This window comes from Thermobia domestica, chromosome 7, assembly GCF_964235325.1.
Source record: "Thermobia domestica chromosome 7, izTheDome1.hap1.1, whole genome shotgun sequence".
NCBI classification, from domain to species: Eukaryota; Metazoa; Arthropoda; class Insecta; order Zygentoma; family Lepismatidae; genus Thermobia; species Thermobia domestica.
Genome location: NC_137460.1, coordinates 283,171,601 through 283,243,689, shown reverse-complemented (window position 1 = coordinate 283,243,689; position 72,089 = coordinate 283,171,601). Strand labels below are relative to the sequence as shown.

Sequence of the window (72,089 nt, the reverse complement as noted above, 5' to 3'; positions counted from 1 at the left end):
TGACAAATTATTGTTGTGTTTGATCTAGTTACGCATCGTGGTTTTAGTTGTTAATTATAGAAAAGCGTAGCGAATCTTCTACAATTCGACTCGATCGGCATTTGTTTATTTGTTTTTCGTTTGTTCTATGTTAATTATCGTAAAAGTTAAAATGAAAACGCGGCGTGTGTCTTTCTTCAACTGGCGGAAATAATTTTATTGCTTGGGGTTGTAAAACTTCAAATGAAACGTTTGTTTTATATCTTAACGCTTATGCCATGTAGTCTAAAGAAGACGTGGGGATCACGGTGGTTCATTTTTAGAATGCTTACTTCTGGTGCGTTGGGTAAGCAGGTCACAATACTTCCTTGAAAATTCTTACATATTTATACAGAAAGCAAATTTAGGAAAATTATAATATTTATTTTTATTATTATATTTTCAGTTTTAGCTGAAAGGTTAGAAACAGCGGAAATGGAACTAGGTAGTTGTCATGCGAGGAACAAAGTGCTGGAATGCAACATTAGGGATCTTAAGACGTCGAAAGAAGAAATGGAATGTAAGCTGAAGCAAGAAAGACAAGCTCTAAAAATAGAAAGGGATCATGATAAAGAAAAGCTGAGTGAACTATGTATGTTCAGATAACGTTCCATAGTTATACTCTTTATGCTAAACGAGATGGATGAAGAATGAACGTAAATAAATAAGAAATTACATTTTTGTACTCTTCCGCAGGGAATCGAACGTGAGACTACGTGCCCGAAATGCACACACACTAGTAACTAGATCAGCGGGCAGTACTATGTATTTTCAGATTACGATATTCATTTCTTCTTTTTGTATTAGAACAAGTGTAATTTGTCAGTTAATTACGTTACACAGATACAGTTTATTCAACTGAGTGTGAAATTGGGGGGTGGAGGGACTGTAGGCACGGTATTAAATAGTAGATCTCTCAATGCACCTAGTTCGATCCTAGAGTATGTTAGTTTATGATGGACAACGTGATAAGCGTGAATTTTCTTTTTTCCTTCACAGTTTCTTTTCACCAATTCTTTCATCAGTATCCCTAGTTCGATCCTAGGCTGTGCGAGTTTATGATGAACAACGTGATGAGCGTGAGCCGCAGCTTGAGGCGTGAGCGTGAGCTTTGGCTAAAAGTGTAATAATTGGTTTCTTTCTTTACCAAAGTTTTACATTTAATTCACATAATAATGCCGAGTGAGCGTTAGCGAGTGGAGACGGGTTAGTGCCCCGCAGGGCACGTTGTTTTCTGTTTTTATTACAGCTAAATGGGAAGACGTTCCTGTGTTCTAGAAGATTGCAGCCTTCTTGGTTATGTCACTAACCGTTACAGTAAACAATATAACTTTCTCCACGTTTCTTTATATTAGTATATATCAGGGTTGGCAAAAACCATGGTTTTTATTGAAAAAAAAACGGTTTTTTGGTTTAAACCAGGTTTGTTTGGTTTAAATTGCTCTATATATTCATATCATATATGGACAGAAATAAGTTTTTTTTTTTTTTTCATCCTGATGTTATTATGCAACAACCGGGTTATGCTGGAAGGGGTCACATAAGCTTAAAGCGGAATAAAAACCGCTTCTCGAGTTACATCCGAGATAAATTGTCCTCCATTTGAACTCGGAACCAGGACTAATTGGCCACAAATGCGATACGTCTGCCGACTCACTCACGAAGGAATCCTGATAAAAATACGTTGAACTGATCTTTACATGCTTCTTGATATAATTGTCAAGAGTAACTTCGGAAGAGCAAAAAGATAAACAGTTGCACAAGTAAAACTATTATAGAGAATTACATATGGACAATTTCTAAGTACTACGGAGTACAGAACTAACTTAGTTCAAGTTAGTTAACAATGACTTTTATTGGTCCAAATTAAAGAAATACAACGACCTAATTTGCATATCAGTAAGAAAAGTGAATAAAGATACGAATTATTTGAGTCCACTTTGGCTCAGACTCATTTATACATAAATAGATATCAAAAATAGTTCTCATTTCACTAAATGCCTCTCGTGGGATCTGTATGACCCCCCCACACACACACACAAAGTACGGCATTTCAAAGTATTTTATCAATAGTAAACGTTGAAACGAAACAATATTTAGAATTTTTCTTTGATTGCAATTACATAACAATAATAACAACTACAAAAAAAAAAAAAAAAAACCTTTATAAACTAAAAAAAAAAAATGCTTTTGTAGTATAATCTTTTTGAGTAATGAATGGGGAATTCAGGTCTGAATATAACACGAATAATATATGGGAGTGAAACGTTTAAACCAGCCAACCTTGGTTTAAACCAGCCAACCCTGGTATATATATATAGGGTGTAAAAAAATTTAAAGCATCAAACCTACAGAGGTGATTTGTCACATCAGAGCAAAGGAATAGTTCATATGGACCTGTGGTAAAAAGTCCATACTTTCGAAGCTATAGACTGTCGAAGACATAAAAAAATAAACTTTAAAAATCTATAGCTTCAGTGTGGGACCGAACGCAGTCAAGGAAGACATCACTTAAGAACTAGTATGTGCCCTGTTCAGTACCATGTTTCAGAATTCTGTGGTGCTTGCGTATCAATGGACAGTTTATGAGCACTTCAACTTTTCTGAGTATTCCTCAACTGGCTCTATAAAAATTAATGTGTAAGTGCCGCAAGATTCTGAAATATGGATATTTGGATAGGGCACGTACTAGCTCTTAAGTAATGTGTTGACTCGACTGGGATCGGTCTCACAGTAGTGGAACTCTGGACCTCTAAATTTCCTTTTCGCACGTTTTCGGCAGCCTGTAACTTAGACGTTTGACCACGGGTCCATATGAACTTTGTTTTTCTTTTCGTGTGCAGAGTAAGAATTAAATGATAACTTAGCTGCTGATAGTCGAATTTCGGTTAAAACTACGCTAGAAGTCGTGTAGCCGAATAGTAACCGAGTAGTACTCAGTGATACTACACTTTGCCTTTTCCTGGATTACTATAGTACGGAAGGTATAACGTCGTTGCTTTCCCGTGAAAACTTGTAGTGACGTTTATGGGGAGTTGCCAGCTTGGTTACACGTGGCTCGCTGAGCGCAGTGAATGGTGGCTGGTGATTTGCGATCCTCTTACCACACCCCCAGTGACGAGCAGGTCCAAGTGCGGGAAGCCAATGACGCTATACCTTCTGACCTTTAGTTACCAAGAAAATTGTCAAAAGGTGTTAACCAACTTACTTGGTTACATTAAGCAAAAGGAATAACAGCTGTACAGTTTTGCGGTAAAATCGTCTTTGTAATTGCTCATTGCACTTAATTATTGCCGGTACTTGGGCTGTTATAGACAATTAGTTATTTTAACCCCTCTTCCTTGGTTGCAGGACTCAGTTATTCAGGATAAATTAACACGTCTCAATTGATCTTTCTTTTCGAGTATCGAAATTCTTATATAATATTAAATTAGCTGCAGTATGGGATATTTCAAAGTAATTTTTTCTGGTCACAGTATGAAACATCCTCAGATATGCTAGTTGTCATTGTCGTGTATGCGATGCACTAACCAATTAAAGTAGTGTATACTAATTACGGCTCTCGATTAATTTAATCGTGTGGTTGGCGTAATCATAAATATATTCATCTTTATTAAAAATTAGTTGCTATATAGATGTATATGTAGTATATAAGCGAATTTTAAAGGGAAATGTAGACATAGTAACTCCCACAGGATTTTTTTACAGGGGGAAGTGGGCAAAATGACCGACATACAAGCAAAGACGCGGATACAAATACCTAGAACCACATAATATTTAATGTAAAAAAACAATTATTACAACTCACTGCTAACTTCACTAACTGTTGTGTGTGAATAAAATAATTTAGCATATTTTAATACTAATTAGGAAAATCCATTGCTAAAGCAAGTGCTCCCTGCAGCGGGCGGCTATGGTTACAGAATACAGTTTTAGTGTTATTGATACTTCGTAAGTGAAATCCTCATTTAGTTGGCTCGAGGAATCTAGAATACAATAGTGCTATGATAAAGAAAAGAGTAAGTTTTTATATTTTAGGTATGTTTTGTATTTGTAACCTGTTCTTCTTTCCGAAAGTATTTTCTCCTTTAGAACAACTTAACTCTGTGCTTCAGAAGTGCAGAAGTACATCTCTTATGTAAATCAGGCGCAAATATAGGTATTGAAAATTGAAAGTAAAGATTACCATGAAAAAAAGCAATGATAGAACGACAGTGCGAAAAATATGAACCAACCAGTGCTAGATAGCCACTGAAAAGCACGAATATTATTAACAGAGTGAGCACAAGGGCGTAGCAGGATGAGCTTGGTGTGCTTCCGTATGGAGCGGGCATGTCAGCGACGGTGGATATGCACGTAACCGAGGGTAGTGTAAAAATTTTATATCCCATACAACTATGCCTTACATCTAATAGAGCTTTACTTTACTACTGTGGTTCTGCATCATCACTTTACATAATGCCTTGAGTTCATAATAGCTTCCTTACGGAGTACTATGCATTACGTTATACGTATTTCTACCTATGATAAATATTATAATAGATATAAGGTTCCGATATATAGTTAAATGTATATTGCTATTGCAAAATGAATCAACATATAAATAACATAAATAATGGTTTGCGGCTTCCATTTCAACTCAGCCAAAAAAAAGTACCATCACCATCTCAGATATTGTTGAAACTTTTTTTTTATAGCAACTAGACATGTTTTTTAAATGACCCGTATTTTTTGTTGTCGGAAAAGATTTTCCCTCCAAGTAATGGGCCATCAAAACGGGAAGTACAATTTACGAATTTTAGAGGACGTGGAAAATGGTAAACTTCGTAGCCTCATCATTCAGCTATGGAGACAGATAGTTATAATTCTTGTTGTGGTATGTACACTCATGACAAAAATTATTGTCGCATGTCTATAAATATGTTGTTGTAGGAATATAATTTGATAACGAATTCGTCCGGTATTTCTTATAATGTTAGTATGTGTATAATCGGGAAAGACGATGTATGTGGCAAATTTCATGTCAAAAGAGCAGTAAATAAGAACAATAAAACGAAAATAAAACTTTCTTGTTCATTTAGCAAGATTTTGTTTTACTCATTCTAATTTTCGTGTTTGTAATTCTTTTCTTCTGAAATTTACTACGAATATTCATTTCCCGATTATACATGTAGTGTCAGTATTAATAGTACCCTGCAAAATCATTATCAAATTATATTCTTACAAGAAGACAGTTACAAATATGCGACAATCATTTTGGACATGAGTGTACATAGGGATATAAATAAAATATATTTTATTATATGGTTTGCGCATGCGTATCTTTTGGTACATAAATTAACAAATGAACATAAGTTTATCTCTAAAGTCGAAGTTTGCGTCGAGCACTTCTGGTTCGAATTTTAAAATTCTATTTTACGGTTGGTAAGACCTAGTTACGCGCTTCTCGAAAAAAAAAAAACTTGTATTGCTTGTGTATGCAACCGTCTTGTCGCAAAAAAATTCGAGAAACCGTCAAATTTTCAAAAATCACCTTTCTCGAAATCACCATAATTTAAAATCCTGAAATGTCAAATTGTTCAACTTTACATGAATAATAAACACCCCAAATAGCATTGTCGACCAATGCTTCATGAATGGACTACAGCCTCTTGAAGTTAGCGAAGTTTCATTAACTTCAATATCACCGTTGGCAACACTGAAAACAATGAAAGTGCAACAATTTTATGATGTTTGTGGTTCACATTCATTAAATAAAGAATAAAAATTTCTCCTGGCTCCTTTTTATTATTTTGATCAAAAAGGCTCTCTCAAATTATAAGATGAGCGTCCCCTTCTCCGTTTTCTTAAACCGATGTAACCTGAGGTGTAAATTACGATTACGAAACAAAGTTTCACTGATTTTTTCCACTCTGAAGTAATTATTTGCTTACTTAGTGTCTTCTTCGCTAATAGCATGTAACCATGGCAGATGCTCCAATAGGTGTAGGTGCACTCACAACTCGTAGCACGTTGTCGATAGTCACAAAACACTTATATTCTCTTCTCTTATTCTCTTCTGGAAACCTGTACCCTGTTGAAGGTGCATGTGGAAACAAAGAAAACATAATGAAATGAAATCTTGGGAGTTTTACGTCCCACGTTTATGCCGGTTAGGCTAAAGGAGACAGTGATTATGAGAAATGAGTGAAATGGCGGAATGAAGAAAGTGGGAGGAAACGAGAGAACCCCGAAAAACCCACCAGCACGGTGTTTGTCCACCACAAAGTCCACACGGCGCGAGCTGGGATCGAACCAAGGACCCCAAGCACCGGAGGTGAACGCTCTACCACTGAGCCACCGCGCCTCCTGGAAACACAAAGAACACTGCAATTTCATGTAATATTTGATTTATTGATAATATTTCTGCTATCCATCAGTGGTTATTATATATGTATGTAACAAAAGTTAATTTTTGCAAATTTCTTAAATCTACACTTTGAATTGGAGAAGCTCGATTTTGGGGAAAGCATGAAGTTAGTCCATAGTGACCCGTTACTGCCATAAAAGCCAAAGATGACTTCGGTAAATACCAGCTACCGGTCGCACACTTTCCCACTTTTTTTTTATTATTATTATTATTATTGTCGAATTCGGTTTTTGGCAACAAGACGAGAGTAATACCCGGAGTTGGTACTTGCACTATACTCACGAATTTTTTTGCTGGTTTAATACTGTGAATCTGTTTTTCGTTTTCCTGTGTTTCCACATTCTTATCTCCCCTCTCCGCAATACGTCGCAGAGACCCTTACCACGGCCGGTTTCACTGAAAAGCCACTGCTTTATCGGACCTGTCTGCATCTTGGACATCTGAAAGCAATTTTTAAAGTGGAATGCAGCACCATCAGAAATCACTGAAACGGTTTATTAAATTGTAGACACTTATTTTCACATACTCGAACCTTTTTCTATAACGCGTATTTTCGCTTTTCTTCGAGTATTTTTAGAATCTTATTCATGGCTATGAGTACGAGCCGAATTGTGTGTTTTGTCATCGCTTATTACGGCAAAACTGTCAGTTGTTTCATAATAATATATCACTCCCGTAAAGGAGATTTGCTCGTTTCTCCAGTGATCATTCTGAACTTCCCTTTGCAGAATAACAGTCCAATTTAAGCGAAGTCCACATGCAGTAAAATAGAATTTTTATCTTGAAATTTTACACGGTGCTTTTCGGTAGCATTTTTTTCCACTTTCATTGTTGCAAACTGTGACTTCAAAGTTAACGAAAGTTCGCTAACTTAAAAAGGCTGTAGTTCATTCATGAAGCATTGGTCGAGAATGCTATTTGGTGTGTTTATTATTCATGTACAGTTGAACCATCTGACAAAATTTAAGAATTTGAAATTATGATGTTTTCGAGAAATTGACGATTTTTGAAAATTTGACGATTTCTCGAATTTTTTGCGATGAAACGGTTGCACACAGAAGCGATACTTTTTTTGGGGGGGAGCGGGTAACTAGGTCTTACCAACCGTGAAAACATAATTTAAAATTCGAACCGGAAGTGCTCGAAAAAAAGCATGAACTTCGACTTTTCACATAAACTTACGTTCATTTGTTAATTTATGTACTTAAAGATACGCATGCGCAAACCAAACTATAATAAAATATAGTTTATTCATATCCCTATGTGCATACCACAACAAGAATTATAACTCTACATGTCTCCATTGCTGAATTGTGAGGCTCCGAATTTGACCATTTTCCACGTTTTCTACAATTCATGAATTGTACTCCCCGTCCTTGATGGCCCATTACTTGGTGGGAATTTTTTTTCAACAACAATAAAAAAAAGCCCCTTAAAAACATGTCTAGTTCCTATTAAAAAAAAGTTCGAACAATATCTGAGATGGCGATGGTACAATTTTATTATTTATTTATTTATTTATTTATTTTTGCCTCAATTGGAACTCAGATATCTAATTTAAGTTAAAAACAATGTACATTTCTCATTAATTTTTAGTTACTATAAAGATGTGACAAAATTTGTAAAATACTGTACATATTTTAATTTTTTGCATTTTCCTTTTCTATAATAGATTATTAAAACACATGGTACAAAACGTAAGAAATGTTTATTAAGCACTGACCTGTTCCGAGAGAGAAAAAATGATTACGAGCTGGTTTTGGAATGAACATAGCTGTTCTGTATGTTATGTATTGGGTAGTTCAGGAAGTGAGTATTTATTGAATGTTTTATTATTATTATTCGATATGCCCATTAAACCATATAGTTGAGACTATTGTATTGATAGAAAGTTGAGACACTATAATATTGATAAATTTTCATAGAAATAGGCACTAACTATACATTTAAATAGGAAGAATGGGTCAAATAGAATTTACTGTAGGCAGCCAATGACACCCCAAAATAAACAAACTTCTGTTCTTTATAATATATCGAACGTAAAGGAACGACATTGGTTGATTTGGCGCTTTATTGATGCATTTCGAAGGAAAAAAGAGAAGCAGGACACGAGACAATGCTTCAAGAAGACGATCCGCCCAAGAAAAGAAGAAAATTCCCGACGAGAGCTCACGTCGTGGTTCGGATTCCACGTTAATCAGTAGGTTCACGTTTTGTATAGCCTCGCTGTTCACGGGACGTTAAACTCAAAATCAACTGAACTGAAAGAAGAAAATATATTCAAGCTGATAAAAGAATTCGCCGTACAGAATTTTGAAACTGTTGACATTGCAGAATAATGCTGGATTTGGCCCATAATTCCGTCATGGAATGTTAATGTCATGGTAATTGTAACATAAGACAAAGTAAATTATTCAATAGGTATATTAGATTTCACTGTTGTTTCCTTTCCAATTATCTGTGTTGCAAATACGTAGTAATAAGCAGTAATGCAGTGTAATGAATTGCTATGAAGTTATGAATATCCTTTACGTTAGAGATATTGTAAAGATAACTTCACAGAAGTTTACTTTGGGTAGTTGTAGGATGCCTACAGCAAATTTTATTTTAGCCCAATATAGATTCATGCTGAAAAAAATTTCTGCAGGTCATTGTCTCCAATTTTCCTGAAATTAGGATATATCATTCTAAAAACAAAATAATTATACCCATTTTTTTCTGCACTATACAAAAAAAAAAAAAAATAGAACTAAATTAAGCATTTGTTGCAACTGAGACTTTCAGTGACTGTTTGCCATGGCATTTTAAAGAAAATGTGGATCAAATTTAACCTTTCCGAACTTCTTAATTTTAGGTTGTGCAGTTATTTTTTAAGTGATATTAATGCCTATTTTTAAGGCTTTTAGTACGTAATCATCCGGTTTCTATTTTTGAAGTACATTATAACCCATTTAAGTAGATTAACCTATTTAGATATACGGCTTTGCGTCCAAACATCTCGCGCCCAAACGTCCTGCTCCGGTATCACAGGGGGGTATAGGAGCAGAGGGCTGGTGTTATTTATCACTAGCCTTTAAGATATATCTATAAGTGAGCATAGTGAGAAGGACCACATATACTTCTACCTTATTAATTTATACAGTATGGCTCTAAATTCGGTGTACAAAAGCAGAGGGGTGACTCCTGAGAGTTTAAAAAAAAAAAAAAAAAAATTCCAATAAACATAGGGCGGAAACTCCATCGTTTATGTGTTATAGGCTGCTGAAATCATGAAAAAATGAACTTTAAAGGTTCATAGCTCCAAAACTATGGGACCTACCTTGGTCCGGTCAAGACTTCCCTATCCAAAAATGCGTGTTTCAGAATCCTAAAGTGCTTCCACAACAATGTTTATAGAGGGAGTTTGACTACGGGCCTATGATATAAAGTACTCTCCAACTACCTCCATAAAAATTGTTGCGTGAGTACCTTAGGATTCTAAAACATGTATTTTTGGATAGAGCACATATTAGTTCCTAAGTAAAGTCTTGACCCGACTTTGGTAGGTCCCATAGTTTTGGAGCTATGGACCTTTAGAATTGATTTTTTCATGTTTTCGGCAGCCTATAACACGTGAACGATGGGCTTCTCGCCCTAAGTTTATTGGAACTTTTTTGTTTGTTTTACTCTCAGGAAACACTCCTCTGCTTTTGTACGACGAATTTAGCGCCATACTGTAGGTATCGTTAAAAAAAATGTAAATATTAAGCTAGGCTTAATCTGCACTTTTTAAAAAAAGTTTATATCTCTATTACTTTATGGCAGGCATGCATATAGCGGAGTTGGGATTTGGGCACCAGAGTCCAGCGGGCAAGCTCTGTGTCGGTTTTCTACATTATTTATTTACAAATACTGAACAAAAATTCAGAATAAATTAAATCTTTTAAAAGTTTTTTTCTTTTTAACTCTTTTTAAAGCGAGCTTATCTTCTTTATCTTTTAAGTCGAAGCAGGAAATATAAACCACCGAACGATTTCTGTATATGAACTCTGTCAAACTCGTAACCCAGCTGAGTTACTTTCCTTCCTTCGCTCAGTAATACTCATGCATCTACAGTTTCCATTTTCATCCTAAGTTAAGTTTATTGTGTTCTGTAATATCATTATTTTAAGTTTGGATCATAGTTTCAATTCTATATCTACACTATAACTTTATTCAGCGTACCAAATTTGAGTGATAGTTATTAAGATATTTAGTATATAACTTCCAAAAGTATAGGAAACAATGTTTTAGTATTTTGGATAGCCTGAAGTAAGATAAAAAAACCCGCATAAAACGCTTCGTTTGACTTAACCTTGATTCTGAGATATCTTTCGTTTTTAAATTTTGTCACACATGCTACAAATAGTAATTTTACAATTGGTTTATTTTAGGAGTCCACTGTGTTTGGAGGCTATCAACCGAGATGATTTCAAGGTACGCCGCACACAGGTACTACATAGACGGTACCAAATTTGACCGTAAGTAAGGATGAATCCCAGAAAAAGGAAGAAAGTGTTGTGACTCACCTAGCATTTCAGTGTCTTTCTATGTGATAAACTATCATCAGCCTCCCATCATTAGCGCGCGGCTTGCTTAATTTGCAGATTCGACGAAAAACGTTTTATATATAGAGTGTTTGGAATAGAGACATTTAGTATAGGAAGCCCAAAGTTCGTAGCGTCAACATAACACCAATTTAAAAATATAGACTGAAGATCTAATTAATTCTTATTGACTGTGATTTTTTTATTGGCGTAGCTCGCTTCGTGTGATGTGTATGGTACTCATTTAAGCTAATTTGCGGGTATATTATGCTTAGTTTTAATTTATGGCAGTTAAATCACACTTCAGATTCTAAAGTAATGTATAATATACCTATTTCGTATCGCTAAATGTATTCTTAGATGAAGGTGACAGAGAACTTTTCAAGAAATAGTTTAACTTATTTTGTGTGTGTTGAGGGGAGGGGGGACGTAAGTAACCGCATGATTCTGCTGCTTGGTTTTCGGTGATTGGTACAGTCATCTTCTGAACTACAATACTAGGGTGTGGGGAAGAGTTTGTAAGGTGCAACTCTGTTCGAACTTTTCTTACAAAGTAAGTGTGTTTTTTTTTATGTTAAATAAAACTTGTTAAAATTGATACACTGATGAGGTGTATATACATTTCAAACTATTATAATGTATGGTATGCAATTAGTAGACTTAAATTAATATAGACTTTTTGTTTATGTATTCACATTAAATATATTGTGTACTACAAATGTATACTTAATGTAAAATTTAATACATTATTACTGTAATTATTCTCAATAAATCTACAGGATTTTATTTTATGTATTGTTTTTTAAAGGTTCATTCCTTTATTTGGCTTTCGGTTTATGTAATTATAAGTAATGTAGGATGGTGGAATTTTGATCATTTTAAGGATAATTTCTTTATTATATACGATAACTCAAAGAAATAATCGATTGTATATCGCATTAAATATTTACATGATATAAAATAAGTTATTTTCCCCATTTATCATGTATAAATCTTATCACCAGTGGGGTTTTGTAGTATAGACACTGGTTGTCCAAGTACTTCACAAGTTGCGGTATAGTCAATGCGGTCTGGTTGCTTGAGCACTGACTTCAGGAGTGGTAGAATGAATGACTATTCGGAAACAGTGGGTAGCCTAGTGGTTAATGCATCGACACGGTAAGTTGAAGTTACAGGTTCAAATCTTAGTCAAGTCTTGCATTTTCTTTCCTTTTGTAATTATGTACTTAGCTTAGTAGACCTGATTTCTTTATACTCGAGTTATTTCATCATGACTTTCAACACAAGGACGACATGAACCACTCACATGTTGATAACTGGGATGTCTTCCTTGTGCTCTGTCATTTATTCTACGCACTACAATAGCTGTTTTAGTGTTGTGTAAAACATACAACGAAGAGCACAATTAAGACACCTCGACTGTGGACATCTGAGTGGTCCACGTCGTCCTTGTGTTAAGAGTCATGGTGCAATAAAATGGTTTCATGGTGATATGATCACGTTTTATAGTGATTCTTTATAAGAAAAACTCATTATATACACGTGTTTGTAAGTTTCGTATATTTTTAATACTTCTGTAAGAAACTGTACTATAGCATTTTTTTTAGTTCCATTAAGAATACTTTTCACAAAATGCATGTGATTTGTTCCGATTGTTATTGTTCCTCTATATCATTTTTCAATGAATATTGGCATAGATATAGAATGTGTCCGAGATAATTTAGTTTTCTTCACTTGTATTGCACAGTGCCCCCTGTGGTGTCGCCTTGTAATATTAAGGGATCCCGGGTACATGACAAAATATTTAGAAAATATTTTCTGTACATGATAGAAAATATTCAGAGAATATAAGGTAGACAAATCAAAAACATTTTCAAATTACTTTTCTTGGTGTTTTGTAGCAGTAGCAAATGATAAGAAAATATTAAACTAGTTTCAGACGAATTTGTGCTAACAAAGAAAATATTTACGATTTATTTTTCAAATAGCAATTGATATGTTTTTGATTTGTTATTGTATGTAGTTTCAGAACGTACTTAAAGTATTTTCTAACATTTTCTGGTTTTCGCAGAGAAATATTTTAAATTCTTTCTGAATATTTTTTCGTCATTATTACCATAACACCGACAGTTCGAAATATATTTCTTTCTTCAACCTATAAGTTAGAATACTAGAATTTATTTCAACAAATTTATGTGATGATAGAAGTTTCCGTGTGTTCTAAACCGGTTCCAACATACACAGACTTCTACCACTCCATCAATTTGTACAAATGAAATCCAGATATTTTAACTTACAAGAGTTGGAAAACTGTTCAGTATTGAAGAAAGAAATGTATTGCAAACTGTAGGTGTTATCGTGGTAATGACGAAAAAATATTCAGAAAGAATTTAAAATATTCTATGTGAAAACCAGAATTCGTTAGAAAGTATTTTAAGTACGTTCTGAAACTAAATACAATAACAAATCCAGTGGTGCCCACCCACCCTAATGTCCATGACGCACCCCCCCCTCAATTGCCTATCCATAGGTGTTCTTCCATGAAAAAAAAATATTTTCGATTAATTTTTACACCCTCTCAAACATATTTATATAGATTTTAACCCCCCCCCAAATATTTCAATGACGCAGTTTGCGTCATAGCCCCCCCTTGTGGGCACCTCTGACAAATCAAAAACATATCAATTGCTATTTGAAAAATGAATCGTAAATATTTTCTTTCTTAGCACAAATTCATATCTGAAACTAGTTTAATATTTTCTAAACATTTTCTACTGTTACAAAACACCAAGGAAAATAATTTGAAAATGTTTTTGATATGTCTACCTTATATTCTCTGAATATTTTCTGTCTTGTACAGAAAATATTCTCTAAATATTTTGTCATGTACAGAAAATGTTCTCTAAATATTTTGTCATGTACAGAAAATATTCTCTAAATATTTTGTCATGCACAGAAAATGTTCCGTAAATATTTTCTGTGATGTACGGAAAATATTCACTAAATATTTTTTGTCATGTATAGAAAATATTTTTTGGTATGAGTGGAAAATATTTTAAAATTGGATTAGAAATCTTCAGAAAACATTTCAACTAAGTACCCAATACATTGTAAAAATATTTAGAAAAAATTTCTTTATTTTAGACAAATGATTTTCAGTGTTATTGGCAAATGATTTTAAAATATTCCATGCGAAACATTTTAAAAACCATTCCGTTAACATTGTATAAAACGTTTCAAATACATTTTCAGTAATGTGTGGAAATGGTACAGAAAACATTTTTTGGAAAACTTTTCTAACGGCGTATAAAATATTTCTACAACGTTTTTGAGTATATTGCGAAAATATTTTCAGTATTATTTGGAAAATGTTTTCAACAATATATTGAATATATTTCCTTAAGGGAAGTAGGATACATTTTCTGAAGGAAAATGATGGTACGTTTTAGAAACGTTTTGAAAATATTTCATTGCTGTGTGGGGAGGTGCGTTTGGACGAGACAAACTATAATATATTGTAAAATGACGGATATAGGATATTCTTCTTTCTCGGGGACTTCTTCAAGCATTATTCAAAGGGATGGGTAGCTCTGTTAGTGACAAAGGAATTATTGTGTAGAATATGATTGTATGACATTGTGCGGAGGGTGATACAGAAGAAACTTTCTGATGAGGGGAAGATCTTAATGATTCGGTGGTAAGGAATAATGATACATTGTAAACAGGAGGAAGAGGTAGAATGACTGATGCTGTGAACGATATAAAAATAAATATGAGCGTTGATGAAATCAGAGAGGAGTGGACGATGAGGATGGAGCGTTCCGGAAGTATTTGAGGCAAAGCTTTTCTACATGGAGAAGTAGAAAAGTCACGCGAGCATAGAGCTCAGGAGATTGATGTGGTATAGAATTCTGAGTGTGCGATGTTCGAGAACCTTAAGTTTTTGATAAAAAAGGGGGGTAGCTGCCGAGACCTAACGGTATGGCCGTAACTAATCACAGGTCGAAGGAAGACTAAATAAGTGTTTAAGAGTAGGTTTTTAGAACTACTCCAGATTGTGCCAGTAAGTCGTTTTAATAGATTGAGTCAAATGTATTCCTTTCTATTGATGTCCTGGACATAAGTCTTCCATCTGAGATGTCTATCTATGGTGAGTCTTAAGTATTAAATGTGTTGGAGATTCTAAGACAGTTGTCGTTAACAGTGATGGAAGCGAATTACTGTGAAATCTGGAGCGTTTCTTAGGGGCCAGAAATGCTGTAGTTTGGGTTTTAGCAACATTGGATTTCAGTAGCCATTTATTGCACCACAGACCAAACGTCTGTATTATTGGTTGTAAGGAGTTGTTTACTTAGTGTATAATACTGCAAATTGCAAAAAAAAAAAAAAAAAAAAGCTGTATCATCAGCGTATGGAAATAACTGAATATTTTGTGGGGAAAGAGGCATGTCAACAACATAAAACAGATATAATAAGGGTGATAGTAAAGAGCCTTAAATACGGCTGAGTGCATAAATATCATTTGATATGATTGTTGATTAAGGTATTCGTAAGTACGGTGGCCAGACAAGAAATTGTAAATAAAACGGATGTATGCAATAAGGCGAAAGTGTAGGAGGTTTGAAGGCAAACCCTAACGCTACACGTCATTAAATGCCTTTTCTAAATTAAATAGTACCAGGCAGGATGGCTTGGTGGTATTATACTGCTTATGGATGCAGCTGAGGAGACGCAGAAGCTGATCGTTGATGGTAATTTGTGGGCGGGAGCGTGCTTGATGGTGTGGTAAAGATAGTAATGAGAAACATGAGCATGAAGTCATTTGACGATATTTTTTCCTAGAATTTGGTAGAAGTTTCTGTTGAGCTATATCGGACGGTATTGTTGATTTTAAAAAACAAGAGAAATTTGGATGATTTGTAAGATTTAGCAGTATTCGTGGACTTTGTCTTACATGTCGATAGATGTTATTGATTTTCGGGTCATTATAACATTTATGATAGATGAAATTAGTGATTTCAGTGGTAGAAATGAAGGTAGTGAGTGCTTTGTAAGTATATATGTTGGGTAGAAGATGGATATGTGGTGAATTGAAGTTGAAATGCCTACAGGATAATAATTAGGCCTAAAATGCTAAGTGAATGATAGAGGTGTAAAAATCTCCTATAATTAGGAAGCAAAGGTTTTAGCTTTTCCTTGGTCTCTGTACAATTCCTGATCGTGATGTAAGAGAGGATAAATGGTTTGGATAAATTTACCAGCTAATGCGTTGAAACGCATCTAATATTGCGAAGGGTGTGATAAGGCAGAAATTGTGTTTCAGGTTTTAATCCACTGTCGTAATTTATACACTGTTCGGTAGAGGGTTCTATGTTGCTGAAGAGCTTCGTGGTTGCCAGTGCAAACATATTCTGTATAGATTTGACGTGAGTGTTTAACTAGACGACAGTAGCGCGGAGGAATTTTAGGATTATTAGGTGATATATATGCGGTTTGAGGGATGAAAAGCTCAATTGCGAGTTGAATGATTGGTGGTAGAGACTAGAGTGGATTAACCCTTAGAGAACCAAACCTGAAATGTTAGGTAAAGTACTAAGCGTGGTTTATTTTGACCCATTCGTGCTTCTTGCAGTAAATTTCATACGCTGTATACACTGTCAGTGGCGGCTTTAGATTCTTTCAAACAATACCTGAATTATAGTACTGTAACATTAGAAATTTATACATAGAAATACGCTTTGTTAGGAATAAATTCTTTCACACATTGTATTTTGATTACACCTGACAGTCCTTGCAGAGCGGTTTGCTGGTGCAATGCGCTTTGCAAACAAGCTTGTGACAGATTACATACAAGGGATGGATAAAAAGCAATGGCACAATTGTTATAATTTACAAATAACGGTATTAGAAGGGAAAATACGTTCTACATTCCTTCAATGTAATCACTCCCATGTCCACAACCTTCTGTCACACGTATGGAAGGCGCCGTACTCCGTCAGCACGTTGTTCTCTGGCTATGTTTCGCAGCGACCGCCCTACGGCATTGAGGATGGCCTGTCTGGTGTTGTATCGTTGTCCGCGAAGTGGTTGCTTCATCTTGGAAAACAGGTCATAATCGCATGGACTCATATCCGGCGAATATGGTGGAAGTTCCAGTATCTCCCAGTTCCAGGCACGTAAAAGGTCCGTCACGGCGGTAGCTGTGTGACAGCATGCATTGTCGTGCAAAATGATTGGGGTCCGTGCCAAAAGATCAGGTTTCTTTCTCCGAAGTGTGGGACGCAGATGGTGTTGCAAGAACGTAAGTTAATATGGCGCATTCACAGTCTGCCCTGCTGGTACAGCATGGTGCAGAATAACCCCTTGGACATCATACGCCACTATCAACATCACCTTCACTACTCCCTGACTAGAGCGCACAGTCTTTGGCCGAGGGGAACCGGGATGCTTCCAGTCGTTGGATTGGCGCTTCAAACATGGTTCGTAGGATCGAACCCAGGTTTCATCAATGGTAACGATCCTGTCCAAGCAATTGTCACCCTCCCTCTGGTGGCTGTGGAGCAATTCTTGTGCCAGATCATATCGGTGCCATTTCTGCACCTCGGTAATGACAGGTGGAACCCAACGTGCTGCAAATTTGCGAAAACCCAAGATGTCGTTCAAAATGTGAAGCACAGTTTTATGGCACACCCCAACTCTGCCGATAACTCACGCGCAGTCCACCGTCTATCTACCTCCAGCAAGGATGCAAGGAGCTGAATTGTCATGTTGTCCACTGGAGGTCGTCCAGAACATTGGCGGTCTTCCACGTTCGTCTGCCTTCACGAAACGCTTTAACCCATCGAGCTACGGTGCGGTATGGCAACGATGAATACCCACAGGCTTCCCGCAGTCCCTGAAAACATTCTCGTGCACTACGACCACATGCCACTTCAATTTTGATCCACGAACGCTGTTCATGTTTAGTGAACATTGTGTTTAGAGCGCTTCCACTCGCGATACCAATTTGACGCCACTGCTCTCGTTGACTGACTGACTCAACAGCGTTCCCACTCACCTAAGTTCCTCAACTCAGATTGTCTTCGCCAGTGCTGCCACCTCGCGGTTCTCCGTCACTAGACTGGCGCGTGCTGCCAGGGTTGCCAGTACTTTCTATCCAACCTATGTACTTTTAAGGGGTGAAGAATCACGTGTCTTGCTAAAAATAAAACCAGATATTTTAGGGAACTGAACCAAAATATAACAATTGCTGAGAAGGAAATATGTAGTGATGTGTGGACGTGGGAAAGAGTGGGGAAAAAAGGAGTTTCATAAAACAATATTTACTATTACTTTTACCCGAATCAAAGCTCGGTAGAACGGAGAAGTGATTATTTCAGGTTTCATTTCAGTCGGCAAAATAATAATAATAATAATAAAATGATATTCTTGTGGGCCGTGCCGCGAGGTATCCAAAACTGGATGAAAATGACCTAGCTACACTTTCTGCTATTTTGGGAGGTATTTTGTTTTTTTTAATATGAATTCTACTCAAATGATTTCCAAAAGCAAAAATGGTTGCTAATGGAAGAATACCAAAAATATTAGCCCACTACCTCTTTTTGATATTGTGGCATTTCTTTATAAAAAGATCATCTGAGCCAAATTGATCCAGTTTTGGTATTCAAAGGTGTAATTCATTTTTAGTAAAAGGAGGATAGGCCGCTGACAGTGTATGAGTTTAGTAAGTTTAGTAGCGAAGTATTAGCCGAGGAGGTGCTCAGACGGTGGAAACTTTTTGAGTGAGTTAATGGGCACATGTTCACTACCCAGAGGATCTAGAATGTACATGAAAATACTGTGGGCGAGAGACCATGTGATCACTATGTCAGGAGTAGTGTTAGATCAGGAACGGATTGGTTTTGGTAATGGGTGAATGAAGCATGTAGTGGAGGCAGGGATAAAATTGTTAAAAGCTGTTTCTCTCGGTCTGAGCGGCTGTGGATGTTAATATTGGAAGAGATCAGGTAATGTCGGAAAGTATTAGAAATATATTGGAATGGGAGGGGAATAGGACGACCTGGTCGAACATAGATGACTGTCATTCTGACACATAAAGATCTGTAATAAATAGTTATGATTAGATGTTCTGGAATATTAGATGGAGAGTCAATACTATACCATGTGTAAGGATAAAATACTATTGTCACGGCGCTGGTGGCGCGTCGAGCCGGAACCTTCTTATCGTGTCGAATGAGTTGATAGCCGGTAAATTTGCAATTAAATTTGGAAGTGAGATGCGTTTTACTGATAAGCAATGTGTGAAATTGTTCCTTGTATAATAATTGTTCAAATATGAGTTTATGAAATAAGTAGAAGAGAATGTTGAGAAATAGAAATAAAAGTCATAGTCAAATACCTAGGTATATATGATCACTATGAAGTTAAATATTTGTTTTGAGTGAAGATACATGAAATTGCACGTACGAACCATTGTAAGTGGCATGAAAATCGAAGTGAAGAATGTTGCGAGCTGCGTGCTGAACGTGTAATATTCATGATTGTGCAAAAGATGAACGTTTTGAAGAGTGTGGTTGCCAAATGCTAATAGTTTATGAATATAAAGAAATTGATTAGTTTCTCGTGAAGTCTCGTCTTTTCGATATGGAATATAATGAGTCAACAGTGAACATAATGAATTTCCTTATGTGTAATACACCCCTATTAGGAGAAATCCTTGTTTACTTCTTTCTAGTTAATAAATATTTTATTTTGAGTGCTGGTATTTAAGCAATAAAATAGTCACATAGTTATCGAACTTAATTATAACAAGAAAGATATTGTTTCAATAAAGTGAATGTACAGTTTCGCTTAAAGCGTATCCACTATCTGGTGTTTGTATTTAATATTGTAAATATAATATAAATTTAAATCCTAGTTCACATCCTATATGGTATAAATGGTCCTGGGTCCAGGAAGCAAAGTGTTACCATTCATGAAATTGTCTTTCACGTTACCACTGTAGGGTTAAGAACAATGAATGTTACGAGGGTAAAGTGTACTAACAGGGCGTAAACATTAGGGACAAGGGGTATGCTGATAGCGATTTCGTGTAGGATCTAAAGTGAGGTAATAGATATTGTATGAATAAAGGGTGCTGAGTTTACGAGCGTTTGCTGATATAGGTGAGATTTTGTTTTTCGATATAGTACTGTAATATGAGGAAAGTTATGCGTTGGTATAGCTCCAGAGTAGGACTAGGTAATCGAACAAGGAAAGATCTTTGGAAAACTTTTGGTTAGAGGATCAAAAGATTTTGATAAATTATGGATGATGCGGCTATCCGCACCGTAAATCTGTGTGTTAAATTTTGAAATACGAAATCTTTGTATGTACTTAGGATAGTCTATGCATAAAGTTAAAAAAAATGTCATCAAACCGTAGAAAAGTTAAAGTTCGTGCTCCTGCTTCGGGAAAAATATTTGTGCTATTTCTGTGCTCTTTCATTTCCATTTTGAACCCAGTAGTAAGGTTACGGCTAGAGTCTGCGTTTGACAGTATCTCCAGCTGGAAATGCAGTGATATACCGTTTTCACTTATTGCTACAGAACACTCAATTGATATAATTTACAATGTTCAACCCAGATGGCAAGAAAAGAGTGAGAGTGACTAGAACAACGTGATCCCACGCTAGAGAAGTGTGCCGTCAGGTGCTCCATATTCTGCGTTTAATGTGGTGATGTACAGAAGAATGCTGATCAAAAGTGCAGTGAACAAAACCACGTTTAAACTATACTATCTAAATGTACAATGCATTATAATCAATTTTACGGACTGCGGTATGAATATTAGTTAGTTGCTGGAATATGGATGTCTGGTGGTAATTGAAACGTGTCTGAAAGTATTGGTAAGGAACAGTGGAATGCCTTTTTTCAACCAATTCTCTACATAGATAAACGTCCGCAAGACCACAGGGGCGGATTGTTTGTAGTATTAAAATAAATAGGGCAACAGAGCACAGAATGGTCTTGTGCGTGAATGTGAAATTATCTGAGCCCAAGTAAATATATACAAAACTATCTTCGTCCGGTGTTTCTGCAGACTATGTAAGAACAATCCTCAAGTTTAATTGAAACATGCCACGAATCATTTCCAAATGTTGTCACAAGGTGACAAAATTCTTCATTTTGGTGAATATATCTTGGGCTTACATATGGAACTACAGTAAACATGGGATAACATCACACAAATGACATTCCTTTGTCGAACATTCTACTCAAGCACTCGACTTGGGATTGTACGATTTTCATAACGCGCGTGAAAATAGCAGCTTAAATTATGTCATGTCTATTTTTCTGATATAATCCGTCATATCATATAAAGAGTTCCTTCTCCCAGACCGCGAGTTGCCCGTTCCCTATCTTACTCCCAACCCCAGAAGCCAGCAATCCAACTCAAAAAGAAAGTTTGTACCTGACTGAAGGAAGGCCCCTTTGGCTGAAATTTGCAAAGTGCAACAGGTGATACAGTGGACACTTTTACTAAATTGAACTATAGACGAGGCACTGGATTTTTTCCCTTATGTTTTTAATGCAACAATAAATACTTTGTACTGTTCAAAAAAGTAAAAAGAATCAAATTTCCAATGAGGCACGGCGAACAGAGTCGCTACACTTTACCAAATAAAAAAAAAACCTTTGGGAATTGTGGTGTGCATTTCCAAATGAATACATATCTTAAAATAATTTCTGATATACGACTTAATATAAAAAAGCTATTGAGATGCAGCAAACACCTAGATTATATCTAAAAAAAAAACAGACACCAGCATCAACAACAAAAAAACAATTTTGGTATCTTATCAGATCTAGATCTTAAACTTCTAGCATAAGTCTTTTAAAGTACAATGTTATATCAGGTGCGTAAATTTTAATGAATTCTTTTGTAATAAATTCTCAACTGCATAATCGACGTACCTCCCTGTTCAATCCGTTTACTCGTCCACCTTATCTCATTTATCTATCACTTCCCCAGAGGATGAGTTACTCTTATTTTCACTCCGCCCTGAGAGCCTCTAGCCAGGACAATATAAGCTGGACCTTTCTGTGTTCGAAATCATGTATTATTTCTTTTCCACTTTCGCTCATTTTTAATAGACGTTTCAGAGAAACCTGTTTTCCCTGTTCTTGGAAAACAGCCTGATTCTCTTTCGTTTGTAAATGTGGATTAGAAAGTAATGTGTAATGCAAAAGCAATATCTCGCTACTCTAAACATATCAATCCTCTGCGAGAAAATTATCAAATGCATTACTTCCCGTTCAGTACAATCCCAAAGTTGGTAGTGGAGGGTGGACGGCCAATCCACCCTTAGAGGGAGCCAATACGTGATTTTTTGTTTCGCATTTACATAAAAGTGTAAATAAAAGTTTCATTATTTTTCATCCGCTGTTTCATTTTTAACTGCCTTAACATAAAAAATATTACAAACCCATATCTATACGTGCTACCATTAGAATTAATAAACGAAAACTTGAAAGCTCATAATAAAATATCAACTTTGCAAAAAAAATGCTGGTGTGCTTGGCACAATACAGAAAACTAACTACCGATGATGAAGCAGTGTAACCAATCCGAAGAGATATTTGCTACATCTGCGGGTCAAGGGAAAGCAACAGAACTCGCCTTGAATATAATGATTGTGGAAAATACATGCTCAGATTGCAGTCAACAATTATCACTACTTGCAATACATGCAAGCAATCTCAGAAAGAGAGCAGTGAAGTGGATGTTGATTAACTTTGAACCCGCCTTGAGTCTACATGTTTTGGAAAAACATATGCAAAAAGCATTCAATCATTACTGCTCTCTGCAATAAATATCAGCATTATAACAACAAGCTCAGTGACATGGATATTAGTTAGGTTCGAATCTGTTATTTTGTGTTTTGTACAGTGTTTTCACTCATATTTAGCAGTATTGTAGTTTAATTAAACTTATAAGTTTGGTCAACAATGATTTGTCTTGATTTACTAAACCTAAATGCACAAAAACACACTTTTTGCATCATGCACAATGCTGAAAAATGTGAATAATCAATCACGGCCGAATTACCGTCGTCGCGAGCGGAAACGTGAATTGGCAGTACGTGAGATTGATACGTAATATTGAATGAATTTTATCGCACTTTTGAGAAATAAGATGTTTCGGTTTTGTATATTTTATCACGTGTGTAAATTGAATATACTTTTTATGTACAAACATGATTTTTTAGTAATTAGTTTCACATATCTTACAATGTCTTTCCACTAACAAAATATGGACTTCATGTAAACGCTTTTCACAATTATGCACAGCCATCTTTTACCTGTATGAGACAGCATGTTTCCTCAAAATTGAACTTCGATTATACCGTTCTTCATAGTCTTGACTGAGCAGTTACTCCCCATCTGTATTAATATATCTGTTGGGAAATAGAAACTTTAATTAAGCCCTTTCTACACACGTAGAACGCTTTAGTTTTTTCCTTAGTATTTAATAATATGTTTTCTCCTGTGAATTGTAAAACGTGAGCTCCATATAAATCTTCTTTTCGCCTGTGTGTTGTCATATGTGTGAGAGTTTCATCTGTGTATTAAAATATCCTTCCAAACTTGAGTATAGACCAAGTAGTATTCCAGACTCTTCGTATCTGTAAAGTTATCCACTTGTGTATATTAAAATTTGTCTTGCCAAGCTTGAACGCGAACTATATGAAGCACTGAAATCAGAATTTGCTAGCTCATTATTGCTTGATTTTACAAGATCACGCTTTAAAATTTATAGAAATGTGTTGAAATACCGATATAGTCGTACAGTGGTGTAAAACTTTGTATGCTGGTTCGTTTTGACAGGTGTGCCGTTGTCTTACAGTACCAGATTTTTATAAGGTAAACAGAACGTTTTTGAATAAGATTTAAAACCTGATTTAACAACTTTTCTTATAAAACGAGTGAAAACTTTGTAAGTCAGTATACTAAAAAACTTCTAAGTATACAAGAGAATAAGTAAGGAATGCGAAACATAGCTTCGAACTTCATTTTTATCAACCCACATGCACATTCACCTTATATCATCATCCCGCGCTTGAGGTACAGACCCTCTTTTTGCACAAACACCACGAATTCCGGTTAAGTCATTATCACTTTGGATAAAAATGCTATTAATCTCGCTTTGAAATAAAAGACAACAACTGGAATGCAATCGTTTTCAATATTATTAGTCAGTCTTTTCTTGACACATACAACCTTAATACGATTTTAACGTAATGTTTATCTTATCAGTTTAACCCATGTTGAAGGGACGAAGAATTGAGTTTATGAACGCTTCTTATCTTCAATTTGGATAAAATTTTCTGTCAAAAAGCATGAAAGAATGTCGTAAAAACGGAAAATATAAATATATGCGGTGAAAATGGAACTGCGCAACCATGTATCGACAAGCAAGATGCAGCTAAAATGCAGATGGTCCAGAAAGTCTTAGTGTTGGAATTGAGATGTTTTTCCGCTGGATCTACACTTGTAGCTGATGAGGAAGGTGCGCCCTCACTATGGATGTCGCTTAAGCTAGTTGCCCTTAACTCCCTTACATACAAGAACTCTCATGGACTATATTTGGAATTTTTATCTGTAGATAAATATACCTTTGCGAAATCGCCACTTGAATCTTCGTCGGCGTCAGCCACCTTTACAATATGCAGCAATCGCTGTGGCGGCAAAGCAGAAGAGCTATTCGTGGAGTAGATGCGGAACCAATTTCCTGTAACATCTGCCCCCAAAATACTGACTTTACAATTTGTCCTCTACAACTTACATTCTATTCGAAAGAGCAGGTACATGTGAAGGGCTTAGTGTGGTCTGACTCTTTTTATATTTAATTCTGATGTAGTCCTCTTCAGCACGGTATTTATCGTGCGCATAATATTTCTGCCAAAACTTGTGAGAGCGGCAATTTCTTTTCTATATGCCATGCCTAGTTACGTGTCTTGCCAAAGCTGATTCTAAACTAAATCCTATTGAACTTCCTTCGCATATCTGTGGTTATTGAACTGTGTTTTATCATGCGATTCGTCAAATGAGAACTGCCAGTAAATGTATTTCTACAGTCCGCGCGTGTGAGACTGTTGTCTTGTGGGGATTAACATTAACTTACTCAATGTAAACCTTATGTGAATAGCAGGCTACGTTCTATGCATCTCTTTGGTTTGTCACTTGTGTATTGAAATGCCTTGCAAGGATTTAGCGTAGACTAAATCATTTTCAACATTTTCCATGTGTGAGATTTATGTTCTATGTGGCTTAACACGTATGAACGTTAAATAAATTCCATTCCAAGGTTTTGGCACGTGAGAGATTTTGGATGGTGTGTGGATTAACATTTGTGTAGCAAGCCTGAATTTCATTTAAATACTTAACCACACTTTGGCATGTGTGATCTTTATATCTTTTGTGAATTAACGTGTGGAACGAAAGTTGAACGATGTTTGAATCCCTTATCAAACTCTTGGCACTTCTGATGCTTTACTACTGTGTGGACTGACATGTGTGAAGCCAAACTGGAACGTCGATTAAATGACTTGCCACACTCGTTGCATGTGTAAGGTTTTTCTCCTGTATGGATTAACATGTGTGTAGCCAAATTTGATTTTTTATTAAATAACTTTCCACACTCTTGGCATATGTGACGTTTTTCTCCTGTGTGAATTAACATGTGTCTAGCCAACTATGAACGTTGATTAAATGACTTACAACACTCTAGACATGTGTGATGTTTTTCACCTATGTGGATTAACGTGTGTGTAGTCAAATTTGAACGTCGTGTAAATCTCTTACCACACTCTTGGCAAGTGTAAGGTTTTTCTCCTGTGTGGATTAACATGTGAGAAGCCAAATGTGAACGTCGATTAAATGCCTTACCACACTCTTGGCACGTGTGAGGTTTTTCTCCTCCGTGTATTAACATGTGTCTAGCCAAATGTGAAGTTACACTAAATCCCTTACCACACTCATGGCACGTGTGAGGTTTTTCTCCTGTGTGGATTAACATGTGTGTAGCCAAATGTGAACGTCGATTAAATGCCTTACCACACTCTTGGCACCTATGAGGTTTCTCTCCTGTGTGGATCAACATGTGTGTAGCCAAATGAGAACGTTGTTTAAACCCCTTACCACACTCTTGGCACGTGTGAGATTTTTCTCCTCTGTGTTATAACATGTGTCTAGCCAAATGTGAACGTACACTAAATCCCTTACCACACTCTTGGCATGTGTGTAACCTTGCACCTGTACGATTTAAAATGTGCGTAGCCAAACATGAACATACACTAAATTCCATTCCACATACTCCGCAGATGTGGGATTTTTCACCTGTATGCACTAAGTTATTGCTTGACAAAGTTGAACCTTGACTAAAGTGTTTTTCACTCTTTCGGTAGGTATGACGCTTTTCACTCTCCTGAGCTAGAATATGCCCTGGCAAAAGTGATGGATGAAACCCCTTGCCAAACTGCATCGAAGTATGAAATTCCTCATCTGAATGAGAAATGGTTTCCTTTAAACTAATACACGTATCGTCTTCTCTGTGGAATGGTAATACGTTATCGCGCCTGTAACAAATTCAAAAAATAAGGAAATGTGAATGGAGATAATGATTAAGTAGCAACAAAAAAATAATCATTCTCTATATTTCATGATAAAATTACACTCAATTTATTATATTACATGAAATATTGTACAAATATTGTACCACTGAGTAGTTTCCATATCTTTCTATTCTCAAAATAATAGGCTGTAGTTTGTTTCAATATACCAAATTGAGCCATCGTTTATACCGCGGCTGTCATAAGTCTTTGACCGTGGCTGCTTTGAATCAAATGCACACTACGAGAATTAAATCTGTCTTATCTGTAGTTTCATGTGGAGAAAAAACAAACTTGCGTATCAAAGATTTAAGAACAAGTGAACTTATTAAAATAAACTCTACCGAAGATCATTCACTTATATCATCATAAGAGGAATACGAAAGGCATTTTGAAACGAAGAAAAAAAATAATATACATCTTTCCAAGGTGAGGCAGAGAAACTTAAAGTAATCAGACTAAAGACGAACCATTTACAGCGTAGTGATTGTAGTTCAGTGGTCTAGGCGATTGGCCAGTAATCTGGAACTTTTTCGATCGAATACACGTCGACCATTTTTTTTTTTTTTTTTACTTTAGGAATGTTGATGGCGGTTGACCAGCGATAACACACGCTTTATTACATTCAACTATTTGAATACTTCTTTAATAATTCTTTAATAATAAATTTCTATGATAAACACGCCCCTGTAGTTAAGAAACGTGTTTCGCACCACCCATCACCATGCTAAACCGATGAATTACGTTCGTTAATGGCGCGGAGAGATAAAGCTTATAGAGCATACAGGGGATATGTTAAAAATAGTGATCCTTCCAGTGATAGCACAATAAATCCTAATACGAAATTCGAAAACAATAGGATGTTAAGAAACCGTTGCACTCAAAAAGGAAGGAAGGCAAAACGGCGCTTTGCCTATGAAATACTTGAATTCGAAAATAATGGAGCGGTTCTTTGGAAATGTCTAAAGTATTAGGTGTTGGGAGAAACATAGCCAAGAACGCTGTTAACTATACGCCAGATGAATTGAACACTTTTTTCTGTCAAAGCTGTATGGTACCAGCCTCCATGAAACAGCAAACAATGAATAATATTGTAGCTTCGGAAATTAACTCTCTGTTCTCGTCTTCTCACGTACAGCCTGCACATGTATTAAAAGCGATCCAAAGAATTAAATCTAAAGCCACTGGTACAGATGATATTTCAATAACCATGATCAGGAAGATCCTACTGCATGTACTTAATCCTATCACTGACATTTTTAATTACTCTCTTGCCACAGGTACTTTTCCCACAGTATGCAAACTCGCTAAAGTCCCCCCACTTCCAAAAAAGAACAACGCTAATAATATTGCAGACTATCGTCCTATCAGTGTCCTTCCCGAGCTTTCAAAAGTTTTTGAATATATTGTAAATGATCAAATTCAGGAATACTTAACAACAAATAGTTTATTGGATACATTTCAATCTGGTTTTCGAAGTAATCATAGCACATGCACTGTACTAGTAAACATAACGGAGGATATAAGATTGGCTATTTATAACAGAAAACTGACGCTCCTTACTCTACTTGACTATAGTAAGGCATTTCAAACTATTGATTTTGACATATTAGTTCAGAAATTATCATTATTGTTTAATTTTTCTGATTCAGTGGTTAAATGGTTTCATTCTTACCTTCACGAACGTAAACAAAGAGTAGTGATCAATCAGGATCACATATCGACATGGCATTGCATCAACAGTGGAGTGCCGCAGGGTAGCGAACTAGGTCCCATTCTCTTTGCCCTTTACATTAATGATCTCCCTAAAATTCTCACCTATTGTAAACACCATATTTACGCAGATGATTTTCAGTTATATGCTTCTTTTCCCCAACAAGATATTAATAATGCGATTGAGAAAATAAATACTGAGTTAAACAAAATCAGCGACTGGTCTACGGCTCATGGGTTAAAATTAAATACAACAAAATCGCAGTGCATCTTAATTGGCTCCACAAGAATTCTTTCTTCTATTAATGTCTGTCAGCTCCCAAATATAATATTGTCCAATACTGTTATTCCATTCTCTAGAGCTGCAAAAATTCCGGAGTCATAATAAATCAAAATACCTCCTGGTCAGATCAAATAAATTGAGTTTCTAAGAGAGCATTTGGTGCCCTACATACGTTAAATCGACTAAGAATTTTCTTACCAATATCTTTGAAGATCAAACTTTTCAAGGTACTGGTGTTCCCACATCTTGACTATTGCGACTCAGTCTATTCTGATCTAACAGAAAATCAATCAAAGCGCTTGCAAAGAGTGCAAAATGCCTGCAATAGATTTATTTTCAATATAACTTACAGGGAACATCTCACATCTTTTTATAAAAAACTGTCATGGCTGACGTTAGTCGGAAGAAGAAATTTACATAATCTTACCCTATTGTACAAAATACTGACTACGTCAGAACCATCGTATCTAGTCCGTAGATTTTTATATTTATGAGATTTCCATACTAGAAGCACAAGATCACAAGATAATTTTTTGCTCTCCATCCCCAGTCACAATTCTGATTCATACTCAAAATCCTTCACAGTAAGTACTACACGCCTCTGGAACAGTTTACCTCAATTAATACACAAGGTTTCCACAGTCGCCAAATTAAAAAAAAAATCGGTGTATTCCCTTCTCTTAAGTAAAGATAAGGACACTGGTAGCACATGAGGCATCTTCGTTTTACCAGATTATTAATAACCCACTTATGAACACACAACCAATAGGTAACCTATGTTAATTTGTACAGCTTATTCATACCTCTAGTACTGCTATATGCAATATGCAATTTTTGGTTTCTCCATGTTATTTTTGATTCCCCTATTGAATATTATTTTTCAATTTTTGATTTTTTGAAGTGCTTAACAATTTTTTAAAATTAAGTAGTATATTGTTTTCTTATGTGGTTCAATACTTTTCTTTTGTAATTGTTAATATTTTCTATATATTGGTGTTTTTATATATATATATATAATGTATGCACGTGGTTAAGTGCTCAGAGAAAGCTGCAGAGTCTTAACTTCGCCACGTAAAAGATGTCATAAATACATAAATAAATAAATAAATAAATACTCGTTTGTTTCAACACTTCAGCTATAAAATTTTCAGGAATAATACTAGTGATAATAAATATTATGCGGAAAAATATTTAAAAATTAAAAATTTATTATCGCTCAGGTCATACCATTACAAGCAGAAATAAAAAAAAATTGGTTTTGTGTAACGTTGCCCATGAAAAGACGAATTTCTCATCTCGATTCTAAAAACAAACCAAACAAGATCGGGATGAGACTTAACATTTTAATTCCAGACGGGACAAGGCTAACTCACTCTATCGACATGCTTTGCAGATGAGAATGGAGACGAGACGAAAAGTATCGTAAACATTTGTCGTCTTATCTCGATTCTAGAAAAAGTATATGCCACTCTTTAAGCAACAATTGCTATGTAGACTGAATCTTATATATTATTTTCTTAGTTTGTACTTCAGAGCTCACTGATTTATGGTCTGGGTATATATTTTTGTAGCAAGGCTTTTATAATTACATCTGCAAACTCCACACGTTAGTTTATTACAAGCTTTAGTGTTCAATTATATTCAGGTCTTCCTATTACAGTTATTTTCCTGGAAACGTAGAGCACAATATTTTCTACACGAAATATTAGCAGAAAGCTTTCGTTTAAATTAGAGTAGCTGTACCCCGTCCTCGAAACCCCTATGTTTAAGTAAGTTTTGCCGAATTTTAGTGCAATTACAAACTTTTAATAGCATTATTATTATTATTATTATTATTATTATTATTATTATTATTATTATTATTATTATTATTGAAGTGTTGTAAATTTAATGGTACAACCTGTTCCACCTAACTCCCGCCTAGTATGCATTGTGCTGAACAAACAACGTGTGTATAGATTTCCTCCGTGTTCTGCTTCCTCGTACTTTCTTTATTTCAATATTTCTTTCATTCTCATCATCGACGTGTTCTGTAGCTTAGCCGGCATAACCATCACTTAAAAACAAATTTTCTTACGGTTCTTGTGAGTTCAGAATCCATACTTTCTACACGAAATTTGCCTCGAAATTTTCCGTTATAACATTTAACTAGTACTAGGGAAACTTTCCGTTATAACATTTAACTAGTTGTAGGGATGTTTGTGAGGGTATGTCCTGTTGATCCTGACACTTCTCTCTAATCCCGACTATTTTGTAATTTTTGGCTAACGCTACGGGCGATTTTAAAGATTTTAATACAATGTGTCCTCATACGGAAATTTTTACCTATATTATTATTATTATTATTATTATCATTATTGAATATTTGAGACCTCAATATTACGTCCTACAGCAAAGTAAATAAACATACTGAAGTTACGGAAATGAAAATAAATTCTTTTAACCCTATATAAGGATGAATTATGAAATACTATGCAAAGAAAAGATAGGAAAAAGGTGTCAGCTACTGGATAATGTGAAAATCGAACAGAACCTAAGTAGGATGTGTCTTTATCACAACACCCTTTCGAAGTAACACCCTTTCTTTGGGTAAAGGAGGGTAGTGTAATAACCTAACTCTTGGGCCAAACTCTAGGCCAAACCATTTTGGAAATATCTTTTACCAGCACAGATTGAGTAGGGTGAGATTGGGCAGGGTGCTTTGCGCATAGACTTTTATGACATTCAAAATCATAAAATACTTACATCTAAAATTACATCTGACATTAAAAATAAAAAAGAAGTTTTTACGTCAAATTATACATCCTGGGTTGATTTTAAGAATAAAAGATGGGTTAATGTATCTAATGCTATCAATAAACAAGATGTTGTAACATTAGAGCAGCTTGAATAAGCAAACGAAGAGTTTACACAAAAAGAAACTGTAGAATTACCATGTCGATTGGCAAATGATGATGTTGAGAAATCAGTCATTTTTGTATATAATTTAGCTGCTGCCTACAAATTTCTTTATAGAAGTAGTTAATGCATACAGAATCAAGTTTCAATTCATAACTTACAGACACATTTTTAAATGACATTCTATTTGAAAGTTTTCCATTACATTTTAATATAAATGATCAGTTAACAATCAGACCATCTAAAAATTGTGATTTGAAACAAGGCGAATCATTAATGCTTATTATGTATGTAGAAAGGGAGGATGAAGATGAAGACGAAAACGAATCAAGTGATAATGATAATGTTAGGAGGGTAGTATTAGGTAATGATGAATTTTAAATTTCTATATAATAAACAGGATGTATTGTGTTAAGTGTAACAAATCAACAGATACGAAGAAAAACACTATTAGAATAGAAAAAAACAGAATGGATGATATAGTAAGAAAGGTATTGGTTCAATATGTGGTGTTACTAAATCGTAATTCGTTAAAAAGAAAGATTGACTAGCACAAGGTAAAGATATTAGAGAAGACATTATAGAAGAAATTCACAAACGTTCCGGAAAGAATTATCGATGCCTAACAAGCGATGACTATCAATATTGATATCTAAATTGGGACTACCGTTCCCTCAACCCCCCACTCAAGTATCGTAAAAACATCCCAAAAAACAATATTTATTCAAACCAGTACTATAAAGCTGACGTAAGAAGGAAAAATTTAGAAAAAAGAATCATCACTAATTATAAATTAGTGCAGCATGATGAGGAAAAATAAATTACATCTCGCCAAGATAATGGAACCACCAGCAGAAAAACAAATACTTTGCTATAAACTCAAATGCAAAGCAAATCAAGAATAAAATTAATATCAATTAATAACGAAAGCACTCACCGTTTCGCCATACCAGAACACTCATGAATAATGAACTCTCAAGTAATGATTCACGAAAAAATAAGATAGCAAGAACACATGCGCAATACTCAATTTCACATTAATGAAAAATGTTCCTTTCCGCACAGACGTCGATTTACTAAAGCGAGGACACTTGTTATTATTACAAACAAGACTAACCAATAAGTGCCCACTTTTACCATACGTCGGAAATATCTTCAGCCTTCGACCACAACCATATTAGGATTTCTCTAACTCAATGAAACCACACAATGCTGCAAAGGGATGACTTAATATCCGAATCTAATTCAAACTTATTAAAAAACGACAAGTTAAAATTCTTTGTATTAAATTCATGTTACGGTTTCTCAATCGCACTTGCTAACTCGATTGTCACTATGATACGAAAATTCAATTACCCGCTCACCGCATTCCACACATACAAAGAGAAACAACATGTGACGTCAAAGTAACAAACTACCATATGACTGTACAGAGACATATAGTGAGAAAAATATGAACTACCACCAATCTTTCAAAAAGGACGTCACTCAAAAGGCACGAACACTTCCAGCAAGTGACTCACGCAGAAACTGTTCCGAGAAGTGATTGAAACAATAAGAACCGTCTAAAGTCACTGTTTGAGTCTAATTAAGTATTTTCGTTTTTTTAAAAAAAGAAGAAATCATGCAATTTTGGGTGGCCTTCAGCCTGAAAATTACAAACCCCATAAATCTTTCACTGATTACGGTTCGAATGATTCACACAACTGTAATACTATGTAACGGATTTTAAATTGAATTTGAGAATTCTGATATTAAAAAAAACGACATAAGATTTTTTTTTGATTCGTTGAGGAATCTAGTGATGGGTAGGTCCCGTTGTTCACGGTATGTTGAGGGAGTAATGTATGACCCAACTAGGCACGTGAAAATTGATAACGTTCGTCAAGCGAACAAAATGATTGCATATAAAGTGTTTTAGAGCTGTGCACGTTTGAGTTCAACTAAATGGCAATTGAGCATTATAAATGATTTAGGGCTATTTTCAAGATGCCAAAAGGCTGATTTAGAGTGGCATCCTTACATTAATTTACAGTTATAATGAATGGGTATCTTAACGTGATGCCAATGGCCATTAGAGGTCGGATCACTCCGTAGATAGTTACTCCTTCTTGCTTCCCGAATGCCTAGCTTGTGAATGATAGATGAGTAGGAACCGTTTGTTGTGCATCTTTAATATTTTGGAGGTGGATAGAATATCCCTCTTGTGATGATGGTTCGTGATCAATGGCCATAAATGTGCTAGTAGAGTTTTACTTTGCCGTAGTCAATAAGATGTTTGTTGAAAATAAGATTAAGTAATGATTCTATCAGCTAAAAATCGCGTGCTCGCTAATGTTGTAAAGATCCGTGCATTAGTGTTGATGCCTATGTACCTGTTATATTTGATGATTTGGTAAAAATAGAAGTTTGTTTGCGAGTACTACTGATAATTTTAAAAAATGTAGGTTTTCATATATATGTGTTTAAATAACAGCAAGACAAGAGGGATTGTTTTGTGAGTTGACCTGTTATTCTAAATTTATTTGAAACATTTTAATGAGTCTTTCGTTTTGCCGTATGAGTAATATGATTATTGAAACTTGAGACTTTAAATGTTTTTGTATTCCTTTAGAATTTTTGTTATTTAGTAAGTTGTGATACATTATTTTAAATAATTAGTATTCAAGTAATGTTATAAGTATTTTGCGAAATGCTTGTTTTGAAAATTGTCTTGCATTATTAATTTTTTTTGTGTATGAATATATATATTAATTTATATTATAATTTTAATGCTACATTATGTGTTTATATTTAGTAGTTGAATATTACAAAATATTTTTGAATAAAAAGGTTTGAGTATTGAACAAGTTTGTTGTAAAAAAAAAAAGGTGCATATACACACATTACACTACACTAAATACTCATATTAAGAATTTCGGCTTTAGCGTTTACACCGTTGTTAGGCAACACTTCCGAAATATACACATTTTCTATTATAGTTTAGTAATTATGTATTTTTATATTAATGCCTACCAGTATATACATTTAGTTCAGGTGTTTACTATGATTTCAAATATGTTATATGCTCAGTGAAAAAGGTTGGAAAATCAATTGAAACATCCACTCATGGTGAGAAACCCAAAGTTGAAAAATAAATAGATAAATAAATAAATAAGTGAATGAAAGAAAAGGACTTATAAACTGCAAATTTAAATGAATAATATGTACATTTTTATTAATGGTGGTATAATGATGGTTCAAATGAAGGATTATAAATATAACAGTTGGCTTTAACAATAGGTGGCTTGTCGTCATATAGGTTGAATAACCTTATAGTTAGCAAGTGAAAAGTGATCCATTATGTACAGTGAGGTACCAATATACCGATTTCCATGGTGAACTTCCAGTGAATTGAACCTATATATAGGATGTTCCACAATATAGTGATTTCTTCAGTGATACTTAACTTCAGTGACCATTAACCTTCTGGCGGCCGCGGTTCTCTTCACAATTGAATCACTTACAGATTCATCTATTTTTGCCCTAGACGTCCAATATTAAATTCCATTTTCAGAGCAATGGTTTCTAATTGTTTCTATATTCCTCTCTCAACATTGCTTGAAATTGTTCTAAAACACTAGCCTCCATATTGATATGAGTTAAAAGCAACTATTTCAAAGTACAAAAATATAAATGCCTCAGTTTGATACGAACATAAGAAACATACACTTAAAACATGAAACATTAAGAATTTTGATATCATGACCATTAACAACCAATCCTTGTTTTATTCACAGCTCAGATTACACTTTGCGAAGTGCTTCAATATAAAATAACCACAGATATAAACTAGTACCATATAGAAAACATTGTCTGTTATTCATAAATGCATATTAAGGCAGAATCTGCGGAATTTGCCCGTTTTCATCTCGTAAGTCGTGGATCACTTGCTCACTGGTATAGCGTAGAGAAACCTCGTAAGCATAATCCACTCACCATTTTTAGCGTAAAATTTAAATCTGTTTTTTTATTCTTAGTGTCTTCATTCTAGTGAGAGTAATAAAAATAAAAAGTTTCCTAAATGAGTTGCATGTCTGGCTAACTGCTGAAACGTAAAACTTAATATCAATCGATTCAGCCATTTCTGGAGCTAATACCAGAATAAGTTGATGTCAAATCTTTTGTACTGAAGTATAGTATGCAGATTGTTCGTCTTCTCTCTCTTGAATGTTTATTTCCGAAAACACTGCTGCAGGCGACACTTTTTTAAAAGTAAAAGGGCTAGTGTGCCAACTGTCCTTTCTCTAACAAGAGAGACCACTCAGATTATAATATTTGACGTACAGTTTTAATCCTGTTCCCGTCTTTATGATACCCATTTGAATGAAAGTAACGTAGTAAAATGCCACTTAAATGAACACGCTCAACATATTAAATATTTATTTCAAACAGGGGGCGCGGTGGCTCAATGGTAGAGCGTTCACCTTTGGTGCTTGGGGTCCCGGGTTCGATCCCAGCCCCCGCCAAGTGAACTTTGTGGTGGACAAACACCGTGCTCGTGGGTTTTCTAGGGTTCTCCCGTTTTCTCCCACTTTATTCATTCCACCATTTCACTCATCTCTCATTATCATCGTCTCCTTTAGCCTAACCGGCATAACCGTGGGACGTAAAACTCAAAGATTTCATTTCATTTTTTTATTTCAAACAGTTCAGCTCCCTGTATTTTAGAATGTGAAGCATAACATATTTCTTCACTTTTTCGGTACTCAGTGTGTAGTATTTATTTTCGCATGTCCTTTTTACTTTTAGCGTAAAAGACAATAATAAAGAGTGTTTCACGATGCTAATAACACACGAGAGGCATTGTTTGCAAAAATTCTGCAAAAGCAAAATTCCAAACCTAGTAGGCTATATATTTCGATTTTTGCGATTAGCATTAGAGCAGGTTATGATAAGTTCTATGTTGAGAGCACAAACATAGGAGCACTAGCAATAATCAGAAAGTAACGAAGGTGCAAGTGGTTGACCATATTACCTTACCATATATTCTTATCCTTTAATAGATTGTAGAAAATAACTAATTATTTCACTCATCGGATAGTGATAACGTAATTTGAAGTGAAACACTTCCACGTCAGCTCCTCAGAGGGCGTAAATGAGGGGCCAAAATTTAGAGTACGTAAAGAATAGAAGAAACGGATAATTTTAGTTTGTTATCTACGGATATAGTTGTATATTTTATATTGTATCACATAGTAACAAATGTGTTTCCCTCACTTATTACGGATAAGACAAATTCAAAATATATCCTTTGTGTTGAGAAGCGGAAAAACAGTTATTACCAACCACAAGTTTGATAATATTTCAACAATAAGGATTGGAAATATTTTCCTAACTTGTATCGAATTTGTACCCTTTATTTGCAACTATTCTACAACAAACATTACGGAATAAATAACTTATTTCTTTTCATTTTTAGTAGTTAAGTTTAACAAATAAGGAGTTTGTGCTTTATACAATTTAGAAATTTGTAAGAATATCCCTAGCTAGAAACTACAAAGAAAGTTTCAATTCGTTCTATTTCAAGCCCTTTCGAATTCGAATATTTGTTTTCGCTGCTCTGAGCCTATCGTAGAAGTATGCATATTTGACATCCTGCTATTCCTGGTAGAAGAGGCAAGTAACTCGTGAGTATTTTTTTTATGAAGAAGGAAGTATTAATGTCCGTGCTGACAAACAATGAAAGAAATTTTGGTCGTAGTATTAAACTTGTTTCAAACTTCCTGATCAGAACGGCTCCTACTCTGCGGATGGTATAATTTGAGACCGTTTCGTTTCTTTTAAGCGAGTGAAATGAATTGAGATCATATTTGAGAATATAAAAGAGTGTAAGAATATCCCGGGTACAAACCATGACAAATTTCCCAACCATTCTATTTGAAACATGTTTGGAACTTTAAGAGCAATTGCCAGTTACTATGCTTCTAGCTGGAGAGAATGTAATTTGAGATAACGTCTTTCTTATTAGGTGAGTGAAATAAATTTTGTTACTCTGCTTTTAGATTTTAGACATAAGTGAGAATGGCCATAGATACAAGTGCCGCAGGATTTTGTATTTTTTATTTAAGAACAGCTTTAGGATAGAAGATTAAGAATACATTTATCAATACAAAATAACTATGGAAAGTATCTTTTTTGAAATAGAATCTTAATATATTTTAAAAAATGTGCCCGACGGTTTCTTCTTTTTGGGTTCCCTTTAAAGCGGGGTGGTTATTATGACTACAAATCGAATTCTAAGTAACGTTAGTTTCAATTTCTGTTATGGGGCAGCAGCATTTTAACAGATAATGTTCTCGTTGTACTTTTAGAAAGGGTATTTTATAAGCGACTTTTCGTTCTTCTACATAGAACTCCTGTAGATCATCATTATTAATTAATTTCATTTCAGAGCAATGTTAAGTCAAATTTCTTTGTGGGTTACTGAGATGTACTCATAAAATGCCAGCCAAGTGTTATTTATTTATTTATAAATTAGCCCTGTAAAGTCAACATTAAGAATACGAATTTATTAAGTACATCCCGATTTTCGAACAAAATTTCTTAGTAGGATAGAAAACTGCACCGTCTAAGTTGCATTTCATTCTTGAATGTAGGTTTACATTAGTACAGCACGATGATGGCTGAATCCAAGTTTTTATGAGACAAAGATTTAAACTGCTTTAAGAAAAATTATATTCCACTTTTATTATATTTCTTACACGGGGGAATATATTCTATGATCCAATCGAAAGTGCAGGAACGTGAGAGTACAACGAACCAAGACAGACGAAAAGGTTATGGAGCTAATGGTTTAGAGTTTACTTGTGTATCAGTTTTCTGATATATTTTGTGTTTCCACGTATTTTTCCCTTTCTTTAATTTGCAATTTTCTCAATTTTTAAGATTATTTTCACACTATTTTCGATTGAATTCCAACAAAATATGAGTTTTCTATCATTTTGTCAGTACTTGTGTGTGTTGATAGTTTTTCCCATACTTCATACTGCCTTTTTGGACAGGTACTTTTTTTTTTTTTTTTTTTTTTTTTTTTTTGCATTTGAAGCTGTAAACTCGGAGTTATTCCATACAAAATCAGGAAGTTCACGACTGAGGCCTTAGAAATTAAAGTGTGATTTTCATTGCAAGTGAAATTAACGTTTGTTCGAGTAGAACTGGCTGATGACTCAAAGCTCATAGAATACAGGCTTGGGTGTCGTTTCTAAGCTTATGAATTACCTTTCACAACAATTTCCATTATCAAACCTAGATTACTTTAATTTGTACTCTTTTTTTGTTTAAAGATTATAGCCTGCATTCTCCGTTTTCTGTAGACTACTTACAGTCTTATCTAGGACACTTGTCTCATGCCTTTTTCTTCCTTGTAATTGTCTATTTTCGTTGCCTCTCTTTTCTCGTTGGATATAACTCAGTAGGTTACGATTATGCATTTTAAACATTGCATGGTATCTGAAGTTTAAACTCAATCCCTTTCTCCTTCGTTTCGTTCTGTTTTTTAAGATATTTTCTGAATTTAAAAATTACTCTAATAGCATATACCTTACAAAAATGGAAATCCTAAAAGAGCACGGTGTGAATCAAAAAGCTACTTTCTCTTCTTTGTATTCAGTTAAATATGATGTTACTATTTGGGTGAATCCTTCGCGATTAATTCTGATCAGTATTGTCATAAAATCGATAGGATAAAGCGCGAGTAAAATGGAATTGAAACAAGAAGAAACTGCTGGCAATCAACAGGGATATCATCTAAAAGTTTGTTCTTGGCTTTCGTTTCATTCTTCCGAATATCATTTTGTTATGGTTTGTTTCTCTTTTCTATTTGGTCTATTGCCAAACAATATCTGGAATTACAAACATGTATTATAGCGAAAATTAACAAAACGGAAGTGATGTTCGCCTGTTTCAGGTTATTTCGAGATAAATTAATTTTGTTTATAACAAGTTTTCGGCTTCGTTCGTAAATATTTATAACTTGTGCTAAAGTAACATATGATTTTTCTCTTGTTTTCGTTGTTCTTTCTTCTCGCGATATTCTTTACTATATATTGAGCTAAGTTCTCAAATTAATTTTCTATTTTACCACTTGATGTTATCCCATGCCTCTGGATTAGTCTGGCCTCTGGATTTTTCTAATATCAATAGTGTTCTTATATCTACCAGGGTCATAATGAGAAGCTGTCAGGGGTGTAGACTTAAAATCATTAATAAGGCGCACTGAATGTAAAAAACAGACGTTATAACATATGCGTATTTTTTTATTTAACTTGTTGATAAACAGTTGTATGTGGAGTATTATTACAAACTATCCTCGCACACCGTTTAAACGCTCAAAATTGTAAGTTTCAAAACCACATAATGTTATTCCATTACACTCAATAATACATCTACATCAAACATAAGGTGAAGACCTTAGAGGGCAAGGAAAGTGAGTTTTGAAGTAGATAAATTTAAGTCTAGGAAATTGACACCCCATAGTGAAATACAGATGGTGATCAGAAAAATGGAAACACCTGAACGAAATTGCTACTTACCAGATTAATATGGTGTCGGGCCACCTTTCGCCTTCAGAACAGCCTTGTTGCGACGTGGGATGGAGGCATAGAGGTCGTGAATGGTAGCAAGTGGAATTTTACACCATTCCTCGTGCAGGGCATCGGCCAGTTCTGTGAGAGAGGATGGAGGTGGAAATCGTCGCCGGAATCTTGTTTCCAAGACGGACCACAGATATTCAAGTATGTTGAAATCTCGTGATTGGGCGGGCCAGGGAAAGTGTTGATCGTCATCCCGATGTTCCTCAAACCACTCTGCAACAACTCCAGTTGTGTGAATGGGTGCCTTATCATCCTGGAAGATGGCGTCATTGTCCGGAAACAACATCCGGACCATAGGATGCAAGTGGTCTCCAGAATTGCGACATAATCGTTGGCAGTGATTCGTCCGCTAAGTTTGACCAAAGGCACACAGCATCACCAAGCCGCCGAGATGTTTCACAGTTGGGCGGAGACACTGCCTATCATAAGCTTCTTTGGGTGTTCTCCACACATAAACACGGCCCTTGGTTGGGAATAGGGTGAAGGATGACTCATCCGACCATATCACACGTTTCCAGTCCTCAACGGTCCAAGCTGCATGGTCGCGGCACCATTTGCGGCGTGTGAAAGCGTTATGGTCCCTGATGAGCAGTTTGGCACGTGCAACACGACCCCTTAAGTTCATGTCATGTATTTCGCGGCGGACTGTGATTGTCGAAACAGGGTGGGGGGTGCTGGTTGACTTCCTCCACCACTTGCTCTGCAGTGGCAGGACGGTTCTGGGTGACAATGCGCTTTAATACCCGGCCGGTTCTGGGTGACCTGTCAATCATGATTTTCTTCCGCTTCCCCGATGTGGTTTTCCCGAGTGTTGTGTAGGCCGTCATCACCTTCGACACTGTCCAACGGGACACACCTAACATAGTGGCCACTGCCGTCACACTCACTCCAAATAACCGCGCACAAACAATTTGCTCTCTTTGAAAATCTGATAGGTATCCCATTTTACACTACCTTCGTCTGAGGCAGCCACTGGACACTGCTGTTCCACTGCGCCTGACGTAGTATGGAGACCGACCTAACACACCACCGCCAGCGGTCCGGCGCTGCACGTGTCACATCAGTGCCAACCCATACATCTGACGTGTTGCCAACAACAGGTTTTTTTCATTTTTCTTATCACCATCTGTATATAAGCTGGGAGGATAACCACGACACAATTCACTCATTGGTAGACCCTCGAGTGGAGTGCGATGAGGTTTTTGAAGTTTCATATTGTGTTCCTCAGAGTGGTTTTCCGATTATAAATAAAAGTTATTGGAAACGTCATGTATAACTTGGATCCCTTTTATTATGGGGACCTCAATTGAGCTGTCTGAAACAGTGAACACAGTGAACTAAATGCATTTTCAAACTATCAGCAACCAGGTTAAACTTTGTAGTTTTTCATAATTTGTGATAAATTATCACTTTTGGAAAGAGTGGTGGATAAACTCACATGAAAAGGTGATGTAAAAATGTGGCAATGTACAATTTTTGTGGTATTTGACATCCCGGGTTTCCAGTCTTACACATACTTGTTGACAGCTCGAAAATGGAGTTATGATAGTTCACTTTGGTTTCAGACAGTTTAATTACTATTGATGCACTGTCAATAATTATATATATATATATATGTGTGTGTGTGTAGTGGCAGTGCATCATATATATGTATATGTATGTATATATATATGTATATGTATATGTATATATATATGTATATATATATATATGTATATGTATATATATGTATATGTAATTATCATATATATATATATGTCATTTAACTTTTATTACTTTGATCTGTTTTCATGACAAGAAAAAAGGACATCCTTACCTTATATCAGGAATTTTTCAATTCTGCATTTTCATGACATAATTTATTATTTAAGACATCTTTATTCACTTTATTTAGTATATCCCTTTCATACTGCATTAACATATACGATTGAAGGTTGTCTTTCCCGAGGTTTGCTCTTAATCCTTATTTTATAATATTGAGTTTCATGAAAAGCTTATTTACAACTTCCTTTCTACATGTGTAAGTGGGATAGTAAGGAGGAACTTGCACATTTTAAAGAGGTATGTATAACATAAGGCATACATGTGATATTCATATATAATTTTAAACGCACACGTAAGGCAGGACTTGCAAGTTTACTTTGATTTCCTACATCCCTGGTTCAATATCGCTTTAACATGCTTCCTCTTCATACTCACTACTTATATATTCAATATCATATTCACTCACAACATCTCCTTGCGATGTCTTGGACTAAATATCTGCATAAAATTTTAGTTCTTCGATAGTGTTCCCTTCATCTATGCCACAGATTTGTTTCATTGCATTTGAGGGTAGTACGTCTTTTAAATCAGAAATCCGCCTGGGATCGAAACACACAAAGTCGTGGTAAAGGTTTTCGTGTTTCGAAATTCGGTTAGTCACACTTTGAATGATTTTGTTAAGGACATCACTGAAAAGGCACGGTCTGAAACTTTTCTCTTCTGTATTCTTTGATTTCATGACATGCCAATTCAGATCATGCAACGATATTAAATATTTGTGAATTACTTCCATTTTTCTTGTAGCTATCTTGGGGAAAGGTAGTACTTAAAAGTGCACAATCTGTTGTTAAGAAGAAGAAGAAAAAACATATAGAATATATGTTGATTTCAGATAGATAGTCTCTGTTTGTGGTTACAGTAATAAGATAGAATTTTTGTTTCGGATTGCTATGGCAACTGGTAATTATTAATGGAGATTACAGAATAAAAAGTAGTTGTGGTGAATGTGATGTGTCTAGTTTGAAATTTATGCAATCACTAGTTATTACAAATATACGTATAAAATGAGGGTGCCTGATAGTAGTAACTTATCTTAGTATTCGAACTGGGCTAATGTGACGAAAAATACATTAAATTTAATTATAACGTTACAATCGAACGAATACATGTTTGATATTATTTGATCACAGCAAAACGCATGCCTCCTGCTGGTTTCTTCGGAACCTACCCCTCTCCAACTCCCTACTACCCGTACAACCTCCCGTTTACGCGACACCCAATCTGCTACGCTCCATGTGGATTACAAGGACATTCTTTTTGTTAACCAGTGTTACCTTATTGTCAACACCTGGTGTGAAATGCCACGTAAATTCCGCGTGGTCAACAACTCAGTTTCAGAACTAGAGCGCACTAACGGATGCAACATATATATTTTGAATTTTGTATCTAAATACTATGAGAATCGTCAAAGTAATTTAAATGATATTTTTATTACTTGTTTATGGTAATGAAGAATTTGTTAAACCATTAATTTTTATTTTAACTGAGTGTAACGTGAAAAGTCACGAAATATCAAAACTGTATGCGAGGTGGCAATAATACCATCACATGCCAGCACATGATTCGGGTACTACTTTCCTAGTGTAATCATTAGCAAAACGAATTCACACCTGTGGAACTATTTCCAAACAAGTAAACGGAGTGAAATGAATAGTATATACCCAGTCAGGAAAGTCCAGAGGATTAGTAAAATATATTCGCATTAATAGTAATTGCATTTAAGCGCAGAACTCAACGTTAACAAACTTAAAACCAGAAACGTAATGAAACGACATAATGATCTTACTTTTCTCCAGACACTATTATGTTTTCACCTTGAATTTACCATGAAACCATTGCCTTCAGCAATCTTACAAACACACAAATCTTAAAAGATAAGGTTGGTAAATACTCTTTACATCTCTTGTACGGTACAGCTTCTGTACAGTATTCATACAGTAACGGTACAACTTCTACACAGTATTCATCTTAACATCTTTCTCCATAACTAAACGCAGCGAAATGATAGGTATTCCATAATAAGTTACTAGGTTTGGAAACACATCTGCTCGAATCACAGGTAGCGTAGTGAGTTATCAAAATTGCCAGAAGGCCATTTTAGAACTTTTACGTTTGTAAAGAAAAGTTTAATCGAATATTTCTGATTCAGGCCTACACATCCGGGATAACAATGCTACCAACTTGAAATGTACAAAATATAGCTAGAGGACCAAATATTTAAACATGTACAAATTTTATTCTGAAATCTAAATTGAAAAGTTGAATATTATAAAAATTCAATGATAGAGTAGTCACATAGATAGATTATTTGATCTCTGTGGGTTCAAACTTCAGAAAAACGATCATATGGCATTTCATATATTTGACCCAAAAGCCGTTGCTTGTAGGAAGCGAAAACCGTTGGCCGCTATGTCAGTCCGACGCTGATTTCTTCTGGCGTTTGGTCTACCATGCCGTGACATGTTTAATCATATTCGGTATTTAATATTCTAGTATAAGAATTATAGGAACCATCACCTATAAACATTTCCATCGTTTCTTTGTTTAAATATCTTTTCCCTTTTTTAATTTTAAGGTCGGTTAATATTATTCCAATTTGTCCTTTTATAATTATTTTTTTTACCACGATATGCATTTTCTTTTGATGATTGCGTTTAGCTACATAATAGGAATTGTTCCAAATCTTTGTTAAACGTTCACTTATTTCTCTTTAATCCAATTTTTTATTACTTGTCTTAGTCAGCTAACCACTAACATTTAAGGAGACTGGCGTTCTAAGAAATAGTAGTTCCTTCCTTCAGTTGAATCCTTTCAGTTTATGTCTGATAGCTGGACATCGTACAAGGCAACACGCATGCCCCCAAATATGACATGCCAGTATATTTCTCCAATTGGAGCAAGAAAGAATGAATATTTCGCATCACTTAGAGACGCACTAGATAGATTTGATAAACTACATTCACGTTGAATTCTAAGAGAAAAAAATTAATACAAACAAAATTAATATAATTATATGCATCATGCTGAGACAGAGAAAGCATGGCGGGAATGACTTTTTTTTAGTTTTGTTATGTAAAGTTTTGACAGCGTAAATAAATCTTCGAAAATAATATTTACAAGCTCTCGCATGAACACGCGTTCAAGTATCGGCTGGTACAGCGGGGGACACTTCTAAATGGTACAGCCATATGGAGATTTACGGCTAAGGTCTACCATTTAGAAGTGTCCCCCGCTGTACAAGCTATATTTTACTCTCAAAACACATTATTTGGTTAATAATAATTTGTTTTCTGCTTTTCTTGTAGATATCTTAAATTTTAATGGCCAGTGCTTAGTGGAAGCTAGTGTTGGTGAAATATCATTACACTTCTATTTCTTTCTTTTAACTGCGTGGGTTATTCCTGTGGCCATAAAATCGTGGTTTTTGTCGTTGTTAGAACCTTGTAAATATAATCGTAACGTTCATAATGATTTTCGCTGTTTTTCCAAAAGTTTACACATCCTTTTTCTCTCTCACTTGTGTGTTGCGTTTATCCCAGTTTTGCTACGGCAAATCACGATTCCTTCCGTACATACCTTGTGTCATAAACCGAAGCTGGGGAGAACGGTAGACAAAACATAGACACCGTAAAAATGGAAAAATGAGCAAATGATCAAATTAACCTCAGATATTAACAAACTAAAATTATCTTCTGGTGCAAATCATAAAACCTGATTAAACTGTGCAGAAAATGCGATAATACTGAATGTAATTTACAAAAATTAAAAGAACAACAAAAAGTTACAAATGAAAAAGTAGCTTTTACTGTATATATTTTCAGCCGTGTTAACTTTTTTTATTTCCACTTTTATCTTATTTTATTTTCTTTTAATACTGTATTGTGTGGCACAATTGATAAATTAAGATTTCACTTAATCACAATAATCTTCGACCGGTCAACTCCTTCACAGGCGTTGCAGTTAATAGGATCTCAGGCGTTCCACGTCGGATTATCCTAAGGGTTCGCTGAAGTCCTCTGCAGATAGTAATAAGCGATCGTCCAAGCAGGCACAATTACTCCTTCCTTTTCAATGATATGGAGCCAGAATTTGTCACAAAACCGAGATTACAAACGAATGTTAGGGTGCTAACACATATGTACTAGTCACTTCACTGCTTCACTTCACTTCACTGCCAATATTAGAAAAAAATATTCTACACGGAGGCGTATGAAAATATCGTACAAGCACTGATGATTAAAAAAAAAAAAAAATTGGATCTCACGTATGCAAACGGCGATTTTGCTTGCGAAGCTCAATCCGTACAATTGGAGCACTCATAAAAGTATAACATGAGTTTACTTTAGAACAATGCACTCCACTGTTTAATCCTAACAATCGTTTCTAATCTCAGTTTTGTGTGACAAACCCGAAAATAAAATAACAAGATATTTCGATAATACCGAAAATAATAAAAGGGGAAATAAACGAAGTTAAAACGGCCGAAAATATATACAGTAAAAGCTACTTTATCATTTGTAACCTTTTGATGTTCTTTAATTTGTATGAATTATATTTGGTATTATATTTTCTGTAAAGTTTAACAAGATTTTGTGATTTGCACATGATAATTTTAGTTTGTTAATGCCTGAGCTTAATTTTATCATTTGTTCACTTTTCCATTTTTACGGTATCTATGTTTTGTCTACCGTTCTCCTCATCTTCGGTTTATGACACAATGTAGGTACGAAAGAAATCGTGATTTCCCGTAGCAAAGTTGGGATAAACGCAATAAACAAGTCACAGAGAGAGAGAAGGATGTGTAAACTTTTGAGAAAAAAGCGAAAATCTATATGAACATTCCGAATATATTTACAAGATTCTAACAACGACAGGAAACAGGATTTCATGGCCACAAAAATAATCCATGCAGTTAAAAGAAAAAATAGAGGTGTAAAGATATTTCACCAACACTAGCCTCCACTAACCACTGGCCAATAAAATTTGAGATATCTACAAGAAATGCAGAAAACATATTATTATTAACAAAATAATGTGTTTTGAGAGCAAAATATAGCTTGTACCAGCCGATACTTGAACGCGGTTTAATTCAAAAAATAACACGACCTAGTTCCGACGTATTCATGCGAGAGGTTGAGAATATTATTTTCGATGTTTTATTTACGCTGCCCGAACATTACATAACAAAGCTAAGAAATGTCATTCCCGCATGGATTATTGGTGAGCACACCTCCTTCAAGAGGTACAACTGGCTTCGTAGATTTATGAAATCAACGTTCTAATTATCCTTAAAGAACTAGTGTGAATATAGTAAATTAGGGAAACCAATCTTTAAATCGTCGATTCCATCCTGTTCACCCCAACCATAGATAGGTGGGCAACATGGAAGTTTTGAAACTCTTCTCTACCGTGGGAGATCAGTTTTAAAACTTGATAACGTCTCTTCTTAGTAACTGTCTATATATTGTATCCTTGGTATTCTTCTTCCTGGTATTGCATTTCCCGCTATCAGCATGGTGATCACATCGGAGTGCCGAATAAGATGGCAAAGCATAGTGTTTCTTCTTTTTCCTATTATTTTCATGATCTGTTGTCCTTCATTAGCAACCCTTAGTCCTTGTTAATTTCTTCTTCTTTCGGTCCATGATACATGCAACATTGTGCGCCAAGACCACATTCAAAGTGTTTCTAGCTTAGATATTTTAGCTTTTCTCAATGGAAATCCTCGATTGATCCTACATATATGTAGACTTAACAGTAACTTCTGAAGATAGTGGATTAAATTTGCCTGACCTTGATCTAGAAACACAATGTTTTTTTTTCTGAGGCCAGATGTTAACCCATAAACATTTAAAAACCGTAAATAAACTAAAAATTGAAATGGAACCGGGGGCAACTATATGGCAGTGTGGAGTTTTATGGCTGATTTGATCATACGCCTTAGATTGTGAACCCAATTCGACAGCGTGTAAGACTCATTCTAATTAATCTTCGTTCGAATGGCAGCCTGGAACTACAGTTTGTTTTTCAGGGAGTTAAGCATGGTAATTTATGTTCGCTATTGAAACTAAAAGCGGTATATTCCTTAAAGGAAAGAGAAAAAACAAAAACAAAAAGATGGGAAATGCAGACTTGCTATTCTTAAAAGTTAAAATTTCGTTATACTGTCCATGCTTTCTCTCTTAGCATGATGCATATTGTTATATTCATTTTCATACCTTAGAATTCAACGTGAATGTAGTTTATCAAATCTATCTAGTGCATCTCTAAGTGATGGCGAAATCTTTATTCTTTCTTGCTCCAATTGGAGAAATATACTGGCATGTCATATTTTGGGGTATGCGTGTTGCCATGTTCGGTGTCCAGCTATCAGACATAAACTGAAAGAATTAAACTGGAGGAAGGAGCTACTATTTCTTAGAACGCCAGTCCCCTTAAATGTTAGTGGTTAGCTGACATGGAAAAGTGATAAAAAATTGGATTAAAGAGAAATAAGTGAACGGTTAAGAAATATTTGGAACAATTCCTATTATGTAGCAAAACGCAATCATCAACAGAAAATCCATATCATAGTAAAAATTAACCAAAAGATGACAAATTGAAAAAAAATATACCGACTACTAAAACTAAAAAAGGGAAAAGGGAATTAAACAAAGAAACGATGAAAATGTTTACTGGTCAGGGTTTCTGTAATTCTTATACTAGAAGATTAAATACCTAATGCGATAAAACATGTTACTGCGTGGTAGACCAAACGTCGGACTAACCTAGCGGTCAACGGTTTGCGCTTCCTACAAGCAACGGCTTTTGGGTCAAATATAGTGAAATGCCATATGATCGTTTTTCTGAAGTTTGAATCCACAGAGATCAAATAATCAATCTATGTGACTACCATATCTTTGAGTTGTATTATATTCAACTTTTCAATTTGGATTTCAGGGCAAAATTTGTACATGTTTAAATATTTGGTCATCTAGCTATATTTTGTACATTTCAAGTTGGTAGCATTGTTACCCCGGATGTGTAAGCCTGAATCAGAAATAATCGATTAAACTTTTTTATACAAACGACAAATTTTAAAAATGTTATAAAATGGCCTTCTGGCAATTTTGATGACTCACTACGGTACCTGTGTGTCGAGCAGGTGTTTCCAAACCTAGTAACTTATTATGAAATAGTTATAATTTCGTTACGTTTTACTTATTTACAATTTTGAGTGTTTAAACGGTCTGCGAGGATAGTTTGTAATAATATTGTATATACAACTGTTGATCAGCCTGTTTAATAAAAAATACGCATATGAAATAACATCACTATGTTACAGTCAGTGCGCCTTATTTATGACTTTAAGTCTACGCCCCTCACAGCTTCTCATTATGACCCTGGTAGAAACGAGAACAATATTGATATTAGAAAAAGCTAATGGAGATACATGGGATAACATCAAATGGTAAGATAGAAAATTAATTTCAGAACAGCTCGATATATAGTAGAGAATATCGGGAGAAGGAAAAACAAGGAAAGCAAGAAATAATCATACATTACTTCAGCACAAATTATAAATCTTTAAAAACCAAGACGAAAACTTGTTATAAACAAAATTATCTTCTCTCGAAATAACGTGGAACAGGTGAACATCACTTCCGTTTTTTGAATGTTCGTTATAATACATGTTTCTAATTCCAGATGTTGTTTGGCAATAGACAAAATGCAAAAGAGGTATTCGGAAGAATGAAAAGAAAGCCAAGAACAAACTTTTAGATGATATCCTTGTTGATTGCCAGCTGTTTCTTCTTGTTTTAATTCCGTTTTACTTGCGCTTTATCTTATCGATTTTAAGACAATACTGATGGGAATTAATCGCGAAGGATTCATCCAAATAGTAACATTATATTTAACTGAAGACAAAGAAGAGAGAGTAGTTTTTTGATTCACTCCCAGCTCTTTTAAAATTTCCATTTTTGTAAAATATATGCTATTAGAGTAATTTTTAAATTCAGAAAATATCTTAACCTTTATCAGGGAACGTTATTTTTGTTCGCCTACAGGAAATGCGTGTCTGTGGGACACCGACATGTATAAAGTAATATCTTTTTTTAAAAAAACATATGTGTAATGTACAATAATGAAACTTTATATTTTGTACATCGAGCAAAATATGATAAACAAGAATAACATATATTAATTCGGTTTTATTGGAATATAAATTCGGAAAATATTTCAATATCTAAATAAAAATAGTACATAAATTTAAAAACTGACAAATTTGAAGTTTGTATAATTCTACATATTACTACCTTGCAAATATGCTATTTGTCCACATGTAGCTGCCCTGTTCAAATGTGCTATTTGTCCAAGAGCTTGGAAACGTTTAACGAATATGGTAGCTTTAAACAGAGGTCGTCCCAAAGTGTCTTGAAAATGGTGAATACATGTCTTCGTATCCTGATTTCCAAATAGGACACAATATTAGGAGAGCAATAAGGGCTTTATTTTCAGATAGGTCAGTAGATCTGTAGTTTGACTTTGCTCTAATTTACTTCAAACTTGTTTCGATTTTCTTCCAACTTCATATTGAAATCTCCTGAATTATATCATCATCACATAAGTTAGACAGGATTTTTTTCCCCAGATTTCTTACATGGGTGTCTATACCAGGCATCCCTCTGACTATGTTTTGATGAAGAACCCTTCGGCTTCTTAGTGGTTCATTTCAATTCCAAACAAACCTGTTTTTACCTCTGTATCTAAGGCCCTCGTTATCACATGAAACTTCACTAGAGCTGCTCACATTGACAGTTATGTTACTACTTGAGCTCGCACCTGGCACTGTATCAGAATTGGTATCGCCCTCACTGTCAGTAGGTAAATCTTGACCTTGAGGAAAAAATTAGGCGTCTCAGTCAGAAGCTACTGAAGACAATAATATAAATTCCTTCCGTACTTTCAACATATTTGGAATTTTTGCCGTGAAATAAGGATCTGCTGTACTTACAGTATCATTCTTAAATTTCTTTCTCGAGGTACTAGGTCTATATTTTGCAAATATACAAAATCTCATACAAAAAAAAATAGTATGTTTCAAGAGCTCAATAGCTTCTATTTCATGGTAAACACAATTAAAGCACAAAAATTTTTGAAAGCAAAACTCTCTTCAGGAAATGTGTGTCAAATAATCACGCAAAAATATAAACAATAATGGAAATGTGTGCCTCTTTCTAAAATCATCGATAAATGTTCATTCGGACATTACGCCAACAATGGACTACTGCGACACACATAAAACTAAATAATTGGAAGGTACTGAGAAAACCGATACATTGAGTGAATCAGTGTTGCCAATGTAATACAAAGAAAAACCATAGGTGTCTGACATACACATATTTCCTCTTAAGGGTTAAAAAGCAGAAGGAAACGAAGGAGAAAAAGATTGAGTTTAAAATTCAGGGACGATGCAAAATTTAAAATGCATTTTCGTAAACTACTGAGTTATAACTAACCAGAAAAAAAAGCAAAGAAAATAAACATTTACAAGGATGAAAAAGGCATTACGCAAGTGTCCGAGATAAAGCTGTAAGTAGTCAACAAAAAACGGAGAATGCAGGCTAAAATCTCAAAAGAAAACAATAATACAAATTAAAGAAATCCACGTTTGTTAATGGAAATTCTTGTAAAAGGGTAATGCACAAGCTTAGAAACGACACCCAAGCCTGTATTCTATGAGCTTTGAGCCATCAGCAAGTGCAAATCAAACAAACGTCAATTTCATTTGAAACATAAAATCTAACTTTAATTTTTAAGGCTTCACTCGTGAACATCCTGATTTTATATGGAATAGCCCAGCGTTTACAACTTTAAAAGCAAAAATATAGACCTGTCCAAAAAGGCAGTATGAACTATGGGAAAAGCTATAAATACATTCTGACAAAATAACAGAAAACTCATATCTTGGTGGAATTTAGTCTAAAATGGTGTGAAAAAATCTTAAAAATTGGGAAAAGTGCAAATAAAAAAAGGGAAAAATCTGTGGAAACACAAAATATATCAGAAAACTGATAAAAAAGTAAACTGTAAACCATTAGCTCCATAACCTTTTCGTCTGTCTTGGTTCGTTTTACTCTCACGTTCCTGCACTCTCGATTGGATAATAGAATATATTCCCCCGTGTAAGAAATATAATAAAAGTGGAAAATAATTTTTCTTAAAGCAGTTTAAATCTTTGTCTCATAAAAACTTGGACTCAACCGTCATCGTGCTTTACTAATGTAAACCTACATTCAAGAATGAAATGCAGCTTATAAGATGTAGTTTTCTAACATACTAAAAAATTTTGTTCGGAAGGCGGGATGTACTTAATAATATCGTATTTATGATATTCTTAATCTGGACTCTAAAAAGGCTAATTTATAATTAAATAAATAACGCTTCGCTGGCATTTTATGAGTACATCTCATTAACCCACAATGAAATTTGATTTAACATCGTTCTGAAATAAATTTAAATAATAATGATGATCTATACAGAAGTTCTACATTTCTATGTAGAAGAACGAAAATCGTTTATAAAATACCCTTTTCAACAATACAACGAGAACATTATCTGATAAAATGTTGCTGCTCCATAACAAAAATTGAAACTAATGTTACTTAGAAATCGATTTGTAGTCATAATGACCACCCCCCTTTAAAGGGAATCCAAAAAGAAGAAACCGACGTCGGGCACATTTTAAAAACCTATTAAGATTCTATTTTGCCAAAAGAGATACTTTGCATAGTTATTTTGTATTGATAAATCTATTCTTAATCTTCTATTCCAAAACTGTTCTTAAATACAAAAAAACACAAAATCCAGCGCGACTTGTATCTATGGCCATTCTCACTTATGTCTAAAATCTAAAAGCAGAGTAACAAAATTTATTTAACTCACCTAATAAGAAAGACGTTATCTCAAATTACATTCACTACAGTTAGAAGCGAAATAACTGGCAATAGCTGTTAAAAATTGAAACATGTCAAAAATAGAACGGTTGGGAAATTTTTCATGCTTTGTACCTGAGATATTCTTACTTTCCTTTATATATTCAAATAAGATCTCAATTTATTTCACTCGGCTAAAAGAAATAAAACGTTCTCAAATTATACCATCCGCAAAGTAGGAGCCGTTCTGATCACGAAGTTTGAAACAACTTTAAAGCTACGATCAAAATGTCTTTCATTGTTTGTCAGTACAAACATTATTACTTCCTTCTTCATTAAAAAAAAAAAAAAAAAAAAAAAAAAAAAAAAACTTGCGAGCTACTTGCTACTTCCACTAGGAATAGCTAGATGTCAAATACATACTTCTACGATAAGCTCAGAGCAGCGCAAAAAAAAAAAAAAAATCGAATTGGAAAGCGCTTGAAATAGAACGAATTCAAACTTTCTTTGTATTCTCCACCTAGGGATGTTCTTATAAATATCTAAATTGTAAAAAGCACAAATCGAAATTTGTTAAACTTAACTACTAAAAATGAAAAGAACTAAGTTATTTATTCAGTAAAGTTGGTTGTAGAATAGTTGCCACGATCGTCGCCATGAAACCAAAATTCAATTACCCGCTCACCGCATTCCACACATACAAGCAGACAGAATATGTGACGCCACAGTAACATAGTACCATATGACTGTACAGAGACACCCAGTGAGAAAAATATGAACTACCACCAATCTGTTTACAGTTCAGGGTTTTCCTAACAGATGACTGAATCTCTTTTCATATTTTGTGGGAAGTAATGCCCAATGTGCAAAGTAACCCCGTGTTTCCGTAGCTAGTTACCACTGTAAGCGAAATGAAATATCAAAATTCAATGTGGCAAATCATGACACAAAACTAGAAAAACGTTTGGGAAGGAAGAAATTCATATAACTAAGGAATTACGTCCCTAATATATTGTGTAATTTGGAACACAAATATACAAGCAAACAAAGCATTTCAGGATGTTACCTATAAAATACGTAGGGACGTAAAAGAACACATTCAACACGTAAGTTTATCCTAAATACAGAATTTTGCGCTATCCTCGTTTACCAACATTCTGCGTAATGCCCTAATCTGCATAGCAATCTTATTTTTACCGGCCATCTAGCACATGCTGGTTAGCGTTGTTTGTACAATAATTCACATATCATGTACGTTCACTAAGCCCCTAAAGTGATTATATATTGAGAAATTTAGGTCCATACTCTAGAAATGATTCCTGTGAATGTAAAAAGTCGACTTCCTTGAAAGAAATGAGTGCAGCTATGTAATGGTATGATGTATTGACCTCTACAATTAACGAACATCCATTGATGGTTAAAATATTCTTTCTCTTGTATTTTACTAATGTCTTTCGAAGCCCTCCGCAAAAATGAGGCTAGACACATTTGAGCTAAATTCTAAGTATAAACACAAACGTCCATAGTTCTTGTTCCAATATAATACATTCCACGTTTAAATTTGCAAAATATTAGGATATATACCATTCTCACCATTTCTTATTTTACATGTCTCTATATAAATAAAACAATATTGTCGAGCACCCATATTTTAAACATGTGCAACAATTAGTGAGAAGTCTGTGATCAATAATAAGGAAATAATTAGTTTATCAAGATCTAAACTACATCAGATTTGTATTAGTCGTATCAATCTTATTTTTATTTGGTATACAGCTTGTCTATCTGTGCCTTGGAATTTCCTAATTGTAGGTTACTAACTTACGTTCGAGATATCTCCCATATCTAAATATTTCTCGTGAAGTATTGCTTTTAGCCAACAAACTTTCCGAACGCATGTAACCGTATTATCAATCTGAGCCAATTAGTATATGAAAAATTGAACATTACCTTTCTGCGCGAAGTGAATTCAAACTTTTTGTTGTTAATTGTTGGAAGTCATTAGAGTACGACGCGCAAGTCTCCTGAACCACTATTTTTCTAGGCGTTTCTATACTCCTTTCAAATTCAGGATCTTCTTCTACTGCTAATTCTGATTTCACCCTATCAACGTTTAGTTTCACATCCAAAGAACGCATAGCTGTATCCTTGTCCATTGTTTCCTCTCCTTCCGTTGTGGATAATATTAACTCTTTCTTGTCAGTCATCAGTTCGTACGTCCACCCTTTCCCTTCGAGTGGATCTTCCTGAGGTAACTCATAAGCAATTTCTTCTTTGAACATCAATTCCAACTTAACAGACGCCCCACTAGCCATTGTGAATTGAAATATAATAAGAATTTAAGACTGTTTTTATACTTTCCTTATATTTTATGTTGCCAGTGTTAATGAAATGGTTTACAAGAACATTCACAAATGCAATTTATATTTCAAATCTTATTCTTCTGATTTTGCTTATTTCCTTAGCCACGATCGTTCTCTCGGCAATTGTTTGTTTATTTGTAGCAGCCGGAAGAAAGTGAAATGGAACCCGGATGTATACTTCTTTACTTCATATTTCGTTCAAGTGAGATCTTTTGTCGCTAGTGTAGCTCACACTCACATCCCGCTATTCTCGTGTTTCAGACAGGGTTGAAAAAAAACATGATTTTTTTTAAAAAATCAAAAAGAACGTTTTTTATGTTTAAAACATGTTCTTTTGTTTAAAACGTTTTAAACGTTTAAAACAAAGTACTTTGTTTTAAACAAAAAAAAACATGTTTAAAATGTTTATTTTGTTTAAAACATTAATCTAAATACGCACATATATTACATTTTTACACTCTTAGGTATTGCTTGCCATTTATATTCAACCGCTAAATCAAATTTCGGGAACTTCCCTAATCTCGATCCGCCCAAATGTTCAATTCCGGAGAAAGAAATCGGGATTTTCCCGATCTCCGTTCACGGAATATGTAGTTTAGTTTCTTTGTGTTACGTTCTACTAGTAGTCTGCATTCTTAATCTTTAGACGCCCATTGATACAACTGCTGTGTCAGGGCTTTAAACCTCAATGGCTCAGTCTTAAACCTCAAATTAAGGGTGGAAGATGGTTTTGGTACCATTTTATTCCTGAAAGATGCAGCTTTGCTGGTGTGCATTTTGTGTATATGGGAGGAGGGTAAATATCGTGTTTTTTTCAACAGTTTTTTTTGGGGGGCCATCCCCCCTCTTAGGGGATAGATTCATAAAAATTGTTACGTGAAGCAATGAAGTAGGCCACTACATTGTAATAACGCGTATTTGTACTTCTTGCTTATATGGGGGAGAAGGGAGGGGGCAAAGTTAGCCAATTTATGGAGTTTAAGTTTTTTGACGTAAATTACATTTATTTTTACAACAATCATCAATAGCTCAGTTTAATTAAGCTAGAAAGATGATTTGGTACCAAAGTATTTTTGAGGGATGAAGCTCTCCGTCAGTTGCATTTTATGTATATAGGGGGTACGTATGTACGGCCGAGAAAGGAAGGATGAAGTTCGTTTTTTAATTTTTCATCATTTTTTTTCATCAGGTTCTGGCGGGTATTCCTCCCCCCTTTGCGGTACATCCATAAAAATTGGCATGTGAAGCAATGAGGTAGTCCCCTACATGATAGTAACCTATATGCAGGGGTGGACTGGCTATGTAAAAAGGGCGCGGTCACATACTCTGGGAGGGCGCCGTCCATCCGAGGTTTTCGCTTGTATGGAATATCCCCTCCTAATAAAAGGAAGTGCCGGGGGGCTTTCCCCGGAAAATTAGTACAGAAAAATAACAAAAGATTAAGTAGCTATTGCAGTTAATCACGATAGAATTATACAAATTCAATATTTTCATAAACAAACAAAGAGACTTTGAGTACTAAATATTAGGCCTATATAAATCTGCTCACTTTAACTGAGACTACAAAAATCACACCAGTTGTTTAATTTCTTCGGCTACATTTGTTAACAGCCTAATTATAACTGAAGATTTGAGTTAACTTGGGTCTTATGCTATTTTTCATATTTCTGTCCTTTTAAAGCTATGTTCATCATAACATTAACTTATTTTTCATCTGTTTTTAAAACCGTTAATAAAAAGTATACATAAAACATTTACTACAAATTAACAAAAGTAAATTTAGAATTATATACCTACCTAGCGAAAAAACAAATTCAAAAACAAAACTGGAAAATGAAAGTAAAGTCACTGCTTTATGCTTGAAGAAGCCTTCGCATCTCCTTGCTTTTCTCACACATTTTGTCAATAATAAGATTGTTGTCTATTTTGGTCAGAATGTCTCTTTCTGAGTTCATCAAGAACAATGATTCTAGATGTTCATCTGTAAGTCTTGAATGGAGTCTTGTTTTTATGTATCTGAGCTTTGAAAATGCTCGCTCACAGGACACTTGTGTTGCCGGTAATGTAAGGAGATACTTATTAACTTTGAATAATTCTGTGTAGTCTTCAGTACATATTGTACTGCAGAATCACATCGAAGGCGAACTTAAAGCAAGAATTGCATTTCACTCCATCACATTTTATAGACCTTAAATCCACAATATCGTCAGTCTTCCCCAAATATTCCTCCTCATCCTCCATGAAATCTTCAGAAAACTTGTCCTCTTCAATCAAATCTTCAATCGTACGAACCTCAACAGCTTCTTGATTCTTTTCTTGGTTTTCATAAGGGGATTTTGAAAACTCTTCCCACATTGATGAAAACGAAAGAAGCTCTTCTTTAAGTTTTCCCTCTTTACAATCAGGAATTAATTCAGTGATTATTTTCAGTGACAAAGAAGCCAGACTTAAATTCTTGAACTTCCTAGGATCAAAACACTCTAAATCTAAGTATAAGCTTTGATTTTCAGCAAATCGTTCCTGCATGCTGTTAGAAATTTGGTCTAAAACACAGTTGAAAACGGTTACTTCAAGTTTGTATTTACTGTCTTCAGTTACTTCATCAGAAGCTGATTCCCCTGCCATTTTCTTTATTTTTCTACATCTTACATCAGGCAATTCTGTTTCTATAATAACTTATTCTAGACTAGGAACGTCTGTAATGAGTCCTTCAATACTATTTGACATTTCTGTTGCAAAGTGTTCTGCTGCTTTGTAGACTTTGTAAAACTGGTCCCTAGCTTCTTTCAACTTATTTTGAGTTAAGGATATCAGGCGCCATGCTTGGACATAATCTAAGTTTTTTGTTTGCAAGTAGTCTGATAAAGGTGTGGTATGCTGAAAAATCAATAAAAACATCATAGCCACAATGATAGTCTCAAAGGAGCACAACTTTTGAATGAGAGACATTGCATCATGTCTGACTTTGGAATTGAATTCTTGCGAGTTGCCAATCACACTTAAAGCTGCTACGAGTTCCACATATACTGGTTTCATTTTCTTGGTCTGATATCCTTTGAGTCGGGTGCCCAGTAATGAAAGTGTCCAAATATTTTTACAGCAGCGTTGCTTTTACTTCTCCATCGAGTTATCCCAATAGCCTCAAGACGGACGCTTGGGTTTTGTTCCAAGTCCACCTCAAGTCGTTTCTGGGATTCTTTCAAAAATATCTGAATTTCCTGGAGAAGCCCAAAGCAAGATATACAAACCCCCAACTCTGGACGGTGCCAGCTATCACCAAGTTCAACACATGTGAATAGCACCATATGTGAATGTGTTTCGGATTGATCTCTTTCAGCTTTGCTGTCACACCTTTATATAGTCCGCTCGTTCGTGACCGCCCTTCAAACCATTTGGTGTGCATGTTAATCACAAACAGTATAGTTTTTGCAGCATTCTCACTTGTCCAAAGTCACAGTACAGATTTTGCAAGTATTATATTCTATATACATTATGTATTTGGGCATCATATAATTTTGTATATGTATATTTTTTGAATGTGCATATATACGTGAAATAATCTGTCTACTATATTATAAATGCCATTGTTTGTTTGTATGTATGTATGAGTATATTCCACATCTCCTCCTAGACGCTTCAACCGATTTTGAGCAAACTTGGCATACATATTCGTTGGTACCAAGTAATCAACACTGTCGGGGTTAGCAACCCGAAACTCTCCCCTTTGCAGAGGGGTAGGGGGTAGAAACTTGAACCCAATGCTATTTAAATGGTGGTTATAACAGTAGGAATGGTTTTAATGGTATAACGTAAGAACGAGAAAAATAATTTTAACGAAATTTTGGAAACATATAGGTTATAGTGTGACATAAAACTGCCTTGGTATATAACTCCACTAGCGCCTCTAACGGCGGGAGTGGGAGGGAGATACAGGTAAAAATGATCCAAAATGACCGAGATTAGAGTCAAATCAATATATTTCGAAGTCGTTGATATCATTAATGGTACCACCAAAGCCTAAAACAGAAAGGACAAGGCCGTAGGCCGTGTAAAGACGGGATCTGGGGGCGGAGCAGTGGAGGTGGGAGGGATGATATATAAAAATCATCCAAAATGACCGATATTAGAGTCAAATTATGAATTTCAGGGTCCCTAAGATCATCATAATGACATTCCCAAAGCCAAAAACAGAAAGAGTGAGGCCGCAGGCTAAACAAATACTGGGATTTGGGGCGGAGCGTAGGGTTGATAAGGGTGATATGTAAAAATCGTCCAAAATGACCGATATTAGAGTCATATAATATCGTGACCTATATATTTAGGGGTAAATCTAATATCATTAATAGCATTCCCACGCCGAAAACAGAAAGAGCGAGACCGCAGGCCGAGCAAATACCAGGGTCTGGGGTGGAGCCCTACCTGGCCAAAGGCTAGCGAATTTATAAAATACTAATGTAGCTTTGTTTTTTTTTAATTGTGTTCAGAAAGGAAATTGTGCGCCTTCCCGAGGCTAAGACGGGCCTTAGCCCCTCCCGAGGAGGGCGCAAAGGCACTGATGTGAGGAGGGCGCAGCGGTCATCGGGCCGGTACTTGATTATGGCCAGTCCACCGCTGCCTATATGTGTACTTGTTGTTTATAGAGGAAGAGGGGGTCAAAATTGGTTAATTCACATTTATTTTCGGGACGGTCCCATATAACACAAGATATATTTCACTGAAATAGTCTAGAAGCATAATTCTTGTTCGTATACATGATGTGTGCAGCAAAAATGATTTCCATATGGGCGTGGTACTAGTGGGGGAGGGGAGAGAATGTCTAATTCAATGAATGTTTTCTGCGCATATATATATATATATATATATATATATATATATATATATATATATATATATATATATATATATATATATATAATATTTCCTACATAATACGAATTCATTACGCAATGGCTACCATTTCTTACATTATTGTCACAAGTATGTGGCCTACATATTCATCATTTTGCCAGCGTAGGGTGGCTGCAAGGGCCCCGCAAAGTCAATATTTTCATATTTTTAATGATTTTTTACGTCTGTTCTTTTTCTACGAATACGGCGGGAATTTCACGAATGTTACCTCATTGGAATTTGTGGTCTATAAGCTTTCCAATGGTGCATTACTCATGACTCTGTGATAATTAGGGAGGTCACCAGAGCCCCGAACGTTAGAGTCTGCCATTTTGTTAAAATCCCTGGCGGGCGTCTAGAGTTAATTGTGTTGTTACGCCGTAGACATTAATCATTATTAGCTACTCATGTTGCAGATAGAGATGTATCTTGAAAACTGTTTAGTTAAAATATGTCATTTGCTCCTTGTAGGCTAGTCATTGCTCTTTTCTATGAGTTGTATTGTATTTGTCAGAGCATTTCTTCTAGCTTATGATGTGAGAAGTCTTCATTATTATGGAAATGATAGTGATCAAAAAATACCCAAGTTTTGAATTTGTGAATTTGGATCTTAGAATAGTGTAACAGGTCATTCAATAAGTCTGTACGATAAGTAAGAATTTTTCTTTTTTTGACAAAACTCGATTTCATTATTCAACATAGTTGCCTTCGAGGGCGATACAACGAGTATAGCGATTTTCCAACTTTTCGATATCACTTTTATAGTACGATTTCTCTTTCTCGTCGAAATAGCCTCAGTTTCAGCGATGACTTCATCATTGGACTTAAATTTCTTTCCAGCAAGCATTCTCTTGAGATCTGAAAACAGGAAAAAGTCGCTGGGGGCTAAATCTGGAGAATATGGTGGTTGGGTAAGCAATTCGAAGCCCAATTCATTCAATTTTGCCATCGTTTTCATCGATCTGTGACATGGTGCATTGTCTTGGTGAAACAACGCTTTTTTTTTTTTTTTTTTTTGCAAATGTGGCCGTTTCTTTGCGATTTCAGCCTTCAATCGATCCAAAAGTGCACAGTAATAGTCGCTGTTGATGGTGTGCATTTTGTGTATATGGGAGGAGGGTAAATATCGTGTTTTGTTTTAACAGTTTTTTTTGGGGGGGCCATCCCCCCTCTTAGGGGATAGATTCATAAAAATTGTTACGTGAAGCAATGAAGTAGGCCACTACATTGTAATAACGCGTATTTGTACTTCTTGCTTATATGGGGGAGAAGGGAGGAGGCAAAGTTAGCCAATTTATGGAGTTTAAATTTTTTGACGTAAATTACATTTATTTTTACAACAATCATCAATAGCTCAGTCCTTAATTAAGCTAGAAAGATGATTTGGTACCAAAGTATTTTTGAGGGATGAAGCTTTCCGTCAGTTGCATTTTAGTAGTAATCGCATGACTTGGCCTCACTTTTTGGCCCCTGGGTCCCTGCCTCAGGACCCATGGTCCCTGGCCCGGGGTCAATGACCTAGGGGTACATAGGACCACCCCCTCTAAATTTTGGCAGGGGTACCATGGCCCACCCCCTAAATTTTGGCAGGGGTACATAGGACCACCCCCTTAAATTTTGGAAATTGCCAAATCTAAAAATTTGGTATGGTAGCCTAGGACCATAGTATGTACCTCTATTAGTATTGGGTGTCTATGTCGTTCCCTTTCATGAGTAAAAAATTGCCAAAAATTCAAATTTCGGAGGTTTTTGACCTAATTTATCCCCTTGGATGAGGTGTTATTACCCTATATGGTTATATGGGCGTATACAGGGGTCCATTCCCTTTCATAAGACATGGGTATATTAATGCACCCCTTGAAAAATTTGGGAGGGGTACCTTGGCCCACCCCTTCAATTTTCGAAATTGCCCAATTTCAACATTGGGTATTATAGTATAGGACCCTAATATGTACTATGATAAATTTGGGTGGTCCACCTCATTCCCTTTTAGGGGTACATAGGACCACCCCCCTTAAATTTTGGAAATTGCCAAATCTAAAAATTTGGTGTGGTAGCCTAGGACCATAGTATGTACCTCTATCAGTATTGGGTGTCTATGTCGTTCCCTTTCATGGGTAAAAAATTGCCAAAAATTCAAATTTCGGGGTTTTTTGACCTAATTTATCCCCTTTGATGAGGTATTATTACCCCATATAGTTATATGGGCGTATACAGGGATCCATTACCTTTCATAGCATATGGGTATATTAATGCACCCCTTGAAAAATTTGGGAGGGGTACCTTGGCCCACCCCTTAAATTTTGGAAATTGACCAATTTAAACATTGGGTATTATAGTACAGGACCCTAATATGTATCATGATAAATTTGGGCGGTCCACCTCGTTTCCTTCCAGGGGCACAAAATTGCCAAAATATAAACGTAAGCAATACGTTGTACCACGTGTTTGGTCTTTTGGCCCAATTTATCCTCTTGGATGAGGTTCTATTACCTTATATGGTTATATGGTTATGTATAGGGGTCTATTCCCTATCATAAGACATAGGTACATTTGTGCACTCCTTTAAAAATTTGGGAGGGGTACTTTGGCCCACCCCTTAAATTTTGGAAATTGTCCAATTTAAACATTTTGTATTATAGTACCGGACCTTAACGTGTATTATTATGATAAATTTGGGTGTTCCACCTCGTTCCCTTTTAGGGGTACAAAATTGTCAAAATATAAACGTAAGCAATACGTTGTACCACGTGTTTGGTCTTTTGGCCCAATTTATCCTCTTGGATGAGGTTCTATTACCTTATATGGTTATATGGTTATGTATAGGGGTCTATTCCCTATCATAAGACATAGGTACATTTGTGCACTCCTTTAAAATTTTTGGGAGGGGTACTTTGGCCCACCCCTTAAATTTTGGAAATTGCTCATTTTATATATTTGGTATTATAGTACCGGACCTTAACATGTATTATTATGATAAATTTGGGTGTTCCACCTCGTTCCCTTTTAGGGGTACGAAATTGCCAAATTTTAGCACAACCACGTGTTTGGTCTTTTGGCCCAATTTATCCTCTTGGATGAGGTCCTATTACCTTATATTGTTATATGGTCATGTATAGGGGTCCATTACCTATCATAAGACATAGGTACATTTGTGCACTCTTTAAATTTTTTTGGGAGGGGTACTTTGGCCCACCCCTTAAATTTTGGAAATTGCTCATTTTATATATTTGGTATTATAGTACTGGACCCTAACATGTATTATGATAAATTTGGGTAGTTCACCTTGTTCCCTTTCATGCGTAAAAAAAATTGCCAAATTTTACTACAACCACGTGTTTGGTATTTTGGTTCACCCCTTGGATGAGGTCCTATTAACTTATATGATTATATGGTTATGTATATTGGTCTATTCCCTATTATAAGACATGGGTATATTGATGCACCCTTTAAAAAATTTGGGAGGGGTATCTTGACTCATCCACTCAGTTTTAGAAATTGATTAATATAAGCATTTGGTATCTTCGTACAGGTCTTCAATATGTACCACTATAAATTTGGATGGTCCACATCGTTCCCTTTCATGGGTAAAGAACTACCAAAAAATCAAATTTCGGATGTTATTGACCCCTATTTAATACGTTATATGGTTTATTACCTCTATATGTTTATGTTCTCTTTTAAATTTGGGAATTATCAAATAACAAAATTCGGTAAACGTTTTCTAGGACCCATTGGTATTCCTCTTATGGCCAAATATTCAAAATTTAAAGGTTATTGACCGGCTTTATTATTGAATAAGTACAGGATTTATTACTTTTTCATAAGACACAGGTGTATTTGTGTACCAATCTTAAATTTGGGGAGGGGTACATTTCTTATTGTCATATCAATAATTGGTAATTGTTCTTTGGGTAAATCATTGTGAAATATGAGTATGATCACGTGATCAGTTATTGACCTATGATGGGATTAGGAGTCCAGGACATTGGTACATTTAAACTTTGTAGGATAATTTGAGAATGCGTCATTGGTATTGATTATTCCCCGCCAAATATAAACGTAAGCAATACGATGTACCACGTGATTGACCTTGATAGGTAGTGTACAGGGATACATAGCTATCCTTATTGAATCTTATGACTCATAGTCTTATGGGAATACATGCTACAACACTGGCAAAGTTATTGTTGATGCAATTTGATTGGCTGATCACTATCTTTCGTGCAATCTGATTGGTTGATTACTATCTTTCGTGCAATCTGATTGGTTGATGAGTTTTAAATCTTTGCTGTATTCAGTTTTTAAGTTTTGTTTTACATTTAAAAATCTTGTTTTCGTTCAACATTTTGCACTCAATGATAAATATGATCAAAACCGTTTATTTGTTAATCGAATAGTTAAAAACCGGATAAAGTTTGACGGTTAACCGTGAAACGTAAAAATTTTTTAGTTTGAAATTTTTTTTTGCTTGAAACATTTTGTTTGAAAATTCTTGCTTTCAAATTTTTTGTTTGAATTTTTGTTTGAGAATTTTGTTTGAAATTTTTTTGACAACTTTTATTTCAAAATTTTTTGTTTAAAATTTTTTTGTTTGAAATTTTTTTCGCTTCAAAATTTTGTTTGAGATTTTTTCGTTTGAAATTTTTGTTTGAAATTTTTTTCGTTTGAAATTTTTTGTTTGCAAATTTTTGTTCGAAAATTTTGTTTAAAATTTTTTGTTTAAAATTTTTCGTTTCCAAATTTTTTGTTTCAAAATTTTGTTTGAATTTTTTTTCGCTTCAAAATTTTGTTTGAATTTTTTTTTGGTTTGAAATTTTTTGTTTGAATTTTTTTTTCGTTTCAAAATTTTGTTTCAAAAATTTTTTGTTTGAAATTTTTGTTTCAAAGTTTGAGTTGACATTTTTAAAAGTTTGTGCACTTATTAGTAAAGAACTGGAACTGTTTAGAACAAAAACCTTTGACAACATTGTGGTGCAATAGTACACGTCAGAACCTGGGGTTGTACTTGAAATGAAAAAACACAATTCATTGAAATGGATCATTTTATTACACTCCACATACATCCATACCAGATAGTGATTCTGGATATTGTCGATACAATGTATTTTGAACTTCTTGCACTAGTTTGTCTTTAGCATATAATTTTAATTCCAATTGAAGGCTTTTAAGATCTAATGCAATATCAATTGGTGGAAACTCAATGTCCATTTGATCACAAATAAACTGTTTATCAATACAGGTATGCACTAGCCGGAACTGTTTAGAACAAAAACCTCTGGCAACATTGTGGTACACGTCAGAACACGATAATGCAACGTCATCAGTTTTGCATCATATATAAGTATCGTTCGAGTTAGTATTCATAATAACGTCATCATGGCTACTTGTCTGCAGTTTCTAAACACACGTGATGTGATGAAATCATTTACCAAGATTACTGATTTACATCAGAATGTACCTTATAGAATCTTAGCTAGCCAAATGATACCTACAAAGTTTGGATGAAGAATCGTAGTGAAGCTTGAAAATGATAAGAATATAATTTTACCAGCAAGATATTTTCCCATGGAGGCATCAAAACAAGAAGAACTGCTGCGTTTCTTAAATACTGGATCTGTATCTTTATGTTACAAAGGATTCTTGGGTCGAAGTCATCAATTTGAATTTAGTACACAGCCAGATTCGTCAGCAAAATCATGAATCAGCACATTCCTTTGACGTCAGACATAGTTGTATGAATTTGGTTGGTCAGCATGACGTCAGCAACTGTGATGAAACCATGAATTCAAACGTTAGCACATTCCTTTCCTATGACGTCAGCCGTAGTTCTATAAATTAACCAATACACTGTCATCCCACGAAATCATTTGAGCAAGTGCTTTTCAGGAGGAAAGATGTGTACTTCTAACGATAAAGAGTTCATCTTCGCAAGCTATTATCCAATAAATATATTTCAAACAAAACATGTGATGATTGGTATCAGTGCTAGAACATTTGAACCTGTGATTCGATTGGGTAAAGCAGAACAATTTGGTGTACAACTGACCTGTGAAGAATGGCAAATATTATGTTCACGAATCGACCAAATGAACGATTATTTTCATGATGAGCTAAATGTGACCATAGTCAAATCATTAGGCTCAAATCATGAAGTGGTGCTACGTACAGTCCTCGAAGAGAAGATGGTGCTGTTACGTAAAAAGAGTACATTCCATGTCCCTCGCTATATGGTGTATTTAACAGAAACAGAATGGAACAAATTCATCAGCGTATTTCCGTGTGTGAAACATGCAGTGGAAGTGTGCAACAAAACAAGTATATTCCTGAAAAAGTACTACTTTGAAAAATGTGTTATGCATATTGTACAACATGTATCTAGATATTGTGATGGTTGTCAACATCGTTCGTGGGTGCATACCTGTATTGATAAACAGTTTATTTGTGATCAAATGGACATTGAGTTTCCACCAATTGATATCGCAATAGACCTTAAAAGACTTCAATTGGAATTAAAATTATATGCTAAAGACAAACTAGAGAAAGAAGTTCAAAATACATTGTATCGACAATATCCAGAATCACTATCTGGTATGGATGTATGTGGAGTGTAATAAAATGATCCATTTCAATGAATTGTGTTTTTTCATTTCAAGTACAACCCCAGGTTCTGACGTGTACTATTGCACCACAATGTTGTCAAAGGTTTTTGTTCTAAACAGTTCCAGTTCTTTACTAATAAGTGCACAAACTTTTAAAAATGTCAACTCAAACTTTGAAACAAAAATTTCAAACAAAAAATCTTTGAAACAAAATTTTGAAACGAAAAAAAAATTCAAACAAAAAATTTCAAACCAAAAAAAAATTCAAACAAAATTTTGAAGCGAAAAAAATTTCAAACAAAATTTTGAAACAAAAAATTTGGAAACGAAAAATTTTAAACAAAAAATTTTAAACAAAATTTTCGAACAAAAATTTGCAAACAAAAAATTTCAAACGAAAAAAATTTCAAACAAAAATTTCAAACGAAAAAATCTCAAACAAAATTTTGAAACGAAAAAAATTTCAAACAAAAAAATTTTAAACAAAAAATTTTGAAACAAAAGTTGTCAAAAAAAAATTCAAACAAAATTCTCAAACAAAAATTCAAACAAAAAATTTGAAAGCAAGAATTTTCAAACAAAATGTTTCAAGCAAAAAAAATTCAAACTAAAAAATTTTTACGTTTCACGGTTAACCGTCAAACTTTATCCGGTTTTTAACTATTCGATTAACAAATAAACGGTTTTGATCATATTTATCATTGAGTGCAAAATGTTGAACGAAAACAAGATTTTTAAATGTAAAACAAAACTTAAAAACTGAATACAGCAAAGATTTAAAACTCATCAACCAATCAGATTGCACGAAAGATAGTGATCAACCAATCAGATTGCACGAAAGATAGTGATCAGCCAATCAAATTGCATCAACAATAACTTTGCCAGTGTTGTAGCATGTATTCCCTTAAGACTATGAGTCATAAGATTCAATAAGGATAGCTATGTATCCCTGTACACTACCTCATCAAGGTCAATCACGTGGTACATCGTATTGCTTACGTTTATATTTGGCGGGGAATAATCAATACCAATGACGCATTCTCAAATTATCCTACAAAGTTTAAATGTACCAATGTCCTGGACTCCTAATCCCATCATAGGTCAATAACTGATCACGTGATCATACTCATATTTCACAATGATTTACCCAAAGAACAATTACCAATTATTGATATGACAATAAGAAATGTACCCCTCCCCAAATTTAAGATTGGTACACAAATACACCTGTGTCTTATGAAAAAGTAATAAATCCTGTACTTATTCAATAATAAAGCCGGTCAATAACCTTTAAATTTTGAATATTTGGCCATAAGAGGAATACCAATGGGTCCTAGAAAACGTTTACCGAATTTTGTTATTTGATAATTCCCAAATTTAAAAGAGAACATAAACATATAGAGGTAATAAACCATATAACGTATTAAATAGGGGTCAATAACATCCGAAATTTGATTTTTTGGTAGTTCTTTACCCATGAAAGGGAACGATGTGGACCATCCAAATTTATAGTGGTACATATTGAAGACCTGTACGAAGATACCAAATGCTTATATTAATCAATTTCTAAAACTGAGTGGATGAGTCAAGATACCCCTCCCAAATTTTTTAAAGGGTGCATCAATATACCCATGTCTTATAATAGGGAATAGACCAATATACATAACCATATAATCATATAAGGTAATAGGACCTCATCCAAGGGGTGAACCAAAATACCAAACACGTGGTTGTAGTAAAATTTGGCATTTTTTTTTACGCATGAAAGGGAACAAGGTGAACTACCCAAATTTATCATAATACATGTTAGGGTCCAGTACTATAATACCAAATATATAAAATGAGCAATTTCCAAAATTTAAGGGGTGGGCCAAAGTACCCCTCCCAAAAAAAATTTAAAGAGTGCACAAATGTACCTATGTCTTATGATAGGTAATGGACCCCTATACATGACCATATAACCATATAAGGTAATAGGACCTCATCCAAGAGGATAAATTGGGCCAAAAGACCAAACACGTGGTTGTGCTAAAATTTGGCAATTTCGTACCCCTAAAAGGGAACGAGGTGGAACACCCAAATTTATCATAATAATACATGTTAAGGTCCGGTACTATAATACCAAATATATAAAATGAGCAATTTCCAAAATTTAAGGGGTGGGCCAAAGTACCCCTCCCAAAAATTTTAAAGGAGTGCACAAATGTACCTATGTCTTATGATAGGGAATAGACCCCTATACATAACCATATAACCATATAAGGTAATAGAACCTCATCCAAGAGGATAAATTGGGCCAAAAGACCAAACACGTGGTACAACGTATTGCTTACGTTTATATTTTGACAATTTTGTACCCCTAAAAGGGAACGAGGTGGAACACCCAAATTTATCATAATAATACACGTTAAGGTCCGGTACTATAATACAAAATGTTTAAATTGGACAATTTCCAAAATTTAAGGGGTGGGCCAAAGTACCCCTCCCAAATTTTTAAAGGAGTGCACAAATGTACCTATGTCTTATGATAGGGAATAGACCCCTATACATAACCATATAACCATATAAGGTAATAGAACCTCATCCAAGAGGATAAATTGGGCCAAAAGACCAAACACGTGGTACAACGTATTGCTTACGTTTATATTTTGGCAATTTTGTGCCCCTGGAAGGAAACGAGGTGGACCGCCCAAATTTATCATGATACATATTAGGGTCCTGTACTATAATACCCAATGTTTAAATTGGTCAATTTCCAAAATTTAAGGGGTGGGCCAAGGTACCCCTCCCAAATTTTTCAAGAGGTGCATTAATATACCCATATGTTATGAAAGGTAATGGACCCCTGTATACGCCCATATAACTATATAGGGTAATAATACCTCATCAAAGGGGATAAATTAGGTCAAAAAACCACGAAATTTGAATTTTTGGCAATTTTTTACCCATGAAAGGGAACGACATAGACACCCAATACTGATAGAGGTACATACTATGGTCCTAGGCTACCACACCAAATTTTTAGATTTGGCAATTTCCAAAATTTAAGGGGGGTGGTCCTATGTACCCCTAAAAGGGAATGAGGTGGACCACCCAAATTTATCATAGTACATATTAGGGTCCTATACTATAATACCCAATGTTGGAATTGGACAATTTCCAAAATTGAAGGGGTGGGCCAAGGTACCCCTCCCAAATTTTTCAAGGGGTGCATTAATATACCCATGTCTTATGAAAGGGAATGGACCCCTGTATACGCCCATATAACCATATAGGGTAATAACACCTCATCCAAGGGGATAAATTAGGTCAAAAACCTCCGAAATTTGAATTTTTGGCAATTTTTTACTCATGAAAGGGAACGACATAGACACCCAATACTAATAGAGGTACATACTATGGTCCTAGGCTACCATACCAAATTTTTAGATTTGGCAATTTCCAAAATTTAAGGGGGTGGTCCTATGTACCCCTGCCAAAATTTAGGGGGTGGGCCATGGTACCCCTGCCAAAATTTAGAGGGGGTGGTCCTATGTACCCCTAGGTCATTGACCCCGGGCCAGGGACCATGGGTCCTGAGGCAGGGACCCAGGGGCCAAAAAGTGAGGCCAAGTCATGCAATTACTACTATTTTATGTATATAGGGGGTACGTATGTACCGCCGAGAAAGGAAAAGATGAAGTTCGTTTTTTAACTTTTCATCATTTTTTTTCATCAGGTTTTGGCGGGTATTCCTCCCCCCTTTGCGGTACATCCAAAAAAATTGGCATGTGAAGCAATGAGGTAGTCCCCTACATGATAGTAACCTATATGTGTACTTGTTGTTTATAGAGGAAGAGGGGGTCAAAATTGGTTAATTCACATTTATTTTCGGGACGGTCCCATATAACACAAGATATATTTCACTGAAATAGTCTAGAAGCATAATTCTTGTTCGTATACATGATGTGTGCAGCAAAAATGATTTCCATATGGGCGTGGTACTAGTGGGGGAAGGGAGAGAATGTCTAATTCAATGAATGTTTTCTGCGCATATATATATATATATATATATATATATATATATATATATATATATATATATATATATATAATATTTCCTACATAATACGAATTCATTACGCAATGGCTACCATTTCTTACATTATTGTCACAAGTATGTGGCCTACATATTCATCATTTTGCCAGCGTAGGGTGGCTGCAAGGGCCCCGCAAAGTCAATATTTTCATATTTTTAATGATTTTTTACGTCTGTTCTTTTTCTACGAATACGGCGGGAATTTCACGAATGTTACCTCATTGGAATTTGTGGTCTATAAGCTTTCCAATGGTGCATAACTCATGACTCTGTGATAATTAGGGAGGTCACCAGAGCCCCGAACGTTAGAGTCTGCCATTTTGTTAAAATCCCTGGCGGGCGTCTAGAGTTAATTGTGTTGTTACGCCGTAGACATTAATCATTATTAGCTACTCATGTTGCAGATAGAGATGTATCTTGAAAACTGTTTAGTTAAAATATGTCATTTGCTCCTTGTAGGCTAGTCATTGCTCTTTTCTATGAGTTGTATTGTATTTGTCAGAGCATTTCTTCTAGCTTATGATGTGAGAAGTCTTCATTATTATGGAAATGATAGTGATCAAAAAATACCCAAGTTTTGAATTTGTGAATTTGGATCTTAGAATAGTGTAACAGGTCATTCAATAAGTCTGTACGATAAGTAAGAATTTTTCTTTTTTTGACAAAACTCGATTTCATTATTCAACATAGTTGCCTTCGAGGGCGATACAACGAGTATAGCGATTTTCCAACTTTTCGATATCACTTTTATAGTACGATTTCTCTTTCTCGTCGAAATAGCCTCAGTTTCAGCGATGACTTCATCATTGGACTTAAATTTCTTTCCAGCAAGCATTCTCTTGAGATCTGAAAACAGGAAAAAGTCGTTGGGGGCTAAATCTGGAGAATATGGTGGTTGGGTAAGCAACTCGAAGCCCAATTCATTCAATTTTGCCATCGTTTTCATCGATCTGTGACATGGTGCATTGTCTTGGTGAAACAACGCTTTTTTTTTTTTTTTTTTTGCAAATGTGGCCGTTTCTTTGCGATTTCAGCCTTCAATCGATCCAAAAGTGCACAGTAATAGTCGCTGTTGATGGTGTGCATTTTGTGTATATGGGAGGAGGGTAAATATCGTGTTTTGTTTTAACAGTTTTTTTTGGGGGGGCCATCCCCCCTCTTAGGGGATAGATTCATAAAAATTGTTACGTGAAGCAATGAAGTAGGCCACTACATTGTAATAACGCGGTGGTTGATGGTGGTTCCTTT

At 35.1% G+C, this 72,089-nt stretch overlaps 2 protein-coding genes across 3 annotated transcripts in view; one reads left to right on the top strand and one right to left on the bottom strand.

Moving 5' to 3' along the window:
• The window catches only part of LOC145690979 (uncharacterized), a 17,933-nt gene extending 6,155 nt beyond the window's left edge, over window positions 1-11,778 (top strand). The window contains exons 2-3 of one of the 2 annotated variants that reach the window (XR_014132311.1): window positions 8,100-8,236; window positions 10,840-11,778. Coding sequence is in view for 1 of the 2 variants with exons in the window: in XM_081766455.1 (XP_081622581.1) it covers window positions 425-624 (200 nt within the window). In the remaining variant the exon portion in view is untranslated. Of the gene's footprint in view, window positions 1-424; window positions 1,395-8,099; window positions 8,237-10,839 lie in introns of those variants that run through there. The other variant, XM_081766455.1, reaches the window with a different exon arrangement.
• Window positions 11,779-26,077: 14,299 nt separating this feature from the next.
• On the bottom strand, window positions 26,078-55,444 carry LOC145690978 (uncharacterized). Its single transcript, XM_081766454.1, has 2 exons — window positions 54,862-55,444; window positions 26,078-26,611 (listed from the first exon to the last, which is right to left on the bottom strand). Exons 1-2 carry the CDS (start codon window positions 55,224-55,226, stop codon window positions 26,212-26,214), a joined length of 765 nt encoding a protein of 254 aa, XP_081622580.1. The 5' UTR covers window positions 55,227-55,444; the 3' UTR covers window positions 26,078-26,211.
• Window positions 55,445-72,089: the final 16,645 nt, after the last annotated feature.

Coding starts and splice junctions, on each gene's coding strand:
- LOC145690978 (XM_081766454.1), bottom strand. CDS start 55,226: ATGGCTAGTGGGGCGTCTGTTAAGTTGGAATTGATGTTCAAAGAAGAA. Junction 26,612..54,861: donor AATTCACTTCGCGCAGAAAG/GTAATGTTCAAT, acceptor AATTTGTTACAG/GCGCGATAACGTATTACCAT.